Raw genomic sequence first — 72089 nt, 5'->3', positions numbered from 1 at the left:
ATGTTACAGTTGGAAGAACCACCATGTGACTCTTGTCTTCATATGGTTTGAATACTTCCCACCATGACAAACATTTTGTCAGCATACATCCCGCTAAAAAGAGTCACTGGACTCGCTGAAGACTTGTTGACTATACATGTCAGCGAGTAAGTCTAATCAGCGAATCCAAGACTCAACATAGTTCAATTCGGAAATACCATAAAACTCTTTAATTAACGGCTTCCTCCCAAGAGACGTAAGCTTCGGGCTTTCATATGGCAATACCTGCAACACAACCAAATCGGTGATTACATACCAACATTAAATGATATATAAGGGTTGTTCATCTTTTGCTCAATTATAATTCGGGAATACGATTCGTCTATTCAACATGTTACACAACTTAAAAAGCTTAATTTATTTAGAGCATACAAAAATTTTGCAGTGAGTTAATCACCTACAAATAACAGCCTGCAATTATGATTCTGGCCTTCTGGGCAATTTAAAGATTGCGAAGATGCTCCTAAAAAGAAGTTAGACTTGTAAACATAATAAGTTTTGGTCAAATAGTCAAATTTAGTACACTAATATACAATTTAGTTACACCCATTTTTTAACATTGAATTGAATACATAAACGATTTACAATTTAGTACGCACTTGAATCCAATGTAGACATATATTTCAAAACCCCCATGACTGAATTGAAGTAGATACCTTTCCTTGTTGTTGCAATATTCATCCTCGTTGATCTTTAACATAATAACATAATAGCTATGAGATATTTCGGTATTGTTAGTAAACTTCATCGAACTCCTCCATAGATTGATATAATTATAATAGTTTAAAGGGAAATGATATATATGCTTAAAATTATGCCTATAGATATGCCTAATACATTTAGGGGTGTTTGGTAGGAGTGAATCAAAGAGAATGTAAATGTAATAGAGAATGAATATAGTGGGAAAGAGAATTGATATTTGGAAAAAGAATTGATTCCGTCGTTTGGTACAAGTAGAGAATGAATATATAAAAAATATTAAATTTTAAATAATAATCAAATTTAATACATATAACATCACTAAAACAAATAAAAAAATTTTTTTAAAATTTCCATTCCCATCAATTCTCTACATTTCATAGAGAATTGAGGGAATGGAATCGATTCCCTATTCTCGATTTTCTTTCCCATTCTCCATTACAACCAAACATGAGAAGTGTTTCTCTTTCCATTTCCACCATTTCCATTCCATTGTACCAAACACCCCCTTAGTAAATGACAGATGTATAACATTCATTCTCTCTATACCTTTAATCATACCACATGTCAACTTTAGATTTTTAGGCACATTTTTAAGATTATTATTTAGGCATATCAGTCATTTTCCTAATTTAAATATTATATATAATTAGTACTCTAAAATAACTTTATATCATACCCACAAAATAACAACCGCCATGCTGCATCCTTTGCCACGTCACAAGTCATGTTGTTACACATGCTATATGGATCCCTTGTTGGGTAATCTTCTTCCTTCCAGTTCATTATTTGACTTCTGGGTTGGTAACAAGATGCTAAGAGCATACCAAGATCTTGTCGGACAGCTGCCATAAATAAACGAAAAAGAATTCAGTAGTTTGAGAACTTGCATATACAAAATGTTAGTTAAAGATAGTTTTGAAAGTGTTAGAGCATTGTCATTATAAATGATTTAGGCGAAATGGTTGGGTATATGCTATTTTTAATTAGTATATATCTATTATGTAACATGTATGCATCAAGGTAGTTACTATATATCCTACTGAATTAAGTTGTATAGGACTAGCAGTTTATGCAATAAAAAAAAGGTCACAATATCCATATTAGATACCCAAGTATGTGACAAAGGATTTATAATAAAATCTGTCTCTTTTGTTTTTGCAGGTGATTGAAATTAGAAAGGGGAGCAAGGTAAAGTACGACCTGAAAAAATTAGTAAGGTAAAAACGGATAATGACAGGTGTAATGAGCTAGATTTAGAAAAACTTTTGTTAACTTTCAACCTATTAGACCCATCTCATTTTTAGCTACTTCTAAAACAAAATGAATCTACCCATTTGATCAACATACCCTTAATCAACCAATTCATAAATAGTTCGGTTAAAACATCCCTAACTAAATTCTTTTGGTTTCGGCAATTCTTATGTGTGGCTTTATTAGGTTGATCATGTTCTATACAATTCAGCTGTCTACACTCACAACTATGATTTTGTCCCCTGTATTCTCTGTGAAGACAGATGTCTTGGTTATCATGCAGGTATCGCCCTTAAGCTAGACCTTAGATTTTACCATATTTCTTTTTTAGAAGGGAAATATTGATAACATACTACATATTGTCCATAAAAATGTCACTTGTGTAGCTTGCCACAACTTTTTTAGTTAGTGTCCAATACACATACCACTAGGTTAGAAGCCCTTATGTAATATTGTCTTGTTTTTAGTTTATCTAATCTCTGGAAGCCTTACTGTTGATGCTTTTTTTCTTCGTAGTTTGCAGCTAAGAATATGTAATTTTGCTCGAGAATACTGCTGGATGATGCGAATATTTTGTGAAGGAATATATTAGTAGGAGATTTTCTAGGAGTTCATAAGCTTCAACATTAGTTAGCAAAAGATGTGTTAGATAAAGTCTTTTTGTTGTATGCAATTTCATGACAGCAGTATATTTTTGAATCACGAATATTTGATATACTTTCGACGTGGTAATGTCAACTCTTTATCCTTGAGTTTTTGGTATAATTGTACAGAGACAAACATGTTGTTGTTACCATTGTTATCATTATCATGATAATGATTTGAAGATCACTATACCTTACAGAGTAAAGACATACAGTGCTATAGTACGTGTTACAAAATGGAATTATAGTACGTAAAAAGTCGTTACATTGGTTGTATGAGACGAGTAATCACTAGAATTGATATTTTTCATTTAAAAAAGAAAAGGAAAATACATTTTGAACTATATTTCTGTTTCTTAACAATACAAAAAAGTTATAGTTTATGCTAAGATATATTCAAACTAAATGTTAACAATAACAAACATATTGTTGTTTTACTCGATCAAGTAGTACTTTTTCACCTATACTAATCGCTTTTGCAATATATTTAAAGATAGAGGGTTAAAAATAAAAGTTTAAAACTAGATAATAAGTTCGTAGAAGCCATACCGAAAAACCTTCATCCATAAATTGACATTCATTCCTCTCAAATAGTCATATAATATTCTCTGACACGGTTCCATAGCTATGTAGTAACAACCATCTTCAGCGATATGTACCCCACGGAACTGAACTAAAAATGATGGAGTAGGGTTTGATTGCCACAACTCGAGGCATAATGGGAAAAGATATGGTTCTGTTGATAGTTTTTCCATACAACGTTGGCCTCTCTAATGGTACCCCGATAAACATTCTTCTTCTTATTTATTGGTTTAACCATGTCAGCATGACAATCTGCTTCGCTGATGTTATATAACCAACAATCACTCGAAGTCTGGTTTATTTCTAAAATACCAAATTCGCAGCACAACTTCTCAAAAGATGGCACATTGAAGGCCTGCAACACTTTTATGGGATAAGGATGACGTGCCAAATTTGCAACATAAAAAGCTTAGTACGATCGATATTTTAGGTACCAATCAGCTGTGTGGATTTCATGGTCTTTAAATTCAATGATAAAGCCGGGTGCGTTTTGGTTTTTTGTTTGATTGCCCCACTTATCAAAATAGATGAATGTACTTGTTGATTTGCGCAATCGTGGGGAAGAAAAGAATTTCTGAACATAAGCACTTACATCTTCAGTTGTTTCCCACTCTCCATAAAGCTTGAAGTAAAAATGATTTTTTAAAAAGATATTAGATTCAACGAGAGCAAGTACCCGCGCATTGCGGCGGTGAGATGATGGGGGTGATAGGTCATAGAGTGTGATAGCCAAATGCCTTAACGTACGGGTTCCGCCCTCGGATTTAAAAATTCGTCGAAAGTAATCGAATGACATCTCTAATGAAAGAGCATTACATTTTAAGAACACCCATATAATTTTTATAATTTATCGATGTACGGTTTTTGAGATAAAAGATTTTGAATAAATGATTTATGTAGGAGAGATACTAAAAATGATTGGTTGAGATTTGAGGAAAGAGAAAGGATGTTAGGTAAATATAGAATTGATATATGGGCATTTTGGGAATGTATATGTTGAAACTTAAAATGTAAACAAGAGAGATCTGCTTTATAATATAGTATAGATAAAAGCAACAATTTTGTAAGTTTAGAGCTTAAAGTAATCAAGATTTTTTATCTAATAAATAGTGATTTCCTTATATACCTAACTTATGATTCATAATTGGATATTCCAATGGGTATTGAAATTTGTAACATAATTTTTATACATTTATCTCGACTTAACGTACGGGCTCCGCCATCGGATTTAAAAGTTCGTCGAAAGTATATCGAATGACATCTCTAATGAAAGAGCATTACATTTTAAGAACACCCATATAATTTTTATAATTTATCGATGTACGGTTTTTGAAATAAAAGATTTTGAATGAATTAGAGGAATGAATGATTTATGCAGGAGAGAGAATAAAAATGATTGGTTGAGATTTGAGGAAAGAGAAAGGGTGTTATGTAAATATAGAATTGATATATGGGCATTTTGGGAAAGTAAATGTTGAAACTTAAAATGTAGACAAGGGAGATCTGCTTTATAATATAGTATAGATAAAAGCAACAATTTTGTAAGTTTAGAGCTTAAAGTAATCAAGATTTTTTAATTTAATAAAAGCAACATAGTTTTTATACATTTATCTGGACTTAATGACCAAAAAGGTGTATTTGAAAATTTTAAATACCAAAATGGTGTATTTTAAAACCATATATCAAAATGGTGTTTTTCTCTTTGAAGTCATTAGTTTTTTCCATGAAGAAGTTTATGCTATCACTGGTTGGTTTGGTTTATATTAATTCGTTATTTACTATGTACAGTTTATGAAGATAATCACACGAAAAGTTTTGCCCTTAACCAAACAAAGTTCTAGCTCAAACATCATTACTTGAAAGTCGTTAGTTAATCTATTATAGAGTGCAAAGATATGAGGCACTTAACCTCTTCTCATCCCATTGTAAAATCAGTGTACTATAAAAAAGGAATTGGCACCATAATTCGTAATCTTCCTCCTGTTTTGATCTGTACAATATTCTTATACGTTTTAAAAAGGAATATTGCAACCTGAGGTGACAAATGTTTTTAACCATGATATATGAACTGCATAGTAATTCTTATCATATGTTAGGAGTAGGTTAGCTTGCTAGGAAATTTACAAGTATGATTATTGAACAACATAATAAGTCGTTGCATTGGTTGTATGAGACGAGTAATCACTAGAATTGATATTTTTCATTAAAAAGGAAAAGGAAAAAACATTTTGAACTATATTTCTGTTTCTTAACAATACAAAAAAGTTATAGTTTATGCTAAGATATATTCAAACTAAATGTTAACAATAACAAACATATTGTTGTTTTACTCGATCAAGTAGTACTTTTTCACCTATAATAATCGCTTTTGCAATATATTTAAGGATAGAGGGTTAAAAATTGATAATTGTAGAAATATTCGTGTTTTGATGCGGAAGTAAGGTATTCAATAATGGTGGAATGTGTGTGTTAGTGTGTGTTCTTGAGAGAGAAAGTTATGTGTGATGAATGATCTGATTACATTCAATTCATCAAATGTGTGGGAAATGAGTTGTCAAGTTACAAGGAAAGAAGGTTTGAGGGGTATTTATACTCTAAGGAAACTTACAAAAGCTCCCCCTCAACCTTACAATAAGTACATAAACATACATTGTTTTAACTACAACTAAGCACTATTTATATTTCTAACATTCTCCCCCTTAGTGCTTGGTTGTGAGCTTGGTTGTCCATCATCTCTTCTTTTGATGTCTTCTCCTCATTCTTGCTCTCCTTTGCTTGTTCTTTCTCTTCTTATAACTTTGAGCAGCAGTTGATGTTGTAGGCTTGTCAATCTTTGAACTCCAGAAGACTCTTTTCTTATAACTATTCCAAGTGTCTTTCCAATACTTCTTTGGAATGAAATGCCAGTTATCACCTTCGGGACGTTCATCTGGCAATCGAATGTTGTCTTGGAAATCCACTGGTGGAATGTTATGAGGACCATGTTTGTGACTAGGATTCCAAAGAACCCATGAGCCTGTCTCAGTATGTCTTACTCCTTCTTGAGCTTTGGGAGTCCTTTCAACAATAAGATCTCTTACTCTTTGGCGTATCTCAAGAACAGATTTGATACGTCTAATATGATTTCTCCTCTAAGACTTGATGTTGTCATCTTCTTCATCACCAACATCTTCATCTATTGCACCCAGAATGGACAACCAGTAGTTCAAAGTACCATCAGAGTACTTTAAAAAATCTGAAGCACGGATGAAGATCTTTTTCTTTAAACGATTAATGAAAACGAACCCATCCAAGTCTTCAATCACATCTCCAATTTGAAATGAATCTAGCTCATAACCTCCAGCTCTTTGATTTGGTTCTGTAAGGTTAATTCTGCTAGTTCTTCTTTCTAAACTGATCTGAAAGTCATTGAATTCATAAAATCTAATTATAGCTTGAATGTGGCTTTTCAATGCTTCATAGGCTTGATCAAGAGTCTTAATAAACAGAAAGACTTTTCTCATGTCTGATTGCTGCATAGACAATTACTGTCAGAAATCTGATGAATGGAATATACTTCTTGGGAGCCGAGATCTTGCCATTAACCAATACTATCAACTGGTCCCACAGAGGTTGAGCGATATCATAGTGTCTATTAAAGATAACACCATAGAATATATGCAGCATGGGTTGAGTCAGATTGTCCATCCCTCTGGTGTATGGAGTTAATGAATTGCTGAGGATGGAATATACATAATACCATATCTTGGGGAGATTCTTCAGCTTGAAGTCTCTAGTCTTTATCAATGGACCTTCATACCCAAGAGAGATCAAAGCAGCAAACATGATCTCATTTGACTCAAACTCATCAAAATTAGCATGTCCATTAGAATCAGCTTCAGGAAGCATCAAAATTCTTCTGAAGTCATCAAGGTTGAACTCAAAGTCATATACTCTATCTTTAGAGCTCAGTTGGTATTGAAAGAAACCTTGACGGCGAAGTTTGGGAGATTTATGTTTTGGTTTTGATCTTGAAGTAGAAGGATCTTGAGGCTGAACAAAACTGATGGTTCTCCACATCTCAAACAAATAAACTTCAGGTAAGTCTCTTTCGACTGTGAGTACATATGAGAGTGGATGGTTGTGAAGAATTCTCGGGACAATTGGGAATCCCGGAGCAATAAATGGATCTGATAAAGCTCGATTGTTTCTCATGTTATTTGAGTTGCCAATAATAAGAATTTCTTCTATGGATTCATTCAGGGCAATCTCTTCATCATGTTGGATTTCTTCTTGATGATCCATTATTTTTGATTTTCTGATTTTGAAAGAAAACAGTTTAACGCACACATAAAACAATGTTTGAATAGTAAATAATAAGTTTCATACAGATTATTTATATAAAATACTAAGAGGTTCACAAAGGCGATCAACTCAGTGTATTTCATACAAATAACTTGATATGAGAAAATAAACACAGAATAGTTAGATACATATTTCTATATATAAATATAGCAAGGAAGTACACAAAGGCGTTCAATTCCTCGTATTTTTATATATAGAGATATATATATAACTTTGAAAAATAAGAAATAATCATATAAGTACAAGATATTTGAGAATAGCAAGGAAGTACACAAAGACATTCAATTCCTCGTATTTCAAATATATTACACTTATTTGACTATATAAAGCACTTTGTCACACCACACAAAAATTAGGGTTTTTGAAAATAAATTCTAAGTATGGAAAAATTTTCTAAGTATGGGAACCAGGACGATCTTGATGAGATCGTCCTGAGTTTCAAGTCAGGTTATGACAACAAGACGATTATGAAAAGATCGTCTGAACCTTTGAGAAAATGTTTTAAGTATTGGAAACAGATAGGTGGGACGATTTTGATGAAGATCGTCTGAACATTTGAAAAGAATGTTAAGTCTTGAAAGATCAGTGGGACGATTTTGTTAAAAATAAATGGGACAATTTTTGAGAAGATCGTCTTAAGGTTTGTTGAGTTGAAAAATGAATAAGTATGGAAAGGAAAAATGAGACGATCTTGATGAAGATCGTCTTAAAAACCTTATTGAAAATCCTTTTGAAGTGAAGGAATATTGAAACGATCTTGGCAAGATCATCTTGGAAATTAAATGACAAAACACTTCACTTCAATTTTGAAAAATTCTAACACTTAAAAAATGTAAGTTGAAATTATGTCAATTTCTAGAAAAATTGAGCAAAATTTCCCCTTATATTTGAAAGTATTAGTTTTGAGCAAAACCGATTTCTTACGAAATCAGTTACCCATTCAATTGATTTCATCAAATTCTTACAAACCACACAACGTACAGACCCTAAGACGATCCTGACAAGATCGACTTGGTTTTGGTCTCAGGGGTTTATAAGGAAAACACATGAATGGAACTAAGACGGTATCGGCAAGATCGTCTCATTTCCAAGTCGTTTTGGAACCAAGACGATCTTGACCAAGATCGTCTCAGAACCAACCCAAACAAGAAAATGCGAAGACTTTGCCTAAATCGTTTTAACTCCAATCATTTAAGATACAACAAATATATCACTAAATGATTCAAATCAATTTCAAGGCTTATTATAAACACTTCTTACTTACATTAATCACAAAAATCATCAAAAATGACCTAGACCAAATCGAAGATCGTTCTAGGTCGTCTTCTCCACTGAAACAGGGGTATATATTTTTGAATTTCCAAAAACTCAATTTTAGGCATTTAATCATGAAAAACTCATACACACATAGCCTAAACATGCTTCTAAATCATTCCACATACACAAAAACATTAACAGATGCAAGAATTTCGAATTAAAATGAAAATATGAGATCTACATTCGAGTTCAAAATCTTACTTGAAGATGGAATTTTCTGAAGATGAAGTTATGGAATGAAATGATCAGCACTAAAAATACAACACAACCCTTAAATTGTTTCAATGATCAAAACGAAATGATTTTGGATGTGATTTTGCGAGAGAGAGAGCAATCAAATGATTGTTTTTATGGAAATGTGTAAATGGGATAAAAGGCTTTTCCCTCCTCGTTATGGAAGAAGGATTCGGTCGGGTTTGACCCGGTTTAAAATGGTTCGGACTGAACAGTTTGTTAATGGGCTTCAGTACTGGGCTTTTTGAAAATTCTTTTTTTTTTATTTTTTATTTATAAAAGGTTGGACTTAATCATAACAAAACACATAATAAAACAAGTACTAAACAACTAAGCAAAAATATCAAAACAAATAATGAAGTAACATAATCAAAGACAAATTTTGGTTTTTGATTTTTTGATTTTTATGTATTTTTCATTTTTCAATTTTTATTTGTTTTTCTAAATGATTAACAATAAGTTTCTCTTCAAATAGTGCAAATACACCAACTCCCCCTAGATACACTAATTATCGTTTTTCTCCCCCTCAAACATTGCATGATATTTAAGCACATTGCACATAAACATAGCATGAATGTTTGACAAATAATGAATGAAAGAGAAAGAAATGAAGGATTTGTACAAAACATGCATAGGCAAGTAAGTGGTAAGTGCATTGGTAATGAGCACTTATTCGAGATTGTTTCTTTGAAAAGAAACTCATTCCAGGATCATGTGTTGAACAGCATCCAGGATGGGAATGCTAAACACAGACCTTTATTACCTGCAAAACATAATTAAGTCTTTTTAGGTATCCACTTTTGAATGGGTCCTTTTGGGTTAGAGGAAACATTCAAGGTATACAAATGGGGTTTTCGAACAAGAGGTTTATTCTTAAATTTCATCACAATCCCCTTAAAATCAACAATCAATGGTTTAGAAATCACAGTAGAAGATTTGGTATTTATTACAGACCATGGTTTAGCTAAATTACTCGAATTTGAATCAAATTTCTTATTAGGAACTTTATTCTTGTAATCATTAGCTATCCAACTTCTACTAACTGGTTATTTAACAGCCACTTGTGTTTTAGCATAGCTAGTAGATTTCAACAATGAAGATTTAGAAATCCACTTATGGTTACTAGCTAAACTCTTATCTCCTGTAACAAATAAATTCTTAGAATTAGTTCGAGGAGTTAAAAATTCATTTTGATTGTTGGTTTTATTGGAAGATTTGATGTTCTATTTCTTTGGGTTACCAACAGTGAACCAACCATACTGATCTCTATACCTGGTTTTACCATTAGATGTATATGAGATTAGAAAATCTTTGTTAGACTTTGACATCTTAGGTAAAGATCTAGATTGTGAGGTAACTTTAGGAGCAGTGGTTCTAGATACAGATGAAGTATCAACCTTGGTATTTGGAATGGGCTTCTTACCTTTGACAGTTGGTGTATGCTGACCTTTGGGTGAATAAAATGAAGTTGGAGCAATTTTTGATTGATATTCCTTCTTTGATGCCATCTTAGGCTTTTTGGGTAACATTTTTCCAAGTTCTTTTTCAACTTTTGGTGCAAAAACATGATCAGTTTCCAAAAACTTATCAAGTTCTTCAACAGTAAAATTTGGAACTTTCATTTGAACTTCTGGTTTGAAAACAGTTTTGTTTGTTAACTTTTCAATTAATGTTTTTGCTTTAGCCTTAAGATCTTTAGGAGTCTCAATCTTTTGCTCTAAGTTCACTTTATTTTTGTCAACAAAGATAGTCACAGAGGTATCATAGGAAAGTATCTTCTTGACAGAAGCAAGATGTTTAGCTTTCAAAGCTTGAACTTTCTCTTCAATTTGGAAGAATGATGATAGCATTGAAGTAGACATATCATGAATCTCTTGAGGAGAGATTTTCTCACCCTGTACAACTTTGTTAGAAATCTCACACTCTTTGGACTGAGTGGAGCAATCAGGAGAATTAAACACATGCAACATTTTGGTAGGGGTGGTCTCACTTACCTTTGGAGTATGATCTTGAGTTTTCAGATGTTCAATGACCTTTTGTTGAGACTCAATTTTTTGTTTTAGACCTTCAATTTCTTTTTCCAATATGGTAGTTGGAATATAAGTTCTTCGTGAAATTGGTTTTAAACAATCTTTTTGAGAATCATAGATGGATCCTTTATGTGCTTTCTTGTATGTGTCATTAATAGCAACATAATCAATCTGAATTGGTTTTGGTCTTTCAACATCATCTGACTCAAAATCATCCTCAGATGGTCTGATGAATTCTTCAATCATGCCAAGTCTAAGACATTTTTCATCATAAAGTGGACCAAGGTCTTCTTTTTGGATTTTTTTCCAAGTGTGCTGGGTTCTCATAACCCAAACCAAGAAGAAGTTCTGATCTATCAATCTTTGACTTGTTATAATAAGCAGTGAAATTCAGAAGAGGATTTTGTTCAATTTTATAGATTTTTTCTTGATAGAACAAAACATTTGCTTTCAACTCCTCAACCTGTTTTTGAAGAGTTTCAATTTCAACTCCTTTGAGAAAACAAGTACTGTTTAGATCAGAAATCTGTCGTTCATGTTTTTCACAATTGGGTCTAAAATCTTTCATTTTATTGGTGAGAAACTCAACATCAGCTTGTCTTGCATTTGCTCTTATCCATTCATTTGTTTTCTCAAGCTTTAGGGTCTCAATGGTCTGCTTGAGTGAATGGACAGTCTCTTCAAGGTCTTGACATTTGTTAGTTAAATGAGCATTGGGAGAAACAACTTGAGAACTGGTACTTGACAAATCCATTTCTTTTAAAGAATCATAATTCACTTTGAGAGCTTCATGAGCTATTGAGAGTTTTGAAAAATTTTCTTTGATTTTATCAAACTCTTGTTTAGCCATTTTCAAATTGTTTTTCAAAGTAAGGTTTTGCTTTGTCAAAGTATCAACAGTTGTTTGGACAAACAAGAAATCATCTTTGGAAATGAAATCTACCACACTTGTTGTTGTTTGTGAAGTAGTTTGAGAAGAATTGATTGTTGTCATTGAAATGAATGAACAAAGAATTGGATATTGTGTTTGTTGATTTTGAGATTTGGAAGATGAAACGATATTGATGGAGATCGTATTGAAGAAAGAAAGATAGGACGATCTTGAGTAAGATCGTGTTCGAAAAAAAACTGGAAAAATACCAAGTATGGAAGACAGGAAGGTAAGACGGTCTTGGTGAAGATCGTTTTAGAAAATTTGTTAAGTAAAAATAAGACGGTCTTGAGAGAAGATTGTCTTAAAAGAACTTGGGTTAAATTTTTTAAGTACAGAAAATCTTGAAAATTTGGACAGAATATGGTTATGATTTCAGGAAAGTTGAGCAAAACCAATCTCAAAGAGATTAGTTACCCAGGAAGTGTGTGATTCCCAATCACAACAGCTTCAAATGTTCAAGTCACCACACATAGTTCACACAAAACCAAAAAATGCTAGGACGATCTTGACAAGATCGTCTTAACACCACAAGCCAGAAAAACACTAGGACAATCTTGGGAGATCATCTTATAACCAATTAAGTGAAACAGTCTAAAGGAAGATCGTTTTAAGGGAATTTCCTCAAGAACACCAGAAAAGACAAAATAGTCGTATTCGACACTAATTTGCTCTTTTCTCACTCAATTTTGAGAGTTAGAACTTGAATCAAACACAGAAATGCTTAGAATTCGATCTCGCACAACCCTAGAAACAAAATTATAGCTCAAATCAACTCAAACTCGAAACCCAAAATCTAGTCAACTTTCCACAAATTTTGGATTATACTCAAAACTTTGAATTGGATTCTGAAATTTCTGAGGTGATTGAGAAGGGATTTGTGAACCAAAATAGGAAAATTGAGTGAAAATTGATGTAGAAATGATGAAGAGCAAAGACGGTTTTGTTTGAACACAAAACCTGAATTTTGAACAAAATTAGCACCAATCTGTGTGAAATTTGTTCTGGATCTTCAATAGATTGTTGTTTCGCTCTGATACCAAATGATAATTGTAGAAATATTCGTGTTTTGATGCGGAAGTAAGGTATTCAATAATGGTGGAATGTGTGTGTTAGTGTGTGTTCTTGAGAGAGAAAGTTGTATGTGATGAATGATCTGATTACATTCAATTCATCAAATGTGTGGGAAATGAGTTATCAGGTTACAAGGAAAGAAGGTTTGAGGGGTATTTATACTCTAAGGAAACTTACAAAAGCTCTCCCTCAACCTTACAATAAGTACATAAACATACATTGTTTTTAACTACAACTAAGCACTATTTATATTTCTAACAAAAATAATAGTTTAAAACTAGATACTAAGTTCGTAGAAGCCATACCGAAAAACCTTCATCCATAAATTGACATTCATTCCTCTCACATAGTCATATAATGTTCCCTGACACGGTTCCATAGCTATGTAGTAACAACCGTCTTCAGCGATATGTACCCCACGGAACTAAACTATAAATGATGGAGTTGGGTTTGATTGCCACAACTCGAGGCATAATGGGGAAAAGATATGGTTCTGTTGATATTTTTTCCATACAACGTTGGCCCCTCTCATGGTACCCCGATAAACATTCTTCTTCACATTTATTGGTTTAACCATGTCAGCATGACAATCTGCTTCGCTGATGTTATATAACCAACAATCACTCGAAATCTGGTTTATTTCTAAAATGCCAAATTCACGGCACAACTTCTCAAAAGATGGCACATTGAAGGCCTGCAACACTTTTATGGGATAAGGATGACGTGCCAAATTTGCAACATAAAAAGCTTGGTACGATCAATATTTTAGATACCAATCAGCTGTGTGGATTTCATGGTCTTTAAATTCAATGATAAAGCCGGGTGCGTTTTGGTTTTTTGTTTGATTGCCCCACTTATCAAAATAGATGAATGTACTTGTTGATTTGCGCAATCGTGGGGAAGAAAAGAATTTCTGAACATAAGCACTTACATCTTCAGTTGTTTCCCACTCTCCATAAAGCTTGAAGTAAAAATGATTTTTTAAAAAGATATTAGATTCAACGAGAGCAAGTATCCGCGCGTTGCGGCGGTGAGATGGTGGGGGTGATAGGTCATAGAGTGTGATAGCCAAATGCCTTAACGTACGGGCTCCGCCCTCGGATTTAAAAATTCATCGAAAGTATATCAAATGACATCTCTAATGAAAGATTACATTTTAAGAACACCCATATAATTTTTATAATTTATCGATGTACGGTTTTTGAGATAAAAAATTTTGAATAAATTGGAGGAATAAATGATTTATGTAGAAGAGAGAATAAAAATGATTGGTTGAGATTTGAGGAAAGAGAAAGGGTGTTAGGTAAATATAGAATTGATATATGGGCATTTGGGAAAGTAAATGTTGAAACTTAAAATGTAAACAAGTGTTGAGTTATGGATTCGCTGAGAGACTCAGCAAGTCTCTTCTTCAGCGAGTCCTCAGCGAGTAGCTTCTTCAGCGATCTTTCAGCGATCAATATTATCTTCAAGTTAAAGGATAAGTTCAATGACTCACCGTTATATTTGCAAGTCAAATATGGGCGGGAAAATGAAGATAAGAAGAGTGGTCCTAAAGACACATGTTGATCAAGAAGATTGAAGACATGTGATCATGTACCAAAACGGTACCTGTGTCTTTCTCTCTCATACCGGATTTGGAAACAAACAAGATGAGACAGAGAACCCTGCAAATCTGAGAGATCCACCAATAGATGGTTGACAACCTTGAGGTGTCAACATCTATTGGGTTGTCATGTGATTCCCATCTCTGTTTATATAAGGAATCACTTGACCTAGCCGCAACCCTTGTTGGTGTAGTTCTGCAATTGTCACTTTGTGTGTGTTTCTTATTGTAGAACGTTTAAGTTTTTGTGTGTCAAAAACTTAACAAGTATTTTCAATTTTCTTCTTTGTAAACCAACCATGTATTCACTGTTTAATTAATATACATATAGTAAAACGTGTTTACTTTCTTATCTTATATCTTTTATTTAATTTGTTTTGATTGTTGCAAACTTAGGACTTTCAGTTGGTATCAGAGCGGTGGTTCGATACACCGAATCTGATCTGAGTAAAAGTTTGCAAGATCTTTTCTTTACGTTTTTCTGCATTCAAAACTTTTTTCTTATTTTCGTTCTTAAAATCTTTCTCTATGACTGCAGTTCCTACTCTGGTTAATACCAGAGACTTTAGATATGTTTCCATCCCTCCAAGATTCGAATCTCATGATTTTGGATCTTGGAAGGAAAGAATGCTTCTACATATTATAGGAGTTGAACCTTACCTAATGACCATCTTAACCAAAGGTCCTTATGTACCAATTCTGGTTACCAGGACACCAGGAGCCACCACTGATGCTCCTGAGATTGTCACTGAGCTTATTAAACCAGAAGTACAATAGACAGATGACGAGCGTAGGCTTGTTAATCTAGATGCTAGGTTAAGAAATCTCATTATAAATACTCTTCCTGATGACATTATGAAATCTGTCATCAAGCTTTCCTCTGCTAAGAAGGTATGGGACAATCTTTGTACCAGATTCGATGGTACAGAAGATGTCCTTGCCACTAAAAAGATTGATCTGAAGCGTGCCTATGAAGGATTCTTCTCTCTTCCAAATGAGAATCTGGATGGCACTTACAATCGCTTCAAATGTCTGTTGAATGATATGACTAATGCTGGCATAGAGCATGATATGCTTGAAGTATGCCACAAGTTCATTGACAGCCTTCTAATTAATGTTGAAACACTTCGGATCGTTCAAATCGTGACCAATTCGACTATGAAAGTGCGGAATCCATTCATAATCGACTTTGAGGTTTCTGTATAATTAATGGACATATAAACACGAATTACATGAAGAATAAGAGATAAGAACAGATGCATAACTCGTGAATATCATTAATCATATGGATATTACACCAAATCAGTATACATCTGACCGGCACGGGGTATAGATCTCTACCCCGTGCGAGATGAATAGTTTCTGTCTAGACCTAAACCATTAACCCGAAATTGTAACCTAATTCTAGTATATATAGGCTGCTTCACGGGCTGGGCTTCTATCTTGTTCATGGGCTTCGACTTCCTTCACACGAACCAGATGCCTCGTGTTTACGTCATCATTACCTCGTGATGACGTCATCACGACCTTGAAGACATCCTTTCTTCTTCATAATCAACCCATAGAATTGCATTGCGACGGACAACAATAGATACTCATAAATTGCATCTACAGTTTAAGACAGATTCTCCGCACCACCAAGCAACTTAAGTTGCATGACTTGGAATCACTTTATGGCACTTTTCAATTCGAAGAGAGAGCCCTTGCTCAAAACTTAAGAGCAGAAGCCGATTCCAAGAGGCATTCTGGCTCATTTTCTTCCTCCTCTCTATCTAATAATTCTTATTCTCTTGACCCTCTTGCCCTGGTCTCTGCTGAAGTTGACTCCATCCATGTCAACAGCAGCTCTGCTACCCCATCTCATCTACGAGATCTTGTCAATGACCTCGATATTGAGGAGAGACAAGAAATGTTCTCAGACTTCATGCAATTTGCTTTCATCGCTGGTAAGAGATATTCCAAAAAATGGAATAGTCGTAAGTCGACTTTCTCTCAAAAACCAGTAGTCGACAAATCGCAAGAAGAATGTTGGAGATGTTGTCGTAAAGGCCACTAACAAAAACAATGCAATGTTTCTATTCCTTCCATGTAGGGAGCGAAGCCCTCTTCTTTCTCCTCAGCAAAACCCTCCTCAGTCAAGCCTGCTGATGAATACAAAAAGAAGTACTACGAGCTTCGTGCCAAGATAGCTGACGTTGAGGAAGCTAAGCTTCCTGTCAAAAGTCTTGTTACTGAACAACATGACTGGGCAGACTCTGATGACTCTGAAGCTGACGAGGAAGAGTATGTTGATGCCATTTGTCTTATGGCCCTTGCTGATGATTAAGCACTGACAAAAGATCAAGTCTGTTCCAGTCAGTGGGTGAATGTCACTCTCAAGAAGGTATGCAATTTTTCCTCTGCTTCTGAAGAAAATAAGTCAGAAATTTTTGAGTCGCTTGCTTGTGACATTCAATTTGTTGAATCTATTCGTGCTGATCTTCAAACTAAGCTTAACTCAGTCAGTGCTGAGCTAAGTGCTAAAAATGACAAGCTCAAAGACCTTTGAAATGTTCATGTTGAGCTTGAGTCTCAAAAACTTCTAAATCACAATCTTCAAAAATCATATGAAGATTTAAAAAATAAGGTCGCTGACCTTGAAAAAATTGTTATCTCTTGGTCTAAAGCCTCCAAGCTTCATGACCAAATCTTCAGCAAGCTGATGCCTACTCAAATCAATGCCATTATTGGTGGAGACTATGAGACTGTTGCTCTTGTTACCAATCACTTCGGTGACAGTCCTGCTACTGAAGAAAGAATTTCTCCAAGTGCTGTTGCAACTAGTGAAGAAATGATAAGCCTATAGCTCCTCAGCTACTGACCGTTCAGTCTAAAGCATTTGAACCCTTCAAAAGGAGCAAGGTTGCTGTTCCATATGACTACAGTACTCCTCAGGGAGCCGTACCTGTTAGTCAATCCGCTGAGTCCTCCATTCCTCCTGTAGTTGTTGAACGTCCTGCGCCTCAGCTATCACCCTCCTCCTCAAATTCTTCTCATGCTGGCAAAAAGGCTGCTATGCATGCTCATTTAATGAAAAGGAGAAATAAGTTCACTGACGCTCGCTATCAGCAACCCAACTCCATTTATGTTCCAAAGGGAACTCTCTCCCAGCACTTCAGACCTGTTCAGCAGGTCAGACCTTCCCAATTTGAAGGACAGCAAGCTGGAAAATCTCCTTTGGAGACTCAGCATTTCAGATCTGCTCAGCAGGTTAGACCTCTTCAACAAGGAGGTCAGCGAAGTGCTCAGACTCACCTTGATCCTTCATCTTCAAATGCCCAATCTAAGGACAAATCCATTCTTGGTCCTATTCCAAAGTCTGTTCCTTTACTGCATCAGAAGAAGTCTCCATCTCTCAAATCAAAAAGAAAAAAGGCTTCTTCTACTGCATCAACTGCCTCTAATAATCCTGAAATTTGTGAGCTGACCAAACGTGTCAATGACCTATCCTCACAGCTTAAGGATTTTCTGACTCTAAATCAGACCAGTAATAGAAAATGTTATCTTTGCGGTGAAAGAGGACATATTGCTGCTGACTGTACTGACAACAATTTCAGGAATCCTCCTGAAATTGTCATTCAGCCAAATCCCTCCTCATCTCTTGTTGCTCATGCTTCTACTATCAACATGCAAGCTCCTCTTGCAGAATCCAGCATGAATTCAAATAATAATTTTGTTTTAAGTGAAAGCAATATTGGTGAATTCATTGCCTCTCAACGAATCTCCCTTCCTTTCTCTCAAGAGATTATCTCCAATGGTACTAGCAGTATCCTTGTAGAATATGGAAGTAATAATCAAGTTGGCGGCTTGGTTATTCTTGACACTGGAAACTCTGTCAATCAAGGAGATACTGTTGAAGCCATGAGTTCCATGCCACCGGTCAATCAACTGACTGAAACACTTTCAGTTGATGAAACTATTAATACTTCAGTCATATCTTCTTCTGATGATGATGATGATTCTTCTCTTCTCTCTCATTCTTCCTCTGCTGATAATGACATTAGCAGGGATACCAATAATTCAACCTAAATCCTTCTATTGTTATCCATGCAGGCCTTGCAAGGAAAAGAAGTGTGGTATTTGGATAGTGGATGTTCAAAACACATGACTGGATCCAAGGACCTGCTGGATAACTTTGTGGAGACTAATGGTCCCACAGTAGTGTTTGGTGACAACTCAACTGGTCAAACTGAAGGATATGGATCTCTCTCTAATGGGCTAATAAAGTTCACAAAGGTTGCCTATGTGAATGGTTTAAAACACAATCTTATCAGTATTAGTCAACTGTGCGATGCTGACTATAAAGTCATTCTAGACAAGCATCAAGGCACAGTTGTAAATATTGACAAAGAGGTAGTCTTAATAGCTCCTAGAAAGAGAGACATCTATTTAGTTGATTTCACTCCGGTTAAAACCAACAGCGAAACTTGTTTCTTTTCGAAATTTGTATCTCAAATCAATTGGTTATGGCATAAGCGTATGTCGCATGTCAACTTCAAAACCATCAATTCTCTTGCCAAGAAAAATCTTGTTCGAGGCCTTCCTCCTCTCACTTATGAGAAGGACAGGCTCTGTGGTGCCTGTGAAAAGGGTAAAACCCATCAAGCCACCTTCAAAACTAAACAGGCCAAATCTATAAATGGTTGCTTCCATCTTCTTCATATGGACCTTTTTGGCCCTATAAATGTTCAAAGCCTGGGGTAGCAGATATACCTTAGTTATTGTGGATGAATATTCACGATACACTTGGACTATATTTCTGCATTCGAAGAGTGAAGATGCTGAGGAAATTATAAATTTTATCAAAAAGATGGAAAACCTCAACAGCATTCGGGTTAAAGAACTCAGAAGTGATCATGGCACTGAGTTTAGAAACCACACTCTTGAAAGCTTTTATGCTGATCAAGGGATAGCACAAAACTTTTCTTCTGTTCGAACCCCTGAGCAGAATGGTGTAGCTGAAAGAAGAAACAGGACTCTTATTGAAGCTGCTAGGTCTATGCTCAGTGAATCATCTCTCCCATTGAAATTTTGGGCAGAAGCAGTTAACACTGCTTGTCACACTCAAAATAGGTGTCTTATTGTCAAACGACATGATAAGACTGCCTATGAAATTCTTAAGGGAAAGAAACCCCAAATCGGATATTTCTATGTTTTTGGTTGCCCCGTCTTTATTCTTAATAATCAGGATCACTTAGGAAAGTTCGATCCCAAGGCTGATGATGGCTACTTTTTGGGATACTCTTCCATTAGCAAAGCTTTCAGAGTGTTTAACACTCGCTTTCAAAAGGTGGATGAATCAATTCATGTTACTTTTGATGAAAGTTGTTCAGCTCTAAGTGATCTTCCCAAACAATCATCTGCTGAAGAAATTCTCAGCGACCTCGCTGATCCTCCTAAAATGACAGCTACGCAATCAGTCGCTGATTTTCCCGTTGCTGAACCATCCTTGAATGTGTCTCCAAGTATTGATCACATCGCTTCTCATATCTATTTTGTAGATCCAGTAGAACCTTTTCTTAGGTCAATACTAAAAGACTCCATCAGCAATTCTGCTCCTAAAGTTGTTCAAGAAATTGACAATATCGTTGATGATGTCTTCCATGATGCCTTAGCGAATCCTGATTTAGGAGACGCTGAGGATGACAATCCTCAGCAGGAAGAACCTGTCAGTGACTCTCCTGTCAGCAATCCTGAACCTACCCTAACTGTTGATCTCTCTAGCTATCCAATAGTTACTGGTGATCCCATCTCCACCGCATCTTCTACGCCTACCCACTCTTCCGTTCATTCTCCTGCACTCAAATGGACTGCTGACCACCCACTTGACCATGTAATTGGTAATCCAACCAATGGTGTTCAAACCAGATCAGCGACAAGTAATACTTGTCTCTATGTAAATTTTCTTTCTCAAATTGTTCCTTCAAACATTGGAGAAGCAATGGTTGATCCCTCCTGGGTTGAAGCCATGCAAGAGGAACTTACCCAATTTGAAAGAAATCATGTGTGGTTTCTAATTCCTCCTCCATGTAAGGAACCCATTGGCACTCGATGGGTTTATAGGAACAAAATGGATGAAGCTGGTATTGTTGTTCGCAACAAAGCCAGGCTGGTGGCACAAGGATATACTCAAGCAGAAGGCATTGACTATGATGAAACCTTTGCTCCAGTCGCTCGTCTTGAGACTATTCGCCTCTTTCTTGCTCACGCTGCTTACAAAGGCTTCATTGTCTATCAGATTGACGTCAAGAGTGCCTTTCTAAATGGTGCTCTTGATGAAGAGGTCTATGTCAAGCAGCCTCCTGGTTTGAGGATCCAAAGCATCCTCACTATGTCTACAAGCTCAATAAAGCTCTTTATGGTCTCAAACAGGCTCCCAGAGCTTGGTATGATACCCTCTCTTCATTTTTTTAAGACCATGGATTTCATAGAGGAACCATAGATAGCACCCTCTTTATTTACAAAGAGAAAGCTCATGCTTTGTATGTTCAAATATATGTTGATGACATAATCTTTGATTCCCTTTCTCCTAAGCTGTGTAAGATGTTCAGTACTCTTATGTCAAGTACGCTTGAAATGAGTATGATGGGCGAGTTAACCTTCTTCTTAGGTTTACAAATTAAGCAACTTCCCACAAGCATTTTCATCAACCAAGAAAAATACATTAGGGATATGTTGCATAAGTTTGACTTCACCCATGTCACTCCCAAACGCACTCCTATGACTCCTCCCAATAACCTTCATGCTGACCCAAATGGGAAGCATGTAAATCCCACTTACTATAGAGGCATGATTGGATCGCTCATGTATCTTACAGCGAGTCACCCTGACATTATGTTCTCCACATGTCTCTGTGCTCGCTATCAGGCCTCTCCACGAGAGTCTCACCTCCTCGTTGTAAAGCGAATCTTCAAATATCATAAAGGTACACCCACCTTTGGTCTTTGGTATCCTAGAGATTCCAACTTTGATCTTGTTGGATTCTCTAATTCTGACTATGCTGGATGCATGCTTGATCGCAAAAGCACCAGTGGTGGTTGCCAACTGCTGGGAGGAAGACTAACTAGTTGGACCAGTAAAAAGCAACATACTGTCTCCATCTCCACAAGTGAGGCATAATATGTCTCTGCAGCGAGTTGTTGTGCTCAAATGCTTTGGATGAAGCATCAACTCGCTGATTATGATTTGGAATACTCTAAAATTCCAATCATGTGTGATAATACAAGTGCTATTGCTATTACACACAATCCTGTTCAGCACTCCAAAACCAAGCATATTGATATTCGATATCACTTCATTCGTGATCATGTCATGAAAGGAGATGTTGAAATCTATTTCATTCCAACTGATGATCAACTAGCTGACATCTTTACTAAACCCTTGGATGAAACTAGATTCAAACTGCTTGTAAGCAAGTTAGGAATAATCAGCGACATCATTGTCATGTCTGCTACTCAGCAAGTGAGTTTGTCTTACTCGTTGATCCCTGTTGCTTTGGGAAAAAGCAAAACAAAGGCAATGGAAATCCAAAAGTTTCCATCTAGTCCAATAGCAAACGGTTATTGGTAAAGACTTCTAAAATCCGTTGATCCCTGTTGCTTTGGAAAAAAGCAAAACAAAGGCAATGGATAGCCAAAAGTTTCCATCTAGTCCAATAGCAAACGGTTATTAGTAAAGACTTCTAAAATCCGTTGATCCTTGTTGCTTTAGGAAAAAGCAAAATAAAAGCAATGAAGAGCTAAAAGTCTTCATCTAGTCCAACAGCAAACGGCTGTTGGTAAAGACTTATAAAATCCGTTGATGGCTGACAATTTGCCAAAACTTGTTTTTGTCAGCGACCTTATGTTAGTCATAAGATCGCTGACCTTCATTCTCTAAAAATATGTCTCAGCACCAAAATTAAATTCTTCTCTTAAAAAGAGGTGCTGAAGCATTTTATAAAATAAATTATTTTCATACCACAAGATTCACATGCTGAAATCACACTCGCTGCCGCTGAAGAAAGTGAAGAAGAAGTTATTGTTGGTGATTTTCTGGATAATGATTTGGGTTATATTATCATGGCTTCTTCTCCCAAGCATGATGAAGAGCTCCCTATCTTCTTGGCTGAGATGCCTCCTCCTCCTAGCTTCTCTCCAAGGCCTACAGCTGAATTTGATCAAGTAGGTCACTATGGGGAATTCCAAAGTGATGTTTCTGAAGAGGAGTTGACAAGAAGAAAGGACTTGTGCTCCAATCAGAGGATTAGGCCAGGTGCCTATGCTGAAACTGAAGAAGTTGATGATGACATTATTATGGAAGTGCCTCCTCTTCATCATCCAGACTTCTTCAAGATACCATGTTCCAGGTATCCTGTCTCGCTGAAGTCTCTTCAGGTTCTTCTAGCTGATGAGGAACTTCAGATAGCCTTCACTGCTGTCGAAGTACCTGGACTTGATTATGTAAAGACATGCCAACTACATGAACTTTTGAGGAGAGTACAAATTTGTCAAAGCCAGGGAAACAGACAAGGCTATTTATATGGATGGTTGGTTGATCAAGTGGCAAATATGCACAAGGAAGTACACTTTAAACTTAAGGATGTGGTTGCTGGAAATGATACTATTATTGATGAGCTTGCTGAGCAAAAGGATGCCATCTTTCAAATTACAAAGGCTCGGCATGCTCAAACTCTCTTTCATGAGCGCCTCCTTCATCGCAATCAAAACTTACTTGATGCCAGCATGAAAAGGGTCAGTGTTTCTAACTCTTCCATTTCTGCCTCGCTTGATAACTTGAAAGAACAAATTTCTAAATCAATGATGGCCAATGAAACGCCTGGTCTTTTATCATCGCTTGAACAACTCTCCCAATCCAACATTCTTTTCACCGTTCATCTCAATCAACTACAACACTCCATCAACTCATTATCTCATAGTCAAAAAAACTTTCTCAGCACTCTCACAAATGAAATCTCCTCTCTTAAAACTTCACTTTTCTCCAAGTCCCCCTTCCAGGTCGCTGTTGACAAAAAGGTCCTTGATGAGTCTGTCAGCAGGACCAAGAAACTGGAAGAAGAAGTGGGCAGCCTAAAGGGCTTAATGACTGAAATGCTGGGTCTCCTCAAGAAAGAGAAAGTGGAAGTAGTTGGTTCCTATGCTACTTCCAAGGGGGAGACTACTGCTGAGGAGATCCCAGCAACCAAAAATGATAAAGTGGGAGATGCTCTCCAAGAACAAAACAATAATGATAATGCTGAGAAGGTTGTAGAACCGGCAGCAACTGTTGAGGGGGAGCAAGCTGAAGTTGAAAAGAAGGCCGCTGAGGATGTGCCAGCGAGGCCAATAAATGTGTCTTCCTTCAGGCCAACTAATGAGTTCCACACTGCACTAGTAAAAAGGTTTGCCAACAAAGACAAGGGCAAAGCAGACGTGTCTACTCAAAGCAATCCACTCAAAGTTTCTACATCAGCAAGGGAACAACAAGAAAAACTCTTGTCTGGAGCTTTTCCTAAAGTCTCATCTTTCCCGCCAGCAACTGCTGAACTTACTCCAACAGAGATCGTCATTCAAGAAGAGTTGAAGCAAACGAAAATTCAAGAAGAGCTCTCTCGAAAGTTCATAAGTGAGCAGATTGTTGGTGAAGAACTTAAGAATGCTGATGAAGAAACAAAAAGACTTGCTCAGCAGTCTGGTGGCTTGGAGGCATTAAGAAAGAAAGAAGAAGAATTCTTTGCTGAGAAGAACAATGCACGACAGACTTATCTTGACTCAAGAGAAAGAAGGCAAAGAAATGAAGAGATCTTGTGGGTCAAGCCTTCTCTTACTCAGCAAGGAATAAATCTTCAAATACAAAGGAAAGGTATGCCTAGGATGTTTACTCTAAAGAATGTCAAATTAGATACTCTTGGGCCTACTGAATGGATCGAGATCTACAAGCTGATAAAAGACAATAAAACTGTTGTGTATGATCCATTACTGAAGATGGCTGGTGACCAAATCAAGCAAACAAGGAAGTTGGAAAAGAAATACAAAGTTGAAGATTCCTTGCTCAGCGCTGCCAGACATCCATATCCTCCTCCTCAGCAACCAAGAAGTGGTGTCAAGAGGACAGCTTCTGGTCAGGTTACTTCCTCCCTCCCCACTATGCTTAGAGCTTTACCAAAATCTAATATTGGGGAGGAATCATCGCTCAACCTTCGCATGCCTTCAAGATTACTGTTCGTGGAAGGATTGTACAGTGAAGATCTGGGAGGTTTCTGCTTTTGTAATGTTCATGGTCATGAACTCTTCTTCAGGACCAGTGAAATTCCCATCGCTCCCTCTGGATTTCTTGTTAAATTAAGAAAGTATTGCTCGAGGACTTCAAACAATCCAAGATTCATCAAGCTAATTGATCAAGAATTAATGAAGTCTGAAAGACAAAAGGATAAGGCCTTCATTGAAGCAAAGCAAGAATCTGTGTGGGAGTAGATTAATATTTGTAATTTTACTCTGCTGTATTTGTAAATTATTTGTCATATATAAAATCAGCATTGTACCAAAAATCTTGTGTCAAATACTTGTTAGTGCAAGCCTTTTACTCAGCTAAGTCTCCTCAGCGAATAGGGGGAGATTGTCGAGTTATGGATTCGCTGAGAGACTCAGCAAGTCTCTTCTTCAGCGAGTCCTCAGCGAGTAACTTCTTCAGCGATCTTTCAGCGATCAATATTATCTTCAAGTTAAAGGATAAGTTCAATGACTCACCGTTATATTTGCAAGTCAAATATGGGCGGGAAAATGAAGATAAGAAGAGTGGTCCTAAAGACACGTGTTGATCAAGAAGATTGAAGACATGTGATCATGTACCAAAACGGTACCTGGGTCTTTCTCTCTCATACCGGATTTGGAAACAAACAAGATGAAGATAGAGAACCCTGCAGATCTGATAGATCCACCAATAGATGGTTGACAACCTTGAGGTATCAACATCTATTGGGTTGTCATGTGATTCTCATCTCTGCTTATATAAGGAATCACTTGACCTAGCCGCAACCCTTGTTGGTGTAGTTCTGCAATTGTCACTTTGTGTATGTTTCTTATTGTAGAACATTTAAGTTTTTGTGTATCAAAAACTTAACAAGTATTTTCAATTTTCTTCTTTGTAAACCAATCATGTATTTACTGTTTAATTAATATACATATAGTTAAACGTGTTTATTTTCTTATCTTATATCTTTTATTTAATCTGTTTTGATTGTTGCAAACTTGGGACTTTCAACAAGGAAGATCTGCTTTATAATATAGTATAGATAAGTAGTACAGTAATTTCAAACACTTTAGGCAAAAATAATAATGACAATAATAATAATACTCGTAATAAAGAAAAGCAATAATATATGGTTTGATGTATATGTATACCACTTTGTTAGCAGCAGTAGGATAACGATACAGTACTAGAGAATTATTCTGATCATCCATTCCTACATCCATGTAGGGTCTTGAATCGTTTGCTCTCAACAATTTGTACGTCGTTGCATCTTTATATGTCCAACATTGTTTAGCCTGTCGCTCTATCAATATATTTTACCAGTTTTTGCAACTAACATTATGAATCGAACCATGATGCTTTGGTGAGTGTAAATTTGGGAAGGGTTAGTTGGTGTTGTGAATGTGGCCGAAACTTGTTGCCGGCGGTGAATCTGAGCGGTAGCAGTTATGGTTTTCTGAGATGAGTGAGAAAAGAAGATGAAGAGATCAAATACCAAAAAGGTATATTTGAAAAGGAAATATATATATCGACAATCAAGTTTTTCATTACCTGTTCACATTTAGATACAAGCGCTTGTTTTAACTAGCCAGTCGCTTATAGCTTGACACGAGAGAGATGGAGTAAATAGATTCTTGGGGATGAACCCTTTTAGATCTTTGTTTTTGTGAAAGTTTTGTACTATCTGGTCTTGAGAGGAAAAAAGAAAAAAACAGATTCAAAAAGAAAGGAAAATGAATAGCCATATAAATTACATTACCTACCACCACTTACACAGGTTCACTAATACCAATAAAGTAAGTACTCGTTCTAAATACTCGTATCACTATCAACTAGTCAATGGTTAGTTGACCACATACACAGAAACACACACATATATAATGTGGTTGTACAACACTACAATGGTTGAAGTTGACAGCTATTGTTGACTCTATATGAACCATGGTTGTAAAACTCCCCTAGTCGGTCAAGTACCCAAAATAAACTCCTAACTCTTCACCTCGTTGAGTCGAGTCCGAGTCACAAATTCTCTTACCTTAATATGCACAAAATGATGATGAAACATGATTCCATCAACTAATCTTACGTTTAGTTTTCAAATTTTGATTTATTATGTTACTATTTTTAAACAATTATGCTAAAATTTGAAGTTTGGAGGATATTTTTAAAGTTCTATTACATATGATTTTAAAAATACCTATGTTTGTATGTAAAAGTACAATCCGAGTTCTCCCGGATAGATGAGCAACTTGACTCCAACAAGAACAACGATGAGTTTAAAAGAGAATAATTAGAAATAAAAATGCACTCTTGAATTCTTTCAGGCCAAGTTTTTTGAATCTGCAAGCTATACACAGTGATGTTTTTTCTTTTAGATATATAGACTTTATTATTAATGAAATATATCTCTTTTTGTTGTTAAAAAAAAAGATATTTAGACTTTATTCTTGCTAGGAATCATTCTAGCCTAATAACTAATATATTGACGCCAATGTGGGACTAGTCCACTTAGTAGATGTTTATGCCTCTTGGATAGAAGGCCAAAGTTCGAACCTTAGTAGATGTTTATGCCTCTTGGATAGAAAATTTGGGGTAATATAAGAATAGATTAGATATGGTGTAATAATTTAATGGAAAAGGGTGAATAGTGGATTTGTGTAGTCAAAGACTCAAAGTGGAGAATTTCAGCATCAGCACATATACACACCGTACAAAAGTGTTGTTTTAACTTTTAAAACTGATGAACGTTATAAATCCATCCATGATGATGTGGTGAGTGTAAATTTAGGGAAGGTTAGTTGGTGTTGTGAAAAAAGAGCTAAGTGGCTGTAAGTGTGCAAGAAGGAGCTTGAAGAAGGAGATGTGAAGATGAAAAGCAGCAAAAGAAAAAGATAGGATGATGAAGAAGAAGATACGATGATGAAGAGATAAAGAGAGGTATATATTTTGTAAGTAAAAATTTGTATCAGATATAACCTACTCTCAATAAAGACACTGCAACTAATAGTATATCATTTGTTGCATGGGGTATAAGTAACAAAAAATATAATTATCACTTAAACCATTAGTAAAAGAAAAGCATTAGTGGTGTTGCACGACTTATCGTTTATGCACCGAGACTTAGGTTGGGATAAAGTGATGCGAAGAATCCATAGAGAAAACGAGTGGTTTGTGATAGGCTATTACTTATCTATATCTCAAAAATTTTAAATGCATCTTCAACTACAACAAAAAAATATAAATATCACTTAAACCATCAGTAAAACTAATCTAAAGACAACAAAACAGAACACTAATAAATCAACAAATTAAACCATACATAGCTATAAAACACACATGAATATAAATTAATCTGGAAAAGCAAAGCTAACACCAAGTTAAAAATTATACTAGTGCATAAATTTTCAAGTTAAAAACCTAGCTATACCAATCATTTAATGGAAAGACTAATGATTGTAAATTAAACATTAAAGCAGAAAGCCAAAAGAAAACGAAAGTTTTCTAGCTTAAAGGTTAAAACGATAATTGATGTGGTGGTTCATCCAATCATCTAATACAAACTCGGTACAAACTCGCTAAATTCCATTTTGCTGAAATTCAAGTCAAAACAAACTCGGTACGGACAAACTGGTAGATGGTTAGATGAACCACCACATTTAAACCGAAACTCGGTACGAACTCGGTATTTCATATTTAGCCAGATTTAAACCGTTTTTCCAGGTTAAAATTTCCAGGTTAAAAGGTTAAAACGAACCTCATATCGTCAGTCATCACTTTGAAGGAAAAAAAAAGAGTCAAAAGTAACAAACCTAGTAAGAGGCATCGGTAGTAGCTTCGATTGGTCCACAAGTGTGTTTTGTAGATGGCCAACGGTTTGTAGCTTGAGACGATAGAGATTGTGTAAAAAATTTGTTGGAGATTGAAAGATTTTAGATCTTTGTTTTGAGAAAGTTTGTAAATCTGGTCTTGAGCAATGGTTTGACCACAATCTCTCTTGTAAAAAAAAGAGATAGGGGTAGAGAGGAGTTGGTAAGTTGGGGGAAAATGTGACTTTAATTTTGGGGGGAAAAGAAATGGACGGTTGGTGGTGTGATACTGTCATTGGTCACAGCAAATAAATTTGTGTTATTTTGTGAGGCATTTAAATTCAAAGAGTAAGATGAGTCCCATACTTTGAAGTGACAAGCCTACACACTAATGTTCAAAAAAAGACAAGCCTACACACTCTCTTTTAATCCAATAAATAAAAAAGTTTTATCCTTGTATCCCTTGTATAATTGTATGCCGAACGAGATAGATACAACTATTTTTTATTTTTTTTAATGGTGTAGATACAACTATTCTATTTGTATGGTTAGTGAAAGAAAAATATATATTTTTATATAAAACGGAACAACGATGAGTTTAAAAGAGAATAATTAGAAATAAAAATGCACTCTTGAATTCTTTTAGGCCAAGTTTTTTGAGTCTGCAAGCTATACACAGTGATGTTTTTTCCTTTAGATATATAAACTTTATTATTAATGAAATACATCTCTTCTTGTTGTTAAAAAAAAAAAAGATATATAGACTTTATTCTTGCTAGGAATCATTCTAGCCTAATAACTAATATATTGACGCCAATGTGTGACAAGTCTACTTGGTAGATGCTTATGCCTCTTGGATAGAAGGCCAAGATTCGAACCTTGGCATAAGAGAATTTGGGGTAATATAAGAATAGATTAGATATGGTGTAATAATTTAATGGAAAAGGGTGAATAGTGGGCTTGTGTAGTCAAAGACTCAAAGTGGAGAATTTCAGCATCAGCACATATACACACCGTACAAAAGTGTTTTTTTAACTTTTAACACCCTTTGTTAGTCAAATACTAATTCTCTAACATAGTGTATTAGCTTTACATAAATATAGTATAAATCCAAATGTTTTATGTGTGTCTATACACATGTATACTTCGGTATATATGGTCTTGATGTTAGATATCTTAATGCATATCTAGACGTGCTTTTAATTCACTTACCTATAGACTCAATGTGTCAGTTGTTTGAAAGCTCAATTTTGAAGCAATGAGATATATAAAAAAAAAAAAAGTCTATCATGTGCAAACTTTTAAAAAATATAATTATCACTTTAACCATTAGTAAAAAAAATCTAAAAACAAAATTTATAATTATAACTTTAAATGAAATACAACTACAACAAAAAATATCATTATATATTTGGATGCATCTTCAACAAAAAAATATAATTATATATCATGTGAAATGACAGTGCTGGTCATGAATATAATTATCACTTTTAAAAAATTTTCAGGACTAGCACTGTCCTTTAAAAATTTTAAATGCATCTTCAACTACAACAAAAAATATACAAGTAATTATCACTTTAACCATTAGTAAAAAAAATCTAAAAACAACTAAAACAGAACAATAATAAATCAACAAATTAAACCAAACATAGCTATAAAACACACATGAATATAAATTAATCTGAAAGAGCAAAAAGCCAACACCAAGTTAAAAATTATACTAGTGCATATATTTTCAAGCTAAAAACCTATATCAATCATTTAATGGAAAGACAAACGAATGTAAATTAAATATTAAAGTAAAAAGCCAAAAGAAACCGAAATTTTATAGCTTAAAGGTTAAAACGACAATTGATGTGGTGGTTCATCCAACCATCTAATCCAACCATCTAATACAAACTCGGTGCAAACTCGCTAAATTCCATTTGCTGAAATTCAAGTCAAAACAAACTCGGTACGGACAAACTGGTAGATGGTTAGATGAACCACCACATTTAAACCGAAACTCGGTATTTCATATTTAGCCAAATTTAAACCGTTTTTCGAGTTAATTCTATTCGTTAAATATTTTACCTTCACAGTTTTTTTTTCACTTACCCAAATCCAAACCCGACCCAAACCTACTGATTTTTTCTTGAGTAAAGAAACACTTACTTGAACCTTGACTATTTTGTAGTGGTTGCTGCTCAAGTTTCTTGCTGCTGGATCATTCTGTTCGAACTTCTTGATTTAGTCTCTTGTGAGTTCATAAGATAAAAATCAGATAACGAATTGTTATTTTTCAAGGGTAATAGTGGTTTTGAGAGATAATACAAAATCGTGTCATAGGCTCCTAGCTTTCAAAGTTAGTTATCATTAACAAGTTGTAACATTTCTTTATATATAAGAAAATGTGTTTGTAAAATGGTTCAAGTTGACACCCAATGTAACAATGTATATGCATTTTCTTTTTACTAATATGTGTTTGTTTAATTAAAATGAAAGTAGCTTTATGAGTTAGTATATATAGTATATACGCATAATATTAATATAATTGTACTATATATTGCAAAAAAGAGATAACTGTTTGACTGTTGAATTGTTGATACACAAAATTTCGCATTACTTGATTGTACCATCGTACAAAATGACGAGGTGTTTGAGAACGGGGAAATAGTGTTTGGTAATATATGCACTGGTATAATATTAAAAGTTGAACCTAGATTAAGAAAGCTAAAAAAAAAGAAACCGAAAATTTCCATGTTAAAAGGTTAAAACGAACCTCATATCGTCAGTCATCACTTTGAAGGGAAAAAAAAAGTAACAAACCTAGTAAGAGGCATCGGTAGTAGCTTCGATTGGTCACAAGTGTGTTTTGTAGATCGCCAACGGTTTATAGCTTGAGACGATAGAGATTGTGTAAAAAAATTGTTGGAGATTGAAAGATTTTAGATATTTGTTTTAGGAAAGTTTGTAAATCTAGTCTTGAGCAATGGTTTGACCACAATCTCTCTTGTAAAGAAAGAGATAGGGGTAGAGAGGAGTTGGTAAGTTGGGGAAAAATGTGACTTTAATTTTGGGGGGAAAAGAAATGGACGGTTGGTGGTGTGATACTGTGATTGGTCACAACAAATAAATTTGTGTTATTTTGTGAGACATTTAAATTCAAAGAGCAAGATGAGTCTCATACTTTGAAGTGACAAGACTACACACTTATGTTCAAAAAAAAGACAAGACTACACACTCTCTTTCAATCCAATAAATAAAAAGTTTTATCCCTCTATCCCTTGTATAGTTGTATGCCGAACGAGATAGATACAACTATTTTTTATTTTTTTTAATGGTGTAGATACAACTATTCTATTTGTATCGTTAGTGAAAGAAAAATATATATATTTTTACATAAAATAGAACAACGATGAGTTTAAAAGAGAATAATTTGAAATAAAAATGCACTCTTGAGTTCCTTCAGGCCAAGTTTTTTAAATCTACAAGCTATATACAGTGATGTTTTTTCCTTTAGATATATAGATTTTATTATTAATGAAATATATCTCTTTTTGCTGTTAAAAAAAAAAAAGATATTTAGACTTTATTCTTGCTAGGAATAATTCTAGCCTAATAACTAATATATTGACGCCAATGTGGGACTAGTCCACTTGGTAGATGTTTATGCCTCTTGGATAGAAGGCCAAAGTTCGAACCTTGGCATAAGAGAATTTGGGGTAATATAAGAATAGATTAGATATGGTGTAATAATTTAATGGAAAGGGGTGAATAGTGGGTTTGTGTAGTCAAAGACTTAAAGTGGAGAATTTCAGCGTCAGTACATATACACACCGTACAAAAGTGTTGTTTTAGCTTTTAACACCCTTTGTTAGTCAAATACTAATTCTCTGACATAGTGTATTAGCTTTTCATAAATATAGTATAAATCCAAATGTTTTATGCGTGTCTATACACATGTATACTTCGGTATATATGGTCTTAATGTTAGATATCTTAATGCATATCTAGACGTGCTTTTAATTCACTTACCTATAGATTCAATGTGTCAGTTGTTTGAAAGCTCAACTTTGAAGCAATGACTCGTTGTGGATTAAAAAAAAAGTCATCATGTGCAAACTTGATGCTACTTAGCACCCAATCAAAAAGATAAAAGTCCATCATATCACAGTATCTCAACTTTATCACCGATGAAAGCATCATCTAGTTTTCAACAAAGGTGTAAAATGCTACATGAAAGTAGCTTGACCGTATTCTTTAGATGAGTAAAATGTATAAACATGTTTCCTTTAAGCAATTTTTGATCCGAATTATAAAATCTCAAATATCTCAAGAGCCAAGGCTAAACACTTAGGGTGCGTTTGATTCAAATAATGTTTTTGTAAGGAATGAAATCTATCAAAGGAATTAGATTCCGAAGGAATGGACTTTGATGAAATGTTTTTTGTTTTTCTTAAAATTCAAGAGAATGAAGGAATGAAATTTCATCCAATAACCCAAGGAATGGAGATTTCATCAAATGATGGAATGTTTACATTCCAATGAAATGAAATTTCATCATCTTTTGACAACCAAACGTACTACGGAATGGAATTTAATTCCAATTCCATAAGAATCTGGGAACCAAACGAGCCCTTAGAGAATCTTCATTTTCTCACTCATCGGATGAAAGTACATACGCTTCTCAATGGGAAGCAAAATATTAAATGAAAAAAAATTACATTATGCGTTAGTCCCAAGGTGGAGCAAGCCAAAGTAAGCATATAAGCTTGGTTAAATGCTTAGAACATGTATTCATGCCTCGCATCCATTGCCTCATATCCTACTTATATAATTTTTTATTTTTAAAAAAAATAAAAAAAAATAAGAATATTTCGTTCTAAATTTAGGGGTTTTTATTAAATAAAACTAAAAAAATAAAAAAAAACAAACCTATTGTATGAGTAGGTGACGTCTTTAATGACTAACCTCGACCCGACTTAACAAAAATAAGTGGGTGATTTTTTAATGTTCAACCTTACAACTTCAACCACACAACCAATCATCTCAAATCCTAATAAACAAGAGTAGGTTTTTAATACTCAACTTTAACTTCAACCCTCACCCAACTACCTTAGCTTATAACAAAAAATGTTTTGAAAATTAGGATGTTGAATCGTTTTTTTACCCTTTCATTGGTGAAGCCAATTGAATCATAAATCAGAACAATAAAAATATATGTTAATATTAATAATTACAAATTTGGTGCCATTGCTGGAGTGATGGGCACATGCTTCTCAGGTTGGGTGAGGGTTAATACTCGTAAATGGATAAATGTTGTTATAAATTTATCACTACCATTAAGGAACGGTTTGATGATAACCAAACTTTTGATTCATTATTATGGGACATGAAATGTCGACCTCCATATTAACATCACATGCATATAGAAAAGATCACAAGTTCACAACCCCTAAAACATATTACTGCATAAGTACATATATTTATTAATTACTGCATAACTACATATATTATTAATCTGCATAAACAAATACATTTGTGTTTATGTATGCAACAAGATTTTTTTATTAATACAAAACAGTTGAACAACCAAGTTACAATTATTAATATCATTCGAATCTATGTAAATTGTAACATAATCAGACACGGAGGCCGAAGAACTGGTTAAGAACTTTGGCTGAAAGATAAAAAGGTTTCCCGATCAAACAACATATCAATTTCAACGGCAAATATGCCAAACATTAATTGGGAAAGGCTAATGTCTATACAAAATGTACATCCATCTTCACACCTCAGTTTGGACCAATTTCAGCACGAAATGGCCACGTGAGCTCACAATGTCAACGTATGTGCAAATATGCAACCAAATCACGAGAAAGCAGCATCAATTGCTTGTAGAATGGGAGCACTATTGAACTGGAAGTTTCTGAAGCTTCGGCCAGGGCCTTTGTCAGAAGAGAAATTTGAATGTAGAACTGGAAGTGAAACCAGGTTACTGTTTGATGGAGTCTCTGTAATCACCAAGTTACTCCCCGATGAGCTGCCTTTTGCCTTCCACACACTCAATGCTTCACAATGCACACACACCCCGCAAAATTAGTCATCTATAAGAATCAGTCTATGGCTATAACAGATTATGGGGTAACATTCTCAAGGTGTCATAAGAAACAAATATATTGCTAAGGGTCCCAATAACAACTGAGAAAAACCCACAAAATGGTAGTAAGGGTCCCAATAACAACTGAGAAAAACCCACAAAATGGTAACTCGGCTACATCGAGACTCAAGTAAATGAGAACTATTCATGATCCCTGCAAATCAAAAGTTGAGGCTCCATTTGGTGTTTGGATATACATCAACCATACCCAATCCCGCTAGGCAATGCAAGGTCAGAGACTACTTCTAGATAAGGGTGTTTGGATATGTGTTCCAGAATTGATATATTATTTCTTAAAACACTGATTCAAGTATTAGTTATCAATTTTAGAGACATGGATGATCAGATACACACTCGCAAGAACAAAACTGACTATCCAGGGATACTATATCACTTATTTAACCCTAATAACAGTGCTTTTTACTCCCAATTCATAAAAAGGTCTCACTTTTTCCTTTTGCAACATGTCCTTTTATGTAGCACCCCATAATAAAAAGTTGAACACTAAAACACGAGATTATTTGTGTGTCAATCTTTAAATTTTATCACATCAACTTAAATGGATGAACGTTAGGAGTTCACTTCTAGTTGCACCCTCCATATAAACAGGCAAATTGGTGAGGTTTTCGGTACTAAGTTCCCTGCAAAGGTAAAAGTCTATTTAACTCAGATGTATGCGAGCTAACCGGAATTTCCTAAGGCTGTTTCCGACCCATCCTTGGCCACCCCAAAGATTGTACCTCGCGGGGTTTGAACTTGGACCTCTTGGAAAGATGTCAAGATGTTACCCACTATATATACTGTTTAAGGGTAAAGTTACTCTTAAATTAAAAGGATTTAATCTTGTATGAGAAAATGATAATGGATGATTAAGAGGGTGTAAATAGATGATTTTATACTTGTTGGCGGTTCCCTAATGGTGTGAAGTATTAACCTCACGCCACCAAGTATTTTTATAAAGGTGTTTGTGTGTGTAAGAATGCATTAGGGTTCTTGATGGATCCTTCAAGGGGTATTTATAGGCCCCTTGAGAAGGATCCAGACAACTGGAGGCTAACGGTAACGTTGGACAAGCGACCATTATCATCGGACAGCTGTGCCACAGTCTTTGGCTTGAGAGTACAGGTACACACCGTACGTACTATCGCACGTTCTCAATTGTACTATTTGTCTGTCGAGTGTGCGTAGGGTCCGGAGCCTTTTGGCTTTGTCACAAGGTGTTTAGGCTCAACCTTTGTCGTTAGTGCTGATAATCCGGAGAGTCCGGAGGATTAGTGATGGTACATCATCATATACCAATGAAATTAAAATGCTAAACGGTCAAAAAGGACCTAAACTATACATCATCAGGACATGGGAGTTGGGCATTTCATGAGTTGCAAGTAAAAGTTCTTGTGGACATTCATACATCAGAGAAAATTTTCATAACTTGTCAGGTCCAATTACTATGGCATGGTCACCTGGACATACAAAGCCAATTCGTTTAGAATTTGAGGTTGCCATCTAGTCCAGCCATATCCTTCGATGTCTAACGTTACATTTTTGGTGTACAAAACTACAAATTTTTGGGTATGCTAGAAAAAATTTAGAACTAGTTAGATGATAGAAAGAAGAGCAGATAACGAACCTCTAGCAGGTGAATCGGCTCTGGGTGCGATTGGGGGCTGATGTGAAGAAATCCACAATTTCAAAGATCTGATCGAAACCAATTTTGTAAACATTAGTTGATGGATAGATATGTCAACATAACATGAAAACACAACCACAAATTTAGCACAAAATCAGCATACGTACTTACTTCAAAAATGGAGTGACCATGTAAAGCTTAAGCCCTGTTACACTACGTGATATTACATCTCGATTTGCTGGTAGAAGGTCATCAAGCCTCTGCCATGCAATTTCCTGCAACGGATAAAACAATGTAAATGGTAAAGCATTTGAAATTTGTTAATTGCTGCTATAAAAAACAATCATGTTGGTTTCAGATGACAAATATAATTTAGTTGCCTCTTAAATTCTTTTTGGTCCAACTCCTAGTTAACAACCTTGTGAACAAAAAGGGTATGCGTGAACATGTATACAATCTTACATCTTGGATACCACATATGACTTACACTGATCTCCTTTTTGGTTTGTGGTGCAAATGTTGTGTCGTCTTTCACACCTCCAACTATGTAGAGTCGCACTCTTTGTGGCCCAAATATCATTTCAATATAGTCTTCTTTATTAATAAGTTTTGAAACATTAAATCCAGTTTCTTCTAGCACCTGCAGCCAACAAGGATACATTTTTTAGTTAGGAAGTCAAGAGAAAGATAATCTCACATAAGAGAAGGCGGTATTTACTTCTCTGATGGCACATGCATCATCTTCCTCATCTTTGTTCTTTTTACCTCTAGGAAAACTCCAGCTGGTTCCCTTCCACCCTTTCACCAATACACACTGCAAACACCAATAAGATACAGAATGATTAACTATCAAAGGTAAAGAACGAAGGAAAAGGTTAGTCGAGATCAACTTGGCCATAGATAATGGTGAAGGCATATAACTACTACCATTCTTTTCTGCAAATTCTAAGTAAGACAATCATCAAAAATGGTTAGTTACTTAGGTATAATGATTGCTCATATGATTTTGGTACCCACTGGTTGATAATTTATTAAAATAATTTATGTTTCTCTTTTAATCTTCATCCCGGGTCTTATATTAGCCAGAAAATAGAGAATAAGTTAACTCTAGTGAAAGACAAAGACGAAAGTTTAGACCATAACTGATGCTTCAATTTCACATGGTTAAGTGAATAATAATCAAGATCAATCAACAAGTGAGCAAATTTTGAAACTCAGAAGATACCTTACCCTTTCATACGTTTGGTCCAAAATGATGGCCCCGGTTACTGGAACTCGAACCTTGTATGATGTGAAATCTTTAAATATGTCATCTATATGAGGGACATAAGGCTTCAAAACATCACAACTGTTGAACACTATTATAACACATTAAGGAATGCAAGTGATAACCAGAAATATGAAGGAAACTTAGATCATGAAGTAGTGAAACAATTAGTATAAAGAAGGATACTTAAAGAGGTAAATTCTTTCAGAGTGAATGACTTCAAAGACGGATTATTTTCTACGGAATTGTCTTCATAGAACCAATGAGCATACTCCACGAGAAACAGTATCCTTTCAAACGATTGTTGATCTTCTTTGGGTACATTTAGAACAAACCGACTGGAATTTGAGGACAAACAATCATCAGAGTCATTAATAATAAAATTATCTATGCTATTATACAACGTACCTCCCCCACCCTACACACACACACACACAAATAAAAAATTCCATATTAGGATTAAGTGAAACCAACTCGAAAGCAACACAGTCATTTTTGCACTTCGATAAAAAAAAAAAAAGGTGACAAATCACCCCTTCCTGAACCCAATAAAAAGGAATACTTGACCCTTCTCTTACACCACCACCACCAACTGCCGCTTAAATCTATCCGCATCGCGTGGGCACAATTTTAAAACCACATAAAACTATGTGTCATCGTGACATCGCAAACATCTATTCAAGTTAACTGGAAGAGCATAAACCTGCTCATTTAAGATGGGATCAACCACTTCTTTTTCCAATACAGCTTTTTCGTAAGTAATTAAGTATGGGATCTTTTGCAAAAAAATGCAGCCATGTCCCATATACCACAATGTTGTGTGGAGCATCATAAAGTAGGCTAACCTTAGGGACTTACGTGCCAATGACATGAAAGAAACGATTGAGTTTTTCAGAAAGGTAATCAGTATTCAGTCAAACAGCAACTTGCTAGATGACATTAGAAAAAGGGGTCGGCCTAAAATTTTGTTTGTTCAAGTTAAAAAAGACTCGCAATGTTTGGGGATTGGCGGAAGTATGAAAACTTGATTGTAGTGAAGGTTGCTTGTGATTACAACTATGCTGTTTTGCTATACATCATTGCGGTGCAACCATGTCGGTGGCACCACAACAACAAGATCTGATCCTAGTTCTGTCCTGGTTTGACTTTTGACTAGTTTGATGGTGTTTTGTTTTTAACCCCTCTTATCTTTATTCTTGATGGACTACCATCAAGGGCCTCTTTTAACCTCCCCAATAACCCCCCGAAAATATAATTAACCGGATTCTATTTGAATAACACACTATGCGTGTTGCCTAAAGTTGTGCTACATACTCTGCGCATTCGGGAAACCTTAAGCGAAGAAATTGTCATATCATGTCACATTCCACGCAGTCATAACCAAAACACTAGCAATTTGAGGTAAAATGTATTTTTCCAAGTTGAGGAAACTAATTTAAGAAAAACCCACAATGCAAATTTCACATACAGAAGTCTAACCATCTAATCTAATAATGATAATTCCTTAACAGAAAGAGATACACAATAGATATACAGATATAGATATAGATGGATATAGAAGAATATAAAAAGAGTGAGAGTAAGAACCTGCAAAGATCATCAAGGAGTTCTTTAGGAGGGATGCCATCTTTCAATGGTGCACTTGATGATCTTGGTATCCCTCCCCCTGACATTAATTTTTCTCTCTTTTTATTTTACCAACTCCGATTTGTTGGATCGAAGAAGAGTATATAATAATTCTTTAAAATGTTGTAATTTTTTGGATAAAAGGTACAGTAATTGAAATTCACAATGAGGCTGATAATCGTATTTAGTCGATCGTATAAAGGATGAAACGTGACGATCATCCGTTAGATTAAAAGACGAAATGTGACCATCATCCGTTAGATTAAAAGACGAAACGTGACCATTATCCGCGTATAAATTTAACAATAATAAATCATCAAATAGATAGATACAAAAATCGTGCATATTATATTTTAAATTATATTATTTTTTGAAAAATAATCATAGGATTTATGATTTTTGTTATAATCATACAAAGAGAAATTAGGTAATAGTGTTGTCTTACATTCAATTTGGATAAAAAAAAAAAAAAAAACTCTCACATTTTCAATTTTTTAGTATTTTTACAATTTCACTTTGTATTCTTTTTCAAAATCTATTATATAATAAAGAAATATTGTGAGGACATACAATTTTTTTATAAATTATATTATTACACATCTTTTTAATTTAATTATGACATCATCATACTTTTTTATTTGAAATTCAAAATATTTTTTTTTTTAAATATGTATCATTAATATATTTATTAAATGTTCACATTATTATGTAAGTTTTTAATCACCATATTTTTTCGTTATAATAGGCCGAGAACTATGGTGTTTTTTCCAGATAATGTTTGTTTTTTTTGTTTTCGCCAACCGAATGTGTTTTAATATGTGTCCATAACCACACAACTTTTGTTTCCGTTTAGTTTCGCTTTTTACATAATAATTTATCACAACTTTTCAATTTATTTAACGTTGTTATTATACATGAGAACATATTTTAAAGCTACTTGAATATCATTCGGTTTAGTTGCAAAACGTCTATCAGTTAACCCGAATTGAACCTGGGTTGATTAGTTAGTATATATTAAAAAGCTAAGATATGAATGGTTTTGAATCCAATTTAAATCCTATGAAACAATCAGAATCGCTTTATCTTAATAAAATTATTATCAAATACCACATCCTAAAACTGATGAACTTTGTCTGTTGAGTTGTGTTGGGCATTTTCATAACTACTAGAAACCATGACTTCATGTGATGTCGTCAACTGATAAACTTTGTCAGTTATTGTTGCGACACATTGTAGTTGGTAGTATAGTAGTACCATGAACACGTGAGTTGATTGTCGAGTTTGAGCACAAAAAGCAAACTTCAGACTTGTGACTTGTCGAGTTCGTGACAAAAAGCAAATCTGAGACATTCAGCAAGCTAAGTACCAATTTATAACTATACAAGTATAACTTTTATAGGTTAAGTGCCCGTAAATGGGTCAAACAATAGCTCAAAGACTATATATATATATCGATTTTAGATAGATATATTGTGTGTATTCAACTTTTAAAATTTGTTATATATATTTGGAACTAGTGATTTACAATTGGGAAATGACACCTTACATGGATATTAAAGTCCACATATATGCGGATCCACAAAATAATAAATTTTAAAATTTGGATACACACAATAAATCGATCTAACTTGATTATTTTAGTTTGAGTTTGGGACATTGTCAAACACTTTACCCAATTTTTATTACGTTTTTGTAGCCGTATATGTAACGTATAAATGTTAATTCGAACTAATCAGACTTCTTTTTGAGTTATGTTTCCTAACATTCAACTCAAGCTCACCCAAATCAAACTTAGTAGCAAGTCGAATTGAGCTTACTTAGTTGAGTATATATGATGTATATTCATTTTGCTTTTAAGCTATTCAATTTTTTCCAACTGAAGTTGACGATATTTCTAGCCGAGCTCGAACTTAAATGAAAAATGACTGTCAAGCTACTAACTTCAAACTAGACCAAAAGTGATCAAGTAGAGCTCCTAGAATCAATCAAACTATACCGTACCATGATAATTCGAGTAGGCCTTCAATACACATTGTAGTTGGGGAACGGATTCCCTAAGGTTATCCCAACTTGACTTAGGAAATCCTCTCCCCTTTGAGACTTGTCGAGTTAAGCAAATCTAGAGACATTTAACGAGTTAACTTTGAATTTATATATATAATTATAAAAGTATAACTTTTATAGCTTAACTGCCGATAAATGGGTCAAACTATAGCACAAACACTAGTTATAGATCGAACTTTATATATGTATATTATACATGTGTAACAACATTTAAATTTTACTATTTTATGATTTGATAAGGTTAAATATGTTTCAAACTGGACATGGGACCATATACATACAAGTATACAACCTATATACGAAATTATATATGAATCCATAAAATAATACAGTAACTTTTTAAAAATAGATACACGCAATAAAGCGTTTGACATATTCTCTAGCACTTAACCCAATTTTTATTAGGTTTTTGACGTAAATGGGTCCGTATATGGTTGTTTCTTTAAATAAACGTTTCTTGTCTAGCTGTTAGTTTGGGATTGGAAAACTTTTAAATATTAATGTCATTAGTTTTGAATAAAAAGTAGCATACTACCCATGTTGCAGTGAATACCATTAACAGTGCGTTCGATGTCGTGATTATTAAAAACAGTATAAGTAGGCAATCAATTAAGTGAAATACCATAATAATAACGTAGCTTCAATAGTAGTCAGCATTAACAAAAAAAAAAATACATGTGGCAATCAATTAATGAAACTCTGAGAGTTGTTTAGATATGAATGCATTTGAATTTAAATAAAGAAGGGGCAATTTTGTATATTCGTATGGTTACATTTTTAACACCATGAGAAAGAGCATTATTTTTATTATAAGATAAGTATAGAAGTATGGGTTGTGATCATTTGAAAACTAAAATTTTCATGAAAACTAGAAAACTGACCAAAGCACACTGTGATCTAAATTTAACACAATGTGTTTTTAGAAAACACATTGTGTTAAGTTTATATCACAGTGTGTTTGAAAATTTTTCTCATTTTCACGCGCTATCAAGAACACATTGTGATTTAAGACTTTAACACAATGTGTTTTTATAAAACACAATTAATACACATTGCGTTAAATTCAAATCACAGATTGTTTTGGCAAGTTTTTTAGTTCTTACAAAAATTTTAGTTTTAAAATAAATATTTCACATATAAATATAGATAAGTGGAAATATAGTTAAAAAGTTAAGCATTAATATTATTTTTGGATTGACTTTAAACATTTAGTGCTTTGAAAAAATTCTTTAAGCTAAGGATGGAGGGAGTGGAAGGTTCATCTTTCTCATCTCCCTTTAACTATCCAATCAAAATAGTCCACTTCATTTCAACCCTCTAACATTTTTTCCAACCTTTTTTAAGTGATAACCATCACTCTCAACATTTTTTTTCACATTTTATTACGAATAAAAAAAACTACAAAAATAAATCGGCAATCGGTGTTGGTTAAGTCACCGGGTCATCGAGATGGGATAAATTTTGTCTCCCAACGTGCTCTGTAAGATCATATCGAAGACGATGATGACCATCTTCATCTTCTATCTCATCCACTGCATCATTGATGTGTAAAATCTAGTCTTAAATTTATAAACAAGAAAATACTAATAGTTAGATTTTTACACACAGGCAGTGTATCTTATCATGTATACTAAAGCTATCAGTAAGTCCAGGATCGAACACAGGAACTGATTTAGAGCAAGCGAGTTTAATGCAGTTTTAAAAAGAGTTTTGGATTTAAGGACTCCCGTCACCTTGGTTTTGAAAGCGGTTAGTTAATTTGAAAAAGTTAGTAATTCCGTAGAATTAATTGAAAAGAGAAATTTTAATATCAATATTAATTAAAAGATCATCTACTTCGACTCCATGACACAACTTATTTAGGTTGCACTTAAATGAAGAACCAATTCAAATATAGTGCAACCATCATTCAATTGTATCACTTCATCTTAGTAGATAATTAAAGATTTAGCTACTCATGATAAGAAAATTAAACTAATAATCATCACATAAATAAAACCCATAATAATAATTGTATAGTAATATATTATTAATAAGTAACTAAAGATAATAAAATAAAAGAGTTTTAAAAAAACAAAGGAGAACTTGGCTCGCGACTAAATTATGTTATTGCTCCTAGCTCACGAACAAAAGCCAAAAAGGATTCTTGCTTTGGCGGCTATCAACTCACGCCCCCAGTCTCCTGCCGACCTCCTCCAAAAAATCTTCGTACAAATTAATGATCTAATTGTTTCTTCTCAAACTCTTATATCTTTGCTAAGCACCTCTATATTAATTATGATGAATCTTGAATATATAATGTTTTTGATCTTAACTTGAGGACTACTTCTTCCAAAATCCCCCCTCGAAAACTCCCCTCAGCACCTCTCAAAAATATATATATATATATATATATATATTTATATATATATATACATATATATATATATATAGTGGTTTTGACTTTGGGGTCAGGTAAACTCTTCTGCTTCTTTCGCCAACTCACAAAACAAAAGGCCAAACGGCCTTTTTGTGTTTTCTTTCTTTTCGACCCAATCCCACAAAATAAGCTCCAATTAAATGCCCAAGTGATAAAAAACCCATTCTTTCTCTTATTTTCTTTGTAGTCCACGTAATGAAATATGTACTCGACAATTATATATACATATTAAAAACTAAAATTGGAATGTGAGGGGGAGTTACTGTAGCTAAAAGTACTCCCCCTTTAGCATAAGATACAAGCCTTTAAAGCATACAACATAATTAACGAACTTAACGACAGTTAGGTAACAGACTTAACGACTGTTAGGTGACGGACTTAACGACCCTTATTTTCTTTTTTTTACTGTAGCTAAAAGTATCCCCCCTTTAGCATAAGATACAAGCCTTTAAAGCATCCAACATAATTAACGGACTTAACGATGGTTAGGTAACAGACCTAATGACTGTTAGGTGACGGACTTAACGACCCTTATTTTCTTTTTTTTTTACTATATAACTTTTACTTTTTAAACTTTCCACCAAATTTTTTTTTTTTTTTACATTTCCCCTTTTACCTTTCGTCACATAGCTCTTGTTTTTTAAAACTTCCAACATACAAACTTTGTTTTTAGGTATAAAGTTTATTAACTTTTGTACTTTTTTTCATATAACTTTGTTTTTAAACTTTGCTCTGAAAGTTTTCTTTTATTTTCTTTTACGATATAACTTTTGATTTCTAAATTTTATTACCAAAGTTTCATTTTCTTTACTTTGAACCACAACTTTTATTTTCTTAACTTTTGTCACGCAAATTTTGTTTTTCGGCTTAATGTTTTTGTAACTTTTATCACCAGAGTTATGTTTTTCTCCCGGGGCAACGCCCGGGTAGAAATACTAGTTCCAACTAAATACGAATAGTACAAGTCATCAGCCATACCATCAAATTGTAAAAACAATATATTGACTATCCATTTGAGCTTGGTTATCTTCCAACTTGCAAACAACAATGAAACTTTTTATAAACTTTTTTCACATGGACCTATATTTTTAATAAATCATTTATTAAGTATCCAAAGTCCATAAAAAGAAGCATAATTTATGATAAAAGAAATGATATCGCGTAAAATAAATATATATATATATATATATATATATATAAAATATGCGATATCATGGTTATAAAACACTTGAACTCCCGTATCCGCAATACGAACCAGTGATATTGCCCTTCCACCATCCTTTATAATCATGTTGTGCAATATAATACACGCGTGTACAATGTGAGTTTCGGCCCTATATATAGAATTTCGGCCGTATCCACACGTGAGCTCGTACCCAAAACCGCTCGACGTAGGTGTGGGTTTCGGTTGAGTTTGTCGTGTCGTCTTCAACCGCGTCAAGAACACTTTGCAAAAAAGATAGGCTACTACCCGTGGATAAATTCGGAAACGACAAAGGAATTGAAAATTTTGAAGCTGAAGAAATCTCTTCGGACGACGATGATGATGAAGATGATGAAGATAATGGATCCATATGATGAAAATATGTGTTTGAATTGAGAAAAATAGGGTTAAAAATGGTGTTTGATTTTGTTTTTGGTGTTATGATTTCGGCCTTATATGTAAAAAAAATTTTAAAAAAGAAAGTTTCACAGACTTGTCACTTTATACCCCTGGAGCGTCTAAACTTACACTGCAAGTCCCCAACGGTCATATGATCGATTGAAATAGTTTTACTTTGCACCCTTGTCTCCTTCATCTCCTCTTCAGCCTTCCGCGTGCTTGAAGCTCGCTCACCCCATCTCGCATAGAACTCACGATCGTGGCACCCGAACCTGACTGAGCTCGCTCCATTTCTCTCCATCTCGCATCTCAGCTCGCTCACGAGTCCCTCCCCCTAAAGTAATAGGGAGTACATTTGATCTTGTTTTTTACTACGCAATATTTTTATATCTTCATAGTCCAACACCTTCACGTGCATAGCACGTGATCCTAGGAGCCTTATTTTATGTTTGTATGGAAACCTGAAATACACATAGGATACTTATGTATTTACCAAACACAATGTCGTTGAATTGCTTGTGTTTGACTTGTATTATATTATTCCAGTATCATATCCCAATAACATATTTTCCGTGTTCTCATTCATATTTTCGCTAGGCACAATATAGATTCGATAACATATATATAGAGATCGAGTCTTTGACTTTTACATACACATTGAGCTCAAAATCAACTATAGGTTATTTTGAATATATGTGGAAAGGATGAGGTTATGGCTTTCTATCAAGAGTTGCAAGCATGATGTTGGTCACATTTTCAAGGATATCAATTTCTAGTTTGTGTCATATATGCAGCTTCAAACTCATCAGGGGCGATACCAAGAAAAAACGAAATGAAAAAAATAAAAAAGTTGACGAGAAAAAAAAAACAAGATGAGACAAATTTTAAAAATTAATGAGAAAAACTTTAATTAAAAACCATAAAAAAAAAAAAAAACTTAAAATTTCAGTGACAAAAAATTAAAATTCCAGAGAATATTGGTCCCTCTTGCCCTTTTGATAACTTCTTTGTTCACACTCAATTGTTATCAATGTTATTTATATATTGTTGGTGACATTTCTTACACTCCACCGTATAATTGGCCGGTAGGAAAGGTGAATTTCATCGACTCTAGATGAACTTCTTAACATCAAAACCAACTTGATTGGCCTTTTTTAACTATCTAACAACTTGTAGTTAATGCACAAAGACAAATAAAATCCACCTTAAGGAATCTTATAATTATACCATCATATCGTAATGGTAATACATGCACGCCATGTCAAAACGTAATAAGATAGATTTTTAAGTACACATGTAATTAAATCTCGTAAATGAAAATTTACACATAAGACACTCATAGAGTTTTTCTACCATTATTAAGTAGGACTAGCTAGTATGCGTTGCGTTGATATTTAGTGTACGAGTCTACACATTTGTTTAATACTTTTTGTTAAGTTTTGTAATTATATATGACCAACAAGATGAACTAGAAAAACAACTTTTCCTGTTGGTCAAAGTTGCACCAACACAACAATGCTATATATGCATGACATTTCTTCCACAAAACCACAAGAAACTCATGCATCAACAGCCATTGCATTTCATCCAAATGATTCACCAGAATTCGGGTTCCAAACACATCAGTAAAGTATCAAAATTGTAACTAAACGCTAAAACGTCTCAAAATAAGTCAAATGGGAGTTGTCCATATACGAAAAAAAACATAAATAGATAAGAATCTAACGAAACAAAATCCTAATATCACAAATGTACGTGCGGAAACATGCTGCTCGATCTTATTTCCTACTCCATTAGCATTGTTAGCGTTTGTGCTGTCCCGATGAACCTACTGCATAAAATTAAAGCCAAAAAAAAACAAGAAATTATACTTAAAAGATATATACAAATTCATGAAGTAGAACATATCATAATATTAATGTACAATGTACATTACCTGCGGCTTGTATTTGCTTAGTAGCAAGCTTTAATTTTGTACAATTTTTTTTTTCATGACTTAGCTAAAAGTCATGAGTCCATTGAAACTTTGCAATGACTAGCTTCTAGCCCAAAGTCAGATTTTTGTTCTTTGAGCCATGGACCAGCTTCATCAGACGAGCTTTGAACTGGACCATTTTGCAGGACCACCGAACCATCACCCGACCAACTCTCTGATAGCTGTTGTTCAGTCAAGATTGGCTGACCAAACAGCACAAACACAGGTCTTTTCTTATCTTTTTCGTAGTCGTCATTCTTTTTCAAACTTGAATGCAAGTCAGTGTTCCCCATTGGTAGCAAGCTAGAGACTTTTTCATTGGTTTCTTTCGTTTTTTCTATGACCGGTGAAGAGATCTTACTCAAAGGGTCATCATTATTCAGCATCTCTAATGGGAAAGACGGAATCTTTTTAATTTGGGGATTTTGATTAGAATCTGTTTCCAATTGAGAACTATTATGCCTGGCTCCCTGGATGCTTGTGGGAATGTTGTTGGTAGCAATGAGCGACGAAATAAGAGGGAAATCGAGAGGTTGTGGAATTCGGGCTTTTTTTCTTGCAGGAGAAAAGGGTGAAAGATGGATTGCCGGCATGTTTGACACCATTTCAACCAACCATGGGTTTACTCGTTTCACGTTTTGTAACAAGTCTGGTTCATCCCATGTTACCTTCAATCAAATAAATGTAAATCAACATCAAACCAACAAAAGATTTTCAATTCTTTATAGAAATTCAAAATTCTCCATTCATATATTTGTTTATGAAAATCAAAACATGCTATGCCTTAATAACTTGTATGATTCTTGATTTGTTTGTTAAAACTGATCTAATGATATGTGTTTGAGTGACAAACCAAATAATAAGCTCTTATAAACATATAACTAGAAGGAACCATATTTATAGAATGTCAAAATAAAAGAAAAATTATTACCTGGAGGAGCCTCCAAGGAGAATTAGGCCAATGGACTTGATCATTGACATGAACTGAAGAAACTGTCCCCATGAACCAGCTTATTCGAGATGAATCCTCCGTCTCAAATGGCATCTTGAACCTCATCCCTGGACACCATTGGATCCTCATTGCAGCCATGACAGTTGAAGCTTTAACACAAAACTCAGGAGTGCTTGCCCTTGGGTAGTAAAAAACCTCGAAAGGCTTACCATTTGCAGCTAAATTCGCAGCTTCTATTACAGATTCAGGGCTAAGTTTCCCTTTTGGGTTCTTAAAATACTGGTTATTGTTCTCATTTTCCCCTGCCAACCCAAAAAATCCACCATTATTGCTTCCCCTATTTGCCCTTCGAATCCCGACACAAAGTTCACCATTATCAGATCTAACAAACACAATAGAATCACCAGCTACAAGCTTCTTATTGTTGACAAAATTGCTCCAGCCAGTCGTTAAAAGATGTCTACGTGGAGTCCCTCTATAAATATGCCTAAACCTCCAAATCTGTCCATGAACATCCTTAGCTTGAATGGTTTGTACCGGTGGATCAGCCGCGTAATCCAGCTTAGGGAATATCGTGTCAGCGCAGTACCTAGGTACCGAGAATCCACCACCATTGTTAGCATCCGATTGAGTCAACGTCTTTGCAAACGACGTTGGATTCTCTTGATTCTCATTCTTGTTTTGACCAAACCCTAAAATTCTATCATCATTATCAAAAGAACCACCAAAATCATTATGGTTTTTCAATGGGACAAGTCCCATTTTTACGTACACTTCATCTGTGTCAGGATCCGCCATAAACTTTATCGCAGATACCTGACACAGAATGTAAGGCGGGATTCTCGGGAAATCCCCAAAGTTCACATTCCCCAAAGCTGCATGTTCAACATGGCCTTGTGGAAAGTAAAAAACCTTTGAGTACACTAATGGCATTTGCACCATCCCACCAGCACAAGCATGCCATAATTGTGAATCCAAGCTTTTTTCCATAGAATTCATCACACTTATCATCATGAAATTAAAAATCACAAACTATCCCTACAAAACCACAACAACAAAAAAAAAAATGTAAGTTTCAATATAAACAACAAATAACTTAAAACAATTACCAATTCAAAATTACAAACATAACTCTAAAATTTTACTTTTACTTTTTTTTTTTCCTTATAAAATAAAATATAAATTCATAATTAGTTGATTATAACTATCCAGGATTTTTAGCAACATGACAAACAGAACAAAACAAAATCCCCTGTTTTGTAGCAACACATAACAACAAAACCTTATATTTTCCAAACATCAACCTATAATAACTTAAACTTAACTAAACCTAAATACACATAATAATATAAAAAATATTTATAAAATCATCATCACCCCAGATTTCATAACAACCAATCAAAACAGATCATACATATAAACATACACACCTAATGTTATAAAGATTTGACGCCAGTAAATCTAATCCAAACTTTCATAGAACCAACAAATTTTTATTCCTATAAATCAATCATAAAGAAAAAAAGAGAGAGAAAAAAAACTGACTAGAATTATTATGGTTAAAAAGAAAGTGAAGAGTTATGAGAAAGTGTGGGTTAAAGAATGAGTGTAATATATATAAAGAGAAAAAACAGAAAGAAAGAGATATAGACAGAGACAGAAACGGTCACCTTAAAGCTTTGTTGCCGACCGGACGGTGGCTTACAACAGACAAATATGGTTTTCTGGTCTTATATGCATTTGTATATATATACACATACATTCACATTCACATTATTATTATTATAGATATATAGATGGATATAAAAAAGGGAGAGAGAATTAGAGATGACTTTTAAATAACTTACTTCCAAGTATTTCGCTCCCTCTCTCGACATAATAATCTGGTTTTGTTTTTTAAATAGATAGATTTATTATATATAGTAAAGAATATTAATATTAAATAATATTTTAAATATGAAGAATTTGAGTCAATCAAGTTATTGTTGGATACAAATAATAATTTTATTTTTTTTACGTGTATATATGTTGGAATAATATCAAACGTGATAAATTTTGTTTGGAATAATATGTTGGAAAAAATAGTAATGACAGTCCTAAGGGCGGTCACTAACAACATATTACATGCTTAAAAACTTGTACATTATATATTAAAAACCGTCCCCTGATTTTTCTAACAGCAAGGTACAAATGTTAATGTATTCAATTAGTTTTTACTAACAATTCGAAAGGTTGTCACTAACAAAACCCTAACTATAACTATGATTAATATAATCTATTTGTTTTATAATCCAATTAATAGACAAGCTTGCTAGGCATGTTCATAAAGTACATTTTTCGCTTATTGTACATATCTAATGTAATGTAATGGCTTTATGTGTTTGCTCATATTACATGTATCTACGAAATATATGGTTTCTTAAACATATTTATTTGTGTTAACTTATCTATATTGTTTTTTTTATATAAGATAATAACAACTAAAGCCCACAATAGGACAAATAAGTTGCATTTCGAATTTTACTCTTTTTTTTTCTAATAGCAAAACACTAGAATATGACATCACAAGTTAAGGCTGGAAAGAGTAAAGCGTCCCCTCCATGGCACGTCCAAAAAATGCTTGGAACGCTTCGGGAATGCCCAACACACCGTCACGAGGAGCGTTCCATTCAAAAAAATTTGTTGGCTCGTTACAAATCGAACGTTGCTTTCTTCTTTGATAACAAGCCCCAACGTCTCTCTTCCCCCAAACGACTAACTTTTTTAATTTTCAAACAACCACTAAAATTAATTTACAAAAACAACATCCCTTCATTTTTAACTTCAAAACAAAATCAAACATACCTATTTTCTCCATCTCTATTCTTCCATATCCGAAAATCACTTTTCACAATTTTCTTATCAAAATGAATCCAAACCAATTCAATCAAAACTGTCAATTTTCAAGCCCCAATAACCCAAACCCACCCGACATGAATGACTCAAACCTTCACCTAAAACCTCATTTATACTAATGATCGCCGGTAACCATCCAACTTCTCCGTTTGGTAATTTTGATAAGGTATATATATATATATACTATATATAGTAGGAATCCGAACGATCCTAGAGGTCCTACAACTCAAACCTATTTTATAATATCGACACATAAGCGTCAATCCTATGTGGCATTTTTATAATTTTTTGCCAATAATTTAATTATGTAAAAAAATGAAATAAAACTAAAAACCCAAGATATTATTTAACGTGAGATATTTGTTTTCTTTGACAAATATTTTGTTTCCCTCCTCTAATTATTTTAGTATTAATTTGATATTAATCATATATCTATGAATGTGATATTAGCTACTCAAAGAAACACACTTTTGAAGTTTCGTATGAGATATGCAAATTCCGTTTTTATTTATTTTTGATTCTTTTTCTATACCTTATTCATCATCCTCATCATCATCATCATCATCTAAGTTGTTTTTTTCTCCTATCAACATCTTTATGATTTTTTTTATTTCTCATTTCAGTATTAACGCTTCTATTTGTGAACTCGAGTTTTACCTTTCTAGATATCATTTATTTAGTTATTTTTATCTCAATATGAACAAATTCTTTTTTAGATAAATATTGTTGTGTTAGCATTCTGATTTAATCTTGATTGACATAAACTTTCTATACCAATGTCACCATTTTTATACTATTTGCTTTTGCAATTTGAGTTTTAAATTACTATAAGGTGATTTTACTTTTTCGAAAAAATAAACATGAAGACATTTTGAATTTAACTTAAATTTGAATAATAGATTTGTTTTTTATAATCTATTTGTAATTTTAATTTGGTTTATCTTTAAAGCTTTTCATCTTTTACGAATTTCATTATTTGATGACTTAAATTCTACTAAAGTATTTTATTTTGAATGAATGTGATGAAATTCTAATGGATTACATATCAGTTTGCAAAAATAATACGAGTAGTTGTTATGGTTTTACCTTACATTACACTTTAATTTAATTTCATGTTTATTAACATTGCATGAAGTATAATATGTGATATTATATATGAATTTTTGATGATAACACGTTAGTGTCCTAAAAGGCTGGTATAACTTATAATCGACTAATTAATAGTTAAATAATAACAGTTATATTTTGGATTTATATATTTCAATATATATAAATATTTCCATTACCGATAAATATAGATTTGTATATACCTACTTAAAATACAAGTTATAATTGTTACAAATTGTTATTTATTCTCATATAACTAAACAACATGAACAACTTTTTTAAACAGCCGCACATCGTGCGGGTAAAAGACCTAGTGTATATACATAAGTTTAACTTTTCTTTTGGGTAATTTTGATAACATATATATATAATCAGCCTATATATATACATATAAATTTTTTTATAAATGCTAAAGGTATAAATTTAAAAGTAATAAACTAGGAGGGGGTTAATTGAAATAAATGTAATTAAAAAAAGGGAGAGGGGGGGGGGGGGGGGGGGGGGGGGGGCTGTTATGGCATGTTTTTTGGGTTTGCAATTTTTCTAACAACTATGGATGAAATTTTTTGCTCCTTAATTATGGTGACCCATCTAAACAAAAAGATAATTTAAATATGTTATTTCATATAAGACCATTTTTAATCGTCAGAGTATTGCCAGCGTATTCAACGTCAATTTTTTGGCGCAGAGGGTTAACGCATCTAGCGTATTTGTCAGCGTATTCCCTTAAAATTGTTGGCCACCACACTGTTACTTTGGGCGTATTGGTGTTCATTTATTATTATTTCTTTTATAAATCATATTTGGCGCGTGTATCATGTGTTTCTGACGAACAAAGAAAATTTTGATTATTTTTTTCGGTTGACTGTGTTTTCCAAAGAATAAGAGAGATAAGCTCATTTACAGTTTATCTTGTTGTGTTACTTTTTAATTGTTTGTATCAGATCTACGAGTTTCTTGTGGTATAATAGTAGAACAAAATATGGTAAAATAGATTGAGAAAAGTGGTGTAAATTATATGTAGATTAATAGTTTTCTTGTATTGTTTTTAACCCTGCATGTTTGACGAGGGTGTGAATAAAAGTTACCTTAAAAAAAAAAATTGAATAGTTTTTATCTTATACCCCTATAGTTTTATAATAACTACAAACTGGTTTATAGGTTTTATTTTATTTTTTAATAAGTTTTTTAACTTTATGTTTTTAAAATTTAATTTAATATCATGTATTTTTAATTGAATATCATGTTTCTTTAATTTAATATAGTATGGGTTTTAATATTAATTTAAGTGATGATGTGTCACCAATAAACTGAAATTTCAGTGTAAGGGTTAATGTTAAATCGGTGGTGGTTGATTATGGGTCTTAATCGAAGCGTTTAAACCGGCTAAACGGGGGTATTTGGGATGGTTTGGGACGATTGAGTTGTTAAAGTATGGTTCAATGCTTAAAGTTTTGAGAAAAACGGATTATTGTGTCCAATTACGGTTTGAGTAAAAAAAAAAGCCCCAAAACCGACCTAATCTCTTATATAAATAAAAAAGAATTATTTTTAGGAGTTTTTTTAAATAAAAATCTTATATGTCAATTTCATATTCTTTCTTACAAGTTTTAAAAATTCATGACATCATAAATCTTTTGATTTTTCTTTCTTTTAACCTTTATATAATTTAATCTAATTTGGAAACCAAATTACTTTTAATATTAATATATTTCTTATAAATAACAAATCAAGACCTCACAAACTTTATGTCTAAGCTTTCTTTTATACGAGTTGTTATTAATTATTTTTATATTATTATGCTAATGTTATTATTAATAATATAGAGTTATATTATACTTTAATTTGTAGCTTAACTATTAGTTTCTTTTAAATTGTAAAATAACTAAAAGATTATAATTATATAATTATGTGTTGATGACGTACCCACCCAGATGCAATCACGCAGAATACAATCAAAGGGTACGTATCGCTCTCGGTAAACAAGGAAAGGATTTGTATTTATCAGGAATCCTATATTCTAGGAAAGAAGATCAAATCAAATCCCTTATTCTTAGAGAAGATATGCACGGCCCGATTAAACCTATTCAAACCCTACTTGGGGAATAAGTCACGAACCCCCTATAAATAGGGGGAAGGATGGCTAGGTCGAGATCATAATCTCACACACACTTTCTTGACGTACAAAAGGTTCTCACACCTTACCGGAAGGGAATCGCCAACGAACAACCACAAACACCCCCATTCCTCCTTTCTAGGTAAACGGATTGGCTGTACAAACAATTGGCGCCATCCGTGAGACATTCTCCGAACAGCAAAATCTACAAAATTTTTGTTTTCCCAAACACTAAAAACCTAGAATCATGAGCGAGGAAAATAGGCCGCCACCTGGTTTCGGTGGAGAAAGCATAGATCTAAATCGAAATCAAGATGGCACACCCATAACACCTTCAACAACAGGGGCAACCTATGCCTCCACATCAGCCCAACCCCCACTCAACGATGCATATATAAGGCAAAACTATACCAGCATCTTGAGCACTCTGAGACGTCTTCAAGACGCAGGAGAATTGGCAGGTAGGGCAATCAACCTCGATGAAGAATATGATGAGTATGACGGCGACACACCGCCAAGCGGAAGGCGAAGGCAACCACACGATCCTCGATCAAGAGTCCAAAGGCCAAACAATGCAGCGGGATCGCAAAACAATACTCAAAATCATATCAACCTGGGGCCTAACACCCAGGGTCAAACAAACTCGGGGTCAAACACCCAGAGTCATATCAACCTGGGGCCTAACACCCAGGGTCAAACAAACTCGGGGTCAAACACCCAGAGTCTTGTCAACATGGGGCCTAACGCCCAGGGTCAAACAAACCTAGAATCCAACACCCAGGGGCAGAACAACCCAGGTTCAAACAACCAGAACAATCATAGTTTTGCACAAGGAGTGCCGAATTCAGGACAACAACATAATGCGCCGGGATACGTACATTATACGCAGTATACCAATATCCCCCAATACTCAACAAATTCACTCCCACAATATCAGGCACAAGGAACTGGTAACCAGGGCTACTCCAATCAGGGGGTATTTACCCAACACCCCCCAAACACAGGCCAGGGGATGAACACCCTAGGGTACCAACAGAATTCACAAAACCAATTCAATCAGGGCTTCTTGACCAATACACAGGCACTTAACATTCCAAGGGCGCAAAATTTCGCCCAGGGTTATGCTCAAGCCTACGGGTCCCAAGCGATTCAAACCACTCCGCAGGTGCAGACAAGGAATCCCCAATACCCACCCTAACAAGGACTCCAAATGCCAGGACAAGCCCCAGGGACGCACTATCATCATACAGGACCACAACCAGGTCAGGATTACAATTATCATTATAATTCGGGGGCATATAACCAAGGGTACGGGCAATACTATCAGTCTGGGGGACCAAATTTCGGCACAAATACCTGGGGACCAAACACATACCAAACTCCACAATCATATCAACAAAACACACCTAGACCATTCACTCTTAGCAGGATCCCAGTAAAATCACCATTTACAGAATGGATAAAAAATCACCCATTGCCAACAAACATGAAATACCCAGCACACCTAGGGACATATAATGGCAAGGACGACCCAGATGATTTCCTACAAAAATTTGAGGGGACAGCAGAAACGCAAAACTGGGTCGAACCAGTGGCATGTAAAGCATTCAGAATGGGGTTAACAAGCGACGCAAGAGAATGGCTGGGCAGTCTAACAGAAGGATCGATAAATAGCTTTGATGAACTCAAAACAAAGTTTTTATCGCATTTCTGTCAACAGAAAAAACACAAGAATACACATGTGGCAGCCCACAACATCAAACAAAGAGAAAGTGAAACCTCTAGGGACTTCATAGAAAGATTCACCGTGGAGTCACAAGAAATCACAGGTCTAGTAGATTCACAAAGGGTTTCTGGGCTAATACACAGTTGCCGAAATAGAGAATTGGTCGAATGTTTAAATACATATTTAGCAGAGACGTTTGATGAAGCAAAGAAGAAAGCCCACAAATTCCTGGACACAAAAGAAATCGGAGCAAGTAATTTGGATGACACAAGGTACAAAAAAGGAAAGTGGCAATCAAATAAGGACCAGCAACGATATGGCCCATATAACAGAGAAGAAAAGAGAAGAGATTATAACATATCACTGCCAGAAATGACAAAAAACTCCAAAGGAAATATTACTCACAGAGGCAGTAGGAAAAACATTCCCCACCCCATCAAAGTTAAGTGAAAGAGGAAGACGGGATAAAGATAAATATTGTGATTTCCACAATGACACAGGGCACGACACCAATTCGTGCATGCAATTGAAGAAAGCCATTGATGAAGCCATTAAAACAGGAAAATTGGCGCATCTGGTAAAAGGAATCCGACAATAGGGAAAGCCAAAAGCAGATGAGTCTGGGGAGCAGAAATACAACAATACCCAGACAACAATCTACACAATCAGGCGAGAAAGACAAGTCGAGAAGAGAAAAGGGGTTGACGCACTAATCCAGAGCGTGGGAGAAATCTCATTTCCACCAATACTGGGAACAAATGTCTCGAACGACCCAATAATAATCAAAGCGATACTACAGGAACGATGGGTAGACAAAATCCACATTGATGATGGAAGCGATTGCAATATACTATACGAGCATGCGTTCCCAAAGGATAACCCACTCCTGCGTATCTTATTATCACCCCCAGGGACTCGGCTAATAAGTTTCTCTGGCGACAAAATAGAGCCTGCAGGAAAAGTTACCCTAGCAGTCACAATTATTGCAGGACCATGTAGGAGGACAGAGGAGCTAACGTTCATGCTAATCAAAGGACACTCACCCTACAATGCAATCCTGGGAAGACAAGCACTACAAAAGTTCGGAATGATACCCTCAGTCATACACAACATGGTCAAATTTCAAACGGAGGATGGGATAGCAAGCCTCCGGGGAAGTTTCGAGCCACCCAGAGTTCATGGACAGACTGGCACCAGTATGCCAACAAAGAAACAGAGGCTAGGGAGAGAAGAAGGGGAACTTGCAAATACATTCCACAAAATGGAAATAAAAAAGCAAGAAGACCCAGAACTCGAAAATAGCACTCACAAAGCAGAATAAGTCTATCTATTTCGTATATCTAGTACTATTCAATGCTTCAATAAAATAAAAATTATGATTCATGGTGAAGAAGGATCGCAACCTCACACACATAATTTCAATAAACGCCAACAAAGGCAAAGATCATACTCCTATGATTTTATGACAAAGTCATGACTATAAAGAAAATAAAGGCCTAAACAACACCAAACAAGGCACTTGCAATCATACTCCTATGATTTCACTATATACATGCATCATTGCTAAAAAAGCAGAATGCACAAATCTTAAGGAATACGCTCGAACTGCCGAAGAGGCAAAGAGCACACATATCTACTTGCTAGCAAAGCAAGTACACAATCTATCAAACATACGAATGGTATGCAAACACCTGAAGAAGGTAAGCAGCTAATTAACGTGCATAATATAAGCATAGTTAAAATTGTCCAAATGACCCGCAGGCCCAAAAGAAGAAACCCAGATAGACTAAGGGGCTAAAGAAGATTATATTGTTTACAGACCAAGGCTACATAGCCACCAAATCAAATTGTTCAAATTTCCAAGACAAGCAGTTGATCCACGGACAAATCAGGGTGAGCAGCAAACGAGGCAATGACAGGAAACTTGGCATCTTCCCAGTCTTTTGCAGCAGCTTCAACCTTTTGGGAAGCCGCTGCGTCATAATCAAGACGGGTAGCCAAGTCTACATGGCCTCCTGGCTGAATTCCTCTAAAACTCTGGACCTCTCCTCTAGCCTGTTTGCCGATATGCCCTCACCAACTGCCTTCAATACATCGGGATGAGCCAACAAAGTCCTGCACACATATGGAATATACTCAGACACAATCCTGTTGCGGTCAACCCTTAACTCCTGTAACTGCTTGGAAAGATCATCAATCAACAACTTGTCTGCTTGGGACTGGGACAACATCCTGGCACCTTCAATGGACTTTGATTGTAACTCTGCCTTCAGCTTAGCGATCTCCTCATTCCTGGCATGCAAAGTAGTTTCCTGGGACTTCAATTGGTCTTCTTTCTCCTTCAAAGTGCCAAGAGCAGACGCTGCTCCACCATAATCTGCCAGCTTCTTTTCAAGATCAGTCTCATTGTCAACCAACAAGGATTCCCGGTGAGTACTTTCCTGCAACGCTTTTGCAACTCTCTCAAACCTTAATCTCATCTCAGTGGTCATAGTTGTATGGGCATCACAGTCCTCATCATACAACTCCAAGAACTGTTGGGGTTCTGCAGCTCTTATCTCATCAACAGTGTGTTTGGGGATTTGAGTCCTGAAGATCCACTCTAATTCATAAAATTCTGCACATAACACATAGCGAAAGCAAGAATGAAGAATTCATGCAATGCACAAGCAAAATGCAAGTTATATATGGAACTGCAACAAAATTGGCACTCTTACCTGTCTTTGGAGCATCCCTGGCAAAGGCAGACCTTTTGGGTTTCTTACTTGACAGACGAGCCTTTGTGTTAACTTCCTCAACATCCTCATTTGCAGGCTGAACGCTAGCAGCAGCGACCCTGGCTCTTTTCAGACGGGCACCAATGGATCCACCAGGGGGAAGCATGTTGGTCTTCCTCTTGCCAGCATCAGGGATAAGGTCAACATCAATAGCCTGCAACATAGGAGGGGGACGACTAGCTACCTCTGCTGTCTCTCCAGTTCTCTCCCCAACACTACCGCGTGCAGATACATTTGGGTTGGGTGCTTGGGACACTTCCTTTGTACCTTTTTTCACGAACTTCAAATACGACATATCTGCAAAACAAAATGAAGACAATGACAAAGCATGTAGAATATACATAAAGATCACACAAGAAGAGCATACCATCAAATTCTTCCTCGCCTTCAGCGAGAGCAGGAATAAGATTGGCCCTAAACAACACACCTTCTGGATAACGGTACACCACAAAACCTTCCTCCTCTAAAATGTCATATATTTCACCAACATCATCATCCGGAATGGGGTCACCAAAGAAACCTTTCTTTTGGACTTTTAGTCTACTTTGTTCATACAAAGATTCACAATGCGGAGGGAATAAACTATGGTTCATAAACACATACTCATCTTTCCAATCATGGATATCCACACCACCCTTTATGATGCACTCAATACCAGGACTATTTGCAATGGTGATCCAGTCACCAGCGGCCGATATACTCACAAGTTTTCTAAATAAGGTCAAAGACGGTTCAACACCATACGCCTGACAAACAACCTCAAATGCTATTATCTTAGCAATCCCTAAGGGATGCATCAAAGAGATGTGGCACTTAAAGTACTTCAGAACCTCAAGAAAGAAGTTGGGGAACCGATATCTAAGATTTCCCATGGTGAAAGATTTCACATACACAGTAACAAACCCATTTGGGGGTTTTAATGCACTTTGTGAACGAATGGGTAATCGAAAAGATGCATGGCGGCCGGGGAAAAATTCATCAACAAATTCCCTAAGCGTGTCGGCATCGACAACAGATTTGGTGGTCGCAATACCACGTTTTGCATTCATTCTAAAAAATAAAAAACAAGGGAGGAAGATCGTACCTTTAATGGAAGAAGATTTTTTCAAGACGCAGCGGAACAGTCTTTTGATTGAATGAAGATTTTGATCGGAAATCCGTTTCCCAAGTGATATTTATTTGGTGGAACCGTCGATCAAGAGGTTTAATTTTTGAGATACGCGCCTACTATCTCTCACATTAATATCCAAAACCTACCACATATATTTACACAAGAGACCCTGAACTTTGCATTCCGTTATAAAAGGAGCGCGGAGAAGAGCGGGTATGAGTCTAATACGATGATCTTCGCAGAGTCACCCCATTAGACTGGGGGCTTGATGACGTACCCACCCAGATGCAATCACGGAGAGTACGATCAAAGGGTACGTATCGCTCTCGGTAAACAAGGAAAGGATTTGTATTTATCAAGAATCCTATATTCTAGGATAGAAGATCAAATCAAATCCCTTATTCTTAGAGAAGATATGCACGGCCCGATTAAACCTATTCAAACCCTACTTGGGGAATAAGTCACGAACGCCCTATAAATAGGGGGAAGGATGGCTAGGTCGAGATCATAATCTCACACACACTTTCTTGGCGTACAAAAGGTTCTCACACCTTACCGGAAGGGAATCGCCAACGAACAACCACAAACACCCCCATTCCTCCTTTCTAGGTAAACGGATTGGCTGTACAAACATGTGTATTTTATAAAAAATTTAGCTGTCATAATGATTTTTCTTCTTGAACACTACGAGTAAGTAATAATTTTCATAAAAAGCTTCATTCTCTTCAACTTGAAGGTGTGGAGCAAATGAAAAGTTAATTGTCCGATATCCATTTAAAGGTTTTATTACCTTATTATGCTTGTAACTTTTTTTTTCTCATTCTCGTGTATTATTTTATCACTTGCACTCTATTTGTGATATATAGTCAATGCTAAAATACTTTATTGCATCATATTCAATTACTATTGCATTATTTGATTCAGTATTTGACATATAATTTTTTCATATATAATAATAGAACATACCCGCAATTAATGATTTAGTAAGCATTATTGATTATTATTGATTAGCAAAATTTGTATAAAAATCCCGGGTTGAACCCGGGTTATTTAGCTAGTAATTACAACTTGAAAATTGAATTCATATCGATGGCTAGAAACATAACCTACTATTTTGAAAAAAATAAAGATATTCGATAAAATGAGAAGCTAATTAAGGATCCCCATAGGAACACTAAAACTAGGGGTGTTCAAACGGTCGGGTTTCGGTTTAATAAGGTTAGTCGGTTTGGTTTAATCGGGTCTTAAATAAAAATTTACCCAATCCAAAAATGTAAACACCCGATCCAAACCACCCAAAAAACATTCGGTTTAAATGGATTAGGGCTCAATAAATCCGAAAATGTAAAATGATTCAAATATCAAACTAAACATATATAACGACTTATCATGGATAGTAAATTAGAGCTAAATTTGTAACATATCTTAAGTAAATTAACTACATAAATATAGTGATGGTGTTGTCTTCATGATATCATACTACAATTATTCTAGAATACTTGCATTTTGACTACGCGATATATATAACCAAGTTCATCAATATTAACTTATCGGGTTTCGGTTTGGGGCCCAAATTTTATTTTTTTACCCAAAACCAATCCAATACCCGATACTTTTATTCGGTTATAACCAATTAACCAACTAAATCCAAACAACCCAAACCCAGTTAACCCAAATCCAATTGGATTGGGCGGTTTTCCGGGTGAAACCAAATAATGAACACACCTAACTAAAACAACATAAAAAAATCGTTTGTTACAAACGAAGTTTAATATTTATAGAAACATCTAATAATCAAAATTTAATAACTGTTATGGCTTCTTATTGAAGGATTAACCCATATATAAGTGTTTTAAATATATATTTTACCTTTTCACTTTCATTACATATATCCAAACCTTATACCCATTACCCAATATTAATCCTCTAATAAACAAACGCTCTCTTAATTCAATTAATGTTTCAAGGAAAAGGAGAAAAAAATGTTGAAAAAGAAGAAGGAAATCAAAGAACAACATCGAGGAAGAAAAAGAAATGCACGTAATCCATTCAAGGGAATTTTTATAACAAGCGTTAATTAATTTTAACCTAGAGGTCAATATGAGATCTACATGATCACATAAACAATTGGTGTAAATTACTATTAATAATACGGCGTCTGACTGATGTTCTTCACAAATAACCTCATTTTTTAAATTATAAAAACTAGTAAGTTTTAATATACAATTAAAAATACATGAGAATATTTGAACAATATATAATTATCATCTTATATTAAAAAAAATACATAAAAGCAACAACATCACGAGGCACACGAGATACCGAGTTGGATGCGGACTTTGAAACATATCTGGCGGGTCTATTTCTCACCCGATTCTTGCGCTATGCTGTTGACTAAACCATATTTATTTTACTCGTAAAAAGGATAATTAGATAGGATTCTGTGTCTTATGTATTGTTTTAATATTTAAAATTAATATCCCATAAAATTCATATCCAGTAAGTTATTAAATTTTCATACATGGATCAAATAAATAGTTTTTTTTATAATTTGACTTTGATACATTTTGAACCTGTGACCTTTAGTTTTTATATATGGATACATGTAGTCACATGATGACAGTACTAGATGTATTTTATCAACTTACATTTGAAAAAATGATAAATGCCTAGGACTCCTTTGTCTTGTGGCCGATGCTAGTGAACGTTAAAACCTGACCACGTGACATAGTGACCCTTTTTTTTTAAATGCTTTGAACATTGGAGCGTGCTTCCTTTGTTTTTTTTTTGTTTTTTTTCCTTTTCAACTCCTATATAAACTATCAAAATACATATAAGTTTTATTTAAAATAAAACAAATATTAAAGTAAAACAAATAAAACAATAGGTTTTTCTTGAGTGATAATCACCGTGCATCATGAAAATCATTGTATATCAGTTGATTCGTGAATCTTCGTACATCAATTTAACTATGATTTAAGGGTCAAAATCATGTCTTATTTATTTTACTTTAATACTTGTTTTACAATACACAACCCCTACATATATATTCATCAAACAAACCACATACAACATAGAATATAAACTATCAACATATCAACCATGGCAAACTACAGACCACCTATGACTCTCTTCGAGGTTAAAAACTCGATGTAGCACCACATGCTTAACGGTGACAAGCATAAAACCAACGTCAGGTTTTTGATCAATGACATACATGGTCAGAAGTCTGATCACCTTTCCAAAATTGAAAAAATTCAGTAACTAAACGCACCCATAATCTTTCAAAAACTCTCATAATTAAGCCCATTGCTAAATAAATTTAAGTTATCAAAAGTTGGATGGTACAACTAGTCATTATGTTGTTGGAAACTAACTTCATATTAATTCCCTCCTTATATATAGAAGTGTAGTGTTTCATTTGTAGTGGACGCTTTAGTTGTCACCTAGTCATTATGTTGTTGAATCGAAATACGAGTCGAGTCTAGTGTAGTGGAGTCGAGTCATCGAACCACTTGCTATACTTGATTAAAGTGTTCTAAATCCGTTTCTTTTAGAATACTAAAAATACCCGTGCAATCCGACAATAGTTGCAGTGGTAGTGGTGACGATTGTTATTGGTGGTGGTACACCGAGTGTTTTGTATATAGTCAGACGTAAATGTTGTTATTGTAAGTGCCCAACAAGCTCATTGTTAATCGACGAATTGATTTCGTAAAGCGACATGCAAGTGGCACAAGCGTCACTTTGATGGCACAAACCGACGAGGAGGGGACTTACTCTATTGGGAGCGCTCTAAGATAATAAGTGTCTATCGTGGTATTGCGCAAAGTTTTAAAAGTTGGCTCGAATCGATAGACCGGGGTTCGGAAGGATGTCTGTTTTTGAAGGCCAGTATTTTAGCTAATTCGAACCGACTAGTTTTCTGGCTTTTGGCCAATTTTCTTGGTTCAACCGGTCTAGTTTAATCGGTTTTGGTGTTTTTTTATTCATTTTTTATAATTATATTAGAAGATCATACAATCCTACTGCTACTCATAAATCAAAAGAACGTATGGGATACAATCTAAAGATCTTTCAAAATAAAAAACCCAATTAAATCAGCTCATAAATATGAGAGGTGAGACTTGAACCTGATAGATCATTTCAAATTCAAAAGCCTTATCAATGATTATGATGATGTATATACTTTAATGTATTTACTTGTTTGTGAACTTTAAAATATATATTTTCTTTGGATTATAACTATTTGGGATCATTTTTGAGCTAATTGTAATTCTATTTCGACTATTTTTTTAACGTGCTTAGTAGCATGTTTATAAAAAATGAAATAAAATGAATATACCCAACGAGTTAAACCGGCCAGTCTATCTCGTCATCCTGGTTATAATCAGTTCAACTTAAAGACTTGTTTAAAAACATCGATGTTGTGGGAGTAGACGAAAGGTTTGAGTTTAAACAAAATGAAAGAAATGATATTTCTTTGTAAACTTATTATCAGCAAGCCAAGAAATATAGTCGCCAGGTTAATGTATTTTATCTCTATCAACACAAAGTCCGCGTCACAATCTAGAAAAAGTCTTCGTATTACATAAACATTAAGGAACTTTAAACTTTAGTCCATAAAATAAAGAAATGTTAGCATTGCTCAATATAACATACTTTGATTTTACCGTCAAATATAAATTCAGTCAGATTAAACAATCATAATCTATAACTTATATAGTTAGCTGATTAAGGAAACATTCAATAACGGATCTAAAAGTGTCCACTATGGGTCAATCCGAGGTTCGTTCTCCCTCTCGTCCATGAAATGAGCCAATACCATAAGGTTTGACCCGTCCCGGGGCTCGTCCCATGTCTTCCATCACTACTAGCATGGTACCTGCGCGTTGCAGCGGGATACCATTGATAGGACTTCTCATATTGCGATTACCAAAACAATATAGCTGGAGCAAGATCCTAGGCTGGATAACGTATCAACCTTCATGCCAAACGTATCAATCTTCATGCCAGAATTGAAATTGCAAAATCTGGTCATGGTTTCAAGTTTTATCGGTTATAACCTTTGTTTGGACTATATCTATATATTGAGCATACACATGTCAACAAATTTTGCAGTTTACTCTTGATGAGGAGACAAAAATATTCATATTAAACCAACTTCTCTAAAATAAGTAGCATACATTGTCTTGTAACAAAAGTATACACTTTTTTCTTTCTTTAAATACACGTCGTCCATCTCTAAGTCTCTAACTCAAGATAATTTTTCAAACTAAGCCTCTAACTGAAAATAATTTTTCAAACTATTTTAAGCTAAATAGTCAATGAGACGTTGTTGACCCGTCTACCACGCTACTTGCAATTTATCTGTTGGTTGAATGACAAAACGATCAACAATCTTAAATGTATTTAGATGATCCTGATGAAAAGCATTTGCCCTCCCGTTGCTCGGAAATTTTCTATGGTTGCTTGCCGGCTGCAGCAATTTCACCTCATTTTCCCGCTCGGGACTTAGCTTCCATTCCTTTAGAACCTGCATATTAGAATGTTTATCAGCCTTTCAAGAGATGGATGTCAAATATACAAATCTAATATTTAGATGAGGCAAAAAGGATGGTCTAGTAGGGAAATGGGTCAAACCGGCCATTCTTAACGGGCTAACTGTTTTAAATACCATTGAAGAGTAAAATATGAGTACTACTATAGTGTTATAAGTAATACTTACAAAGAAAAAAATTATCAATGCTATATACCACCATATCAATGTTAAGCCCAAGTATCATATATATGGCTGCACCCTCTCGTGAGAGTGAAATCATCTCATTCTTGCATATGTTGCTCCATGTCACAGCAATAACATTATTGCACAAGAAATCAATTTTACTTAAGTGGAGATAAAATAGTACCAAATTTATAAGAATTGAACCTCTGGAACATCAAAAACGGACATGAGATACTTGATAAATGAGTTACCTGACACGTAGGGTTAGAAAAGTGCTCACTTTCCACCGATCTGTACCATTCATATAATGTGTGATGACCTGAAGTAGCCAAAAGGTTATGTTAAATGCATAATTCAACACCTAATTCCATAAGTAGGATGAGAATTAAAGTAGCTGTAAGGTGTACTGAAACATGCAAAACTCTGATTACTATTTTTCTTTTTTGTGATATTGCAACCACTAACAGTAGCATGGCACCCCACAGATGACACATATGATTGCCCAAGCATGTACATAAAAGCATCCCACACATTCCTAAAAAAGCTCCTAACATGGCCCGTAAATGTATCGTTTTTCTTTAAGATATGGCCAAGGTTGCACTATGAAAAAACCTTAAGGAAGTATTCTCAATCTTCAAGTACAGGTTAATGAGAATATTAACATAATATATACCTGTGGAACATTGAAAAGGCCAATATGAAGTAAATGAACCCGCCAATAAAATCAAGCTGTCAGTTTTTCTTTCAGAACTTCAAGATATTACCAAGAGCAATCTGCAACTCTAAATTATTCAGGCCTTTAACTATTTCAACACTAAAATCACATTGTTTTATGAAACAAAAGAGGCACTTGGTGAGTTACCTCTTGACTGCAATTGACAACACCAATTTAGAACATAAGACCATTTATACTAATTATTATACATGTGTTGCAATATAGAATAAAAAGAACCAAACAATGCATAGATTGTAATTTAGTATAACTCGAGTAATCTAACATAATAAGAAAAAAAGAACCACCTCCAAGATTTCAAAAACCTTACCATCTAGCAAGTGCACCTGTTGCGCCATGACTTGTAACCCAGCAACAATTCATTTTTTCAGCATGCACGCAACTTATATCCCGCTGGAATAAAGAAACCATTTCATCAAATCACGTTTAAAATTACATTCTTGTTATTCAAGATATGCTTCTTTTCCTCTCGACTAAGTTCGAGATCCTCACTTGGTGAACTATGAGCCTAGACGAAATTCAAACTCACAACTATAAGTTGCACTAAAGTTTTATTTATGACTTCAAATAGATGAAACTCAATACACACATATACATGTATCCAAAAAACTTAACACATGAATAATGCAGAGAACTTGAACCATATACCAATTTAAGTTTAAAAAAACAGATACAGATTGATGAATAAAGGAAAATAAACAAAGAAATATTAAGGAATTCGGTTATAACATATGCAGCATAAGAAAAAGATGAAATATATACCTGCAATGACAGAACACTAATTTCTTCACTCCATTTTTTCCCTCAATCTCTCAACTTCCTGGAAAAAAAACAGTAATCATTTGAGCATGTAAATAACTTTGCTTAGTAAAGAAAAAGAAAACCTGAAAACCCTAAAACAAACTTAGTCAACTTAAACTCAACCTAAAATTAAAACCTCGAAACCCCAAAACGAACAATCAAACACAATGGGTGTCTAAAAGCTGCAAAAGAAAAAATGTAATAATAACAATAATAATAATAATAATAATAATAATAATAATAATAATAATAATAATAATAATAATAATAATAAGCAAGATGACAATAGAAATCCCACCCATTTACCCTTCTTTGATCAAGATGAAAAATTAAGAATCTGATATCAACATCCACCTATTAAAGCTAAAAGATTTTGGCAAAAGCTTTACAAATTCCTATCTGGGTATGACTTAATTGATGAAAAGCTATCAAATTTCACTATAATAATGAGATTTCTTGAACACCCGTTATTAGTATTTTTAAGATTTCTACGCAAAAATAGGGACTTTATTGAAAAATATGAAGAATAACTTAATGGGATCTTGAATATATGTTTTTCCACACTAGTTTTGGCCGCATAGAGGGGTTAGAGATGTATCCCAAATCTGGAAAAAGGGAAAAAAAATACAACATTAAGATCAAACATATGACTTGCAATTCCAGAATAAAAGAAATTCGACATCAAAAGATAATGAAAAAAAAAAAGACTCCCATACATCAAAAAAGACTGCGATTTGCAAATAAAAAAAAATTATGCAGAAGATAGTGGCGGTGGAGATGGTGGGTCGAGATGGTGTTGACAAATCGGCGGTGGAGATGGAAGGTAGTGGTAGAGGGCGGTGGGTGGAGACCGTGAGATATGTGTGTTTGTTGTGTGTGTTATGGCAGAAGGGGCAGTGATAATTGGCGGGTTTTCTTTTAGAGTAGGGGTATAAATATACATATATCAATCACCAATTTAATTACGGTGTGAGTGATTGATGGCGGCCGACGGTGATTGACGATGGCCACGATGAAAATTCCACCGGTTTAAGTTTCAAACCAATAAATGCTAGTAAAATATCGACAGCAAATAATATAAAAGTTAATGAAATTCAAAGATATACTTTATTAACAATAAATATCGATGGATTATTAAGAAATACCAATCAATCACTCACCTGTAGTTAGAAGAGGTTGAGGCTTTCTGGTAAAGGATGTGTTTTTCCCCTTCGAAATTACCAGATTTGAACGGCGGTGATGGATTAAATGGACCAGCGCGACGCTGGGAGGTGACTTCCATAAATTTTCTGATCCTCGATGGTGGTTGGTCCAGTGAAGTGAGGGATGTTAATAAGATATTAGGGTTGGAGATGGAAGTAGGTGGTGATGGAGGGGCGGTGGGTAGTGTTTGTGTGTGTGTGTGTTTATGCGTGTGTTATGGTTTGGCAGTAAGGGGGAAAGGAGCGTGTCGTGTAGGGTTTATTTGTGAGGAGGGGTATTTTAGGGATAGAAAAAGTGCTGAAATCTTAATCCCAATACCCTTTATAAGGGTTTATAGATTGGCATGAATGTTTGCTTATAATTTCTTCTTTTTTTCTTCTATTAATTAATTTCTTTTAACATAAATTTATATCTATACTATCTAATAAAACAAACCAAAAATACTCTTCTCCTTTATTTACTAATATAAACATCTCCATTTAATATATTTATAACACCCTTAATGAAACTCCAACACCTAAAATAACTACAATATCAACATTAATATCAATTACTTTTACATTCACCACCTTCGTCGCCTTCATCACCGTTGCCGGCCCCGCCATCACTAGCTCCACTGCCGGCGCATTGCGCGAGCATAAGTATATATATATATTATATATATCTTAATATTTATTCCTTGTTATCATTTTTTTCCACTTTTTAATACTAGAAAATACAAAAATAATTTTTTTTAAATCTTCCCCGTATAATCGTTGAGTCCAACCAGCTCTTTTCACCAAACTAAAAAAAGAAGAAAATTTGTTCTTTCCCAACGATTTATTAATATTTTACTATATATATATTTATATCTATAATTTATACTATATTATAAAGCAAATTCATTTTTCAACTTTCAACATTCAATTCAACAATATACACATATTAATGCATAATGTACCATACATCAATGCATACAACTTTCCCTCTCCTCCATAAATCATTTTATTTCTCTAATTCTTTCAAAAACTTCTATACAAAAACCGTACATCGATAAATTATAAAAATTATATGGGTGTTCTTAAAATTTCATGCTCTTTCATTAGAGATGTCATTCGATATACTTTCGACGAATTTTTAAATCCGAGTGTCGAGCCCATACGACTAAGACATTTGACTATGACACTCTATGACATATAACCTCCTATGACCTATCACACTTTATGACTTATCACCCTCATCATTTTACCGTCACAACGCGCAGGTACTTGCTCTCGTATATTATAAAGCAGATTCCCCCTGTCTAAAATTTTAAGTTTCAACATTTACTTCTCCAAAATGTCCCTTTTATCAATTCTATATTACCAAACACTATTTATCTCTCCTCAAATCTCAACCAATCATTTTTTTTCTCTCTCCTCCATAAATCATTTACTCCTCCAATTCATTCAAAATCTTTTATCTCACAAACCATACATCGATAAATTATAAAAATTATATGGGTGTTCTTAAACATTCATGCTCTTTCATTAGAGATGTCATTCGATATACTTTCGACGAATTTTTAAATCCAAGGGCGGAACCCGTATGGTTAAGGCCATTGGCTATCACACTTTATGACCTATCATCTCACCATCTCATCGCCGCAATGCGCGGGTACTTACTCTCGTATATTATAAAGCAGATTTATTCTAAATTTTTAACATTGAACTTAAACTTTCAATATTGATTTTATGTACTGCCCTAAAATGTCTCTCTCATCTATTATATATTTACCTAAAATAACTATAATACTTTTTCTCTCTCTTCAAATCTCAACCAATCATTTTTTTTCTCTTTCCTCCATAAATCATTTTATCCTTCTAATTCATTCAAAATCTTTTATCTCAAAAATCGTACATCGATAAATTATAAAAGTTATATGAGTGTTTTTAAAATTTCATGCTCTTTCATTAGAGTGGTCATTCGATATACTTTCGACGATTTTTTAAATCCGATGGTGGAACCCGTACGGCTAAGGGCGGAGCCCGTCAGGTAGAGCACCCCCATCACCGCCAACGCCGCCGCCATTACATCACCACCTCGTCATCGATCACCTCCATCACCTCCGCAATGCGCAGGTACCCTTCTCGTATATATATATATAATCATTTCACGCAACATTCATACACTATCACTCAAACACAATCATTTTTTTACACAATCTTTCAGTCAACTCAACCATGTCAGGAAACAACCAATCACGTGCGGATGATTTCTACCAAGCGGCACTTAAATTTTCTCCTGCATATTCATTTTCGGCTCCACAAATCTCCAATACCTCACTGACGCTAACTCTACATTATCCACCATATCAAGGATCTTATGCAGCACTCCCACCTGATATGCCATGAGTTTAAAGTGAGCTACAATAACAATTCTTGAGTTACCAATGGTTTGGGCAAATGCAGCAACAACTTGGTGTTCAATTCGGCACCTTAGCTTATCAAACCCGAACCCATGCCATTCCACGTCGAAACCCAAACCCAAGCCAAAAAAAGGCAAAATCAAAGGCTCCCGCAAGACCAAAGATAAAGCGTTGAAAAGATATATATATATAAAAAAAAATGGACGTGGAACGAGTTAGAAAACAAATTTCTAACGGAATGTTAGATCGATACTTCTAAAGATCCACGGGTGGGAAAAGGACCAAACTGACAAGTGTTTCTTGGATAAGTCATTGAGAACTACAATTCTTATGTCAATGAAAATGAAATCTCAATCAAGTAACTGGGAGATGGAGAAAGATCAAAAAGTGAGTGTCCAAGTTCAACCCCATCTAGGCTTGATGTGCTTAATATGAAGGGTAGCAAAAAGACGTTTTAAATTTCTAAAGGTTGTACAGGTAAATACCTTAAAACTAAAGCACACTAATAGGCAGTGGACCCCATTTGATGTACTAGTGTTGTGGTACATTGATCGTTTGCAGAGACGCCTGTAATTCCTAATATAATAATATTTGTAATTCTAGTGGTTCGAGTTGTCATGATTTCCTAATTAAAGTAATAAAAAAATAAAAATAAAAAGAAGGTCGCAACCACTTGATCTAGTGAGAAGCCTTGTTTAGTCTAGATCCAAAAAAGGGATAACAATAAGATTAAAACGAATACTTGTTTGGAAATTCCGATCACATGCATTATGACAATTACTACTCTCTCTACTACTAGACTATTGGAAGACCTTTTCATGGTTCAAGTTCTCGCTAGATTCACCAAACCAAGTAAAGTTGTCTAAACTCACATTTACCTTATAACTAGATCCTCGCTAGATTCACTGTTAAGCATTATTAGTTCAAACTTATGTCTATGATTTACTTTCAAATATACTCAGAACTTAAGCCAATGTGTATTAATTCTCTCCGGTGTTCATAGTCCAT

At 34.7% G+C, this 72089-nt stretch overlaps 3 protein-coding genes and 2 long non-coding RNA genes across 6 annotated transcripts in view; 1 reads left to right on the top strand and 4 right to left on the bottom strand.

Moving 5' to 3' along the window:
• Positions 1-714, bottom strand: part of LOC122586559 — a 729-nt gene extending 15 nt beyond the window's left edge. The window contains exons 1-3 of the long non-coding RNA XR_006322033.1: positions 639-714; positions 437-502; positions 1-264 (exon numbers count right to left, since the gene is read on the bottom strand). The exon at positions 1-264 is cut by the window's left edge and continues 15 nt beyond it. This is a non-coding gene — a long non-coding RNA (uncharacterized LOC122586559). The remainder of the gene's footprint in view (positions 265-436; positions 503-638) is intronic.
• A 20622-nt stretch (positions 715-21336) lies between these two features.
• On the top strand, positions 21337-21912 carry LOC122587936 (uncharacterized mitochondrial protein AtMg00810-like). The gene has a single exon (XM_043760089.1). It carries the CDS (start codon positions 21337-21339, stop codon positions 21910-21912), a length of 576 nt encoding a protein of 191 aa, XP_043616024.1.
• Positions 21913-34352: 12440 nt separating this feature from the next.
• LOC122587340 (mRNA-decapping enzyme subunit 2-like) lies at positions 34353-39618 on the bottom strand. The gene is made up of 8 exons (XM_043759474.1): positions 39450-39618; positions 38049-38200; positions 37826-37953; positions 37314-37409; positions 37083-37235; positions 36767-36870; positions 36596-36663; positions 34353-34879 (listed from the first exon to the last, which is right to left on the bottom strand). Exons 1-8 carry the CDS (start codon positions 39533-39535, stop codon positions 34680-34682), a joined length of 987 nt encoding a protein of 328 aa, XP_043615409.1. The 5' UTR covers positions 39536-39618; the 3' UTR covers positions 34353-34679.
• A 7518-nt stretch (positions 39619-47136) lies between these two features.
• Positions 47137-50302, bottom strand: LOC122587313 (auxin response factor 16-like). 2 transcript variants are annotated; one of them, XM_043759445.1, is made up of 4 exons: positions 50172-50302; positions 48481-49539; positions 47511-48217; positions 47137-47402 (listed from the first exon to the last, which is right to left on the bottom strand). In XM_043759445.1, the coding sequence occupies exons 2-3, from the start codon at positions 49513-49515 to the stop codon at positions 47582-47584; spliced, it is 1671 nt and encodes a 556-aa protein (XP_043615380.1). In that variant the 5' UTR covers positions 49516-49539; positions 50172-50302; the 3' UTR covers positions 47137-47402; positions 47511-47581. The 2 variants fall into 2 exon arrangements, with proteins under 2 accessions (XP_043615380.1, XP_043615379.1); XM_043759444.1 differs by having other exon boundaries at positions 47137-47405; positions 50172-50290.
• Positions 50303-65554: 15252 nt separating this feature from the next.
• LOC122586475 lies at positions 65555-66687 on the bottom strand. The gene is made up of 3 exons (XR_006322007.1): positions 66632-66687; positions 66210-66277; positions 65555-65769 (listed from the first exon to the last, which is right to left on the bottom strand). It is a non-coding gene; the product is annotated as an uncharacterized LOC122586475 (long non-coding RNA).
• Between the last annotated feature and the right edge of the window lie 5402 nt (positions 66688-72089).

This window comes from Erigeron canadensis, chromosome 2 (assembly GCF_010389155.1).
Source record: "Erigeron canadensis isolate Cc75 chromosome 2, C_canadensis_v1, whole genome shotgun sequence".
Taxonomy (NCBI): Eukaryota; Viridiplantae; Streptophyta; class Magnoliopsida; order Asterales; family Asteraceae; genus Erigeron; species Erigeron canadensis.
The sequence above is the reverse complement of the archived record's forward strand: the minus strand, read 5'-3'. Positions and strand labels throughout refer to the sequence as shown.

Excerpts from the sequence above, each read along its gene's own strand:
- LOC122587313 (XM_043759445.1), bottom strand. The coding sequence starts at position 49,515 with ATGATGATAAGTGTGATGAATTCTATGGAAAAAAGCTTGGATTCACAA. Across the intron at positions 48,218-48,480 it reads CTCCTTGGAGGCTCCTCCAG|GTAACATGGGATGAACCAGA; the intron begins GTAATAATTTTT and ends ATTTGATTGAAG.
- LOC122587936 (XM_043760089.1), top strand. The coding sequence starts at position 21,337 with ATGTTCAGTACTCTTATGTCAAGTACGCTTGAAATGAGTATGATGGGC.
- LOC122587340 (XM_043759474.1), bottom strand. The coding sequence starts at position 39,535 with ATGTCAGGGGGAGGGATACCAAGATCATCAAGTGCACCATTGAAAGAT. Across the intron at positions 37,410-37,825 it reads TGGACCAAACGTATGAAAGG|TGTGTATTGGTGAAAGGGTG; the intron begins GTAAGGTATCTT and ends TGGTGTTTGCAG. Across the intron at positions 37,236-37,313 it reads ATGCATGTGCCATCAGAGAA|GTGCTAGAAGAAACTGGATT; the intron begins GTAAATACCGCC and ends TGTTGGCTGCAG.